Source organism: Anopheles stephensi, chromosome 2 (assembly GCF_013141755.1).
Source record: "Anopheles stephensi strain Indian chromosome 2, UCI_ANSTEP_V1.0, whole genome shotgun sequence".
Taxonomy (NCBI): domain Eukaryota; kingdom Metazoa; phylum Arthropoda; class Insecta; order Diptera; family Culicidae; genus Anopheles; species Anopheles stephensi.
This window is the reverse complement of record NC_050202.1, coordinates 16499753-16571841: the sequence shown is the minus strand read 5'-3', so window position 1 is coordinate 16571841 and position 72089 is coordinate 16499753. Positions and strand designations below refer to the sequence as shown.

The 72089-nt window shown below is 44.7% G+C and overlaps 1 protein-coding gene and 2 long non-coding RNA genes across 4 annotated transcripts; 2 read left to right on the top strand and 1 right to left on the bottom strand.

Moving 5' to 3' along the window:
* Nucleotides 1-24687: 24687 nt before the first annotated feature.
* Nucleotides 24688-48496, top strand: LOC118507197 (protein TIS11-like). Of its 2 annotated transcripts, XM_036045272.1 has the most exons (5): nt 24688-25191; nt 25290-26562; nt 42699-43258; nt 43383-43865; nt 43896-48496. In XM_036045272.1, the coding sequence occupies exons 2-5, from the start codon at nt 26500-26502 to the stop codon at nt 44359-44361; spliced, it is 1572 nt and encodes a 523-aa protein (XP_035901165.1). In that variant the 5' UTR covers nt 24688-25191; nt 25290-26499; the 3' UTR covers nt 44362-48496. The 2 variants fall into 2 exon arrangements, with proteins under 2 accessions (XP_035901165.1, XP_035901164.1); XM_036045271.1 differs by having other exon boundaries at nt 43383-48496.
* Nucleotides 48497-50757: 2261 nt separating this feature from the next.
* Nucleotides 50758-54585, top strand: LOC118507195. Its single transcript, XR_004905614.1, has 2 exons — nt 50758-51957; nt 54258-54585. It is a non-coding gene; the product is annotated as an uncharacterized LOC118507195 (long non-coding RNA).
* LOC118507196 lies at nt 53966-54872 on the bottom strand. The gene is made up of 2 exons (XR_004905615.1): nt 54609-54872; nt 53966-54535 (listed from the first exon to the last, which is right to left on the bottom strand). It is a non-coding gene; the product is annotated as an uncharacterized LOC118507196 (long non-coding RNA).
* Nucleotides 54873-72089: the final 17217 nt, after the last annotated feature.

Below are 72089 nucleotides of genomic sequence, written 5' to 3'. Positions count from 1 at the left end.
AGAAGAACGAACAAAAAAACCTACCTACTGCAAACACCCGTTCGGTGACACGAAACAGGAAAACCATTAACGATTCCAGCGCACACGGGCACCGCTGCGGTGCGTGGCAAAGCGGGCGTTATAAATAAACCTGGCCCATAAATTGCTGAGCCTAAAACGCACATGCAGTTACACTTTCGCTTTTTGCTAACGTAATGGCACCACCGGGTGCATGTTGCACGTACGGCAGGAGGAAATAGCCCTATGCACCACCGCAGACCGTGGTCCGTGGTCTGGGCGATGCTGTCGTTGCTGTGCTGCTGCCTTCAAGTCGAGCGCGGTTCAATCGACGGGTTCAATCTGCAGGCTTGATTTGCGCTTGTCCAGCGTGTTCCAGCGTTACAAGCGCAACGCTACGGGAGAGCTCCTGGGACCACCGCTCGATGGATCGAAGGGAGCTGGACAGCTGGACATATCGCCATATGCATAACGTCCGCGAACCGGTACGGTCAGAAACCAGAAATTCTATTCCCAGGAGTCCTCCATAATTCCTGTCCCACTGGGCTTGGGGCCAGCATTCGACTGCACTACACTAGAACAAGAGCCTGGTCTGTTTTTTTTCCTGGACCTTTGATTATTTTGCCCCGATCGAGACAAAAAAAACTAGATCCACAAAATTAGACACTAACATCTGAGGTCCCGTCGTATTGTGTCCAAACGAAAGGGAAAACATGGTTGCTAAATTATAGACCCAACACAACGCAGCTGGCACAAGCCTGCGCTGATCCCATACGAGTGTTGCTAGCAATTCGAATCAACCCCCTTGACCGTTGACTATTTGTGCAACAAAAAACCGGGGTCTTTGCATTGTCCAGCTGCACGAATGGGGCCACGCTTTCTTAGAACTGTGCAGTTTTTGATTGAAGTTATATCCACATAAACCCTACCGGGATCGAGAGTCCACTAGGCCATAATGCTATGTCCCATGATGTAGAAATGATGCATGACTTGAGGCTGTCCGCAGCAAGGGTCCCCCATTCGAGCGAGCAATTCATTAACATCGCTGAGTTATAGATGGTCAGAACGGTTGTGGTCCCTGTCAACCTTCCAAATCTCTTGATCATACCCCGAAAAACCGTTAGTCCGGTCCTAGTACAAGCAAGTGGGCAAACATCTACCAGCCAGTCAACACATTATGTTCCTCAGGTGAACCTGAGACGCGAGAGAAGAGGTTTGATGTATTGAACAAAAAACACACACTCAATCCACGTACGAACCACGAGCCAACAGCAATCTCGGACCTATTCCATGAGTGACTTATCTACATCGAGTTCGCACCGGTGCGACGGCGCAAAAAGGCTTCCGCGATCGTGACTTTAAGGCGCAAACCGGCTGAACTGGCGGTGGATTGCGCACTCGAACAGGTCCGGTAATTAATATGATCATTTCAGTCGTGTTAATCAACGCGTTCGGCCGGCTGGGCTGGGATTGAACCGAGAGTGGTCCGCCAGCTTTGGACGCAGGTCAGGCAAATGACAGCATTCAACACACATGCACGTGGGTGTCTCGCAAAGGTTGCCGGGACGGTAAAAACCGGTAGATTATCTACAAATTCGGTTGTACTACCCTTTTCCTGGCAGATCGTTATGCCAACCTGATCGGCACGAGTGGTTCAGTAGATTGCGAGGCAAGTGCCTATAGAGTCAGCTTCAATCAATTAGCGAATGGGTGGCATTAAGCTGGTTATATACTTTATACTAGACTAGTATAATCATTTTAGTCAACTAATACTATTTCATCAAGCTTTAAATTTTAAATACCATAAACTTCTTAGTTACAGGTAGAATATAAAGAGCTAGGACACTTTTATCGCTTCAGACTTCAGAATCTCAACTAGGATTCAAAGTTGATCGCTATATGATCTTTTTTTTTAAATTCATCTGGAACGGCCTGGTCGTTTTGCTGCCATATGAATTATTTGCTGAGATAAAAATTCGTTTAAGACAGCTATTTTGAAGATCTTTCTATGCTCCTTGTGCCTACAATAGCTCAAGGTCTCGATCTCTCAGTATGAAGGATGCTTTTGTACATGTATTAATAATTGTAAAAGAAAACTTATCTGTAGCTTGAGCTCTAAGTAACCTTTAATATGGAAAGAAAATTTGCTATAAAAATACTAAAACTGCTATAAAATTCTTATTTGATCGTCAACAAGGACATACACAGGAAACTTTTAAGTTGAAATTGAAATGTATCAGTAAAAAAAAGTTCTCAAACTAAAAAATATTTCTGAAAAAAAATCTACCTTGACCACTAAGTATCTTTTAATATGGAAAAACAACTTGCTATAAAAAAAAAACAACAACATAGCCAGGAAACTTGTAGGTTCAATTTGAAATTTATCAGTGACACGTGTACTGAAACCTGAAACATGACTGACATAAGATGTACCTTGAGCTCTAAGCATTCGAAAATATGAAAAACAGCATGCTACCATAAATACTAAAAGCTGCAATAAATGTATGGTTAGATTATCAAAAGTGAAGGACAATGGTGGAGCCGCTACAATGACGAGCTCTACGAGCTGTACGATGATCTTACCATCGTGCAGCGAATTAGACTCGCCAGGCTCCGGTGGTCTGGTCACGTTATGAGAAGAACACCGGACGACCCAGCCCGTAAAGTCCTTTTAGGCCGTCCACACGGACAGAGGATGCGTAGTAGGCCCAAATTGAGATGGAGTGATGGCGTTGTTGCGTCCGCCAGGGCCGACCGGGATAACGGATTGCCAGACGACGGCGCTTAACCGTGAGCAGCATCGAGGATTGTTGCAGCAGGCGAAGACCACAAAGCTTGCCGCAAAGCTATCCGCAAAAAAAGCTTTAAATTTATGTTGTGGCACAGTTTTGGAACTCGTTAAACTTCGATAAATATTTCTAATTTATATCTATAAATCCATACGTTTCAACAACACCTACTTTTTTAGGACCTTAAATGCATCACTCATCCCAACAAATCTTCATTTACGTATGTAAATCATATCTAATCACATAAAATCCTGTAACGAAACGGAGATAACACAATTCAGGTCACATTTCATTACGATCGTTCCTGTTCCTAATCCAACGTTCAAATTTTTCCTGATTTATTGGTAAATATGAAACGAAACATATGATTACGGCCAACCAAAAGCTACCCATATCGCCCAGCAACGGGCGATAATTTCAACAAACAAGCCATTTTGTAAGAACTACACGCGTAAAAAACACACAACGATCGATCGACCCACTGCCATAAATTTCCACCGCTTTCTGAAGAGATTAAGGGAAAATCCCCCAACGGGTAAGAAAATACATTCCTCTAGCAGGATAAACGCACTACAGTTCTCTCGGAGTGCTTGCGACCACTTGTCTGCTGCTCCGGCGTAATTCTTGATGTCGTAAATAATCGCTAAAGAAACGATTACAAATACGCGGAACCGAACCGAACACGACCCGGGTGTGCAAGTGCAGCATGAGGGTCTCCGGACAAAACAACTACCACACCACATCCTCCTAACCAGTTTCTATTTTTCCCCATTTTTTTTCTGTTTTGTTTTTCCCTACGTCTTCGCGACGGAGTTTTCTTTGTTTCCACAGGCCTGCGTCGTAGGGTCCACCGTCGTTTAAACCACCGAAATCCCTGCAGCACGTCAAGTGTTTCGAAGCGGAACCATTGCTTTGCTTCTTCTCAACTCAACGAAAAAAAGAAGGGAGTCTAAGCTACATCTACGCGAGGGATCTCGAGGACCTGTGTGCAGGTCGTCCTTTCGAAGGGTTTTTTTTTTTTTTAATTTCCAATTTTCTCTTCACTCCTCCGGCAATTCCCTGCGCTATTTTTAGCGTCTCAGTTTTCTTACCGAGTGTTTCGAGCTGTGTTTTTTTGGATTGCCTTTGTCCTCCGGCCGAAGTCCTCCCCCTTACGGAGTGTTACGGACGATCTTCGCCTCGCTATGCCAGATTCATTATCCATCCATCTCCGATTACCGAACGTGACGAGGATAAAGGAGTACGAGAGAAGTTGACGAACGACGTCCTACACGGGTCCAAAACTGTCCCGGGACACCCCGTCCGTTACCATCGTTTCGTGGGTCTTCGTGAAAACGAGATTTCACATTACGGACCCCTAATATTATTTTACTCAATACTTTACTTCGGGTTTTTGCTTCGTCTCGCGCACAAAACTTAACCCCTGCGATCGCTTCCAGCCAGCACTCCTCAAACATATTTGATTTCATGAGTGTTTGGTTTTTTTCGGGTTCGTCCCAGAGCCCAATAGCCTTCTTCTTCACGTTAAATGATCATGTGGAGTGGAGGATTTCGACCCGTAACACAACCGACAACAAAAAAAATCCTTCCCCAGGTTAGATTGAGGAAGATTTTTCCATTGGCCTTATTTGTTTATTTATTTTTTCTTCTTTCGTACTCTCCTTCGGTTCCTGCGTCCCGAAACCTATCCTTTTCGTAAAACGGCCCCCGGTTTTCGAAAACCCGCCGGCCACAGTCATTCCACCGGTTCGGGGCATCATTTTTCGTCTTTTCCTAATTACGAAAGATCTCAACGCTCGATAAAGCCTAAACATGGACCGATCACTACAACCGGTTCCGACCGGCGCACCGACTGAGCGTAGGACCTCATCCCTGCTCCTGGTTCGATCGAGGATACCCCGCATGACGAGGCAGCTCCTTTCGAGACAGAGGCGAGAGAACACAAGCCCAGTGAAGCCTGGAGAAGAAGCAAAAAAAAGGATTAAATCGACTGACCGGTACGATCGGTTAATGGATCGTTTGAATGGTTTTACAAGGACATGAATAATATTTGAAGATCTCTTCATCAGGCCTTTTTTTTTGTTCGCCCTTCTTGCTTGCTCCATTTTCAGCCCCGCCGAAGGGGGGTATATTAAGGCGAAACGCTTTTGAAAGGTTTGCTGGGGGGGTGCATATTTTATGTAAAAAAAAAAAAAAATATGGCTCACATTACATGGGCAAGCAAGCAGGCAGCAAGAGCCTCATCAAATCTCGATCTTATCTTAGTTGATCGATAATGCAGATAGGGTGTAGTTTGGTGGGCAGTCATGAGCCTTTTTGTGGTTTTGCTAATTTATATTCTGTTGGTGTTAGCTTTGTTTCTATTGGAAGTTTTACAAGGTAATATCACAATATTATAAGCGTGATCGTAGATGCATCTGAAAAGAGTGTTTCAGATGATATCGTAACTACAAACTAATGGTTTCTTATTAGACATCTCATGAAGCCAACACCACGAAATATTACAGTAGTATAACATATTTCAGGGCATACGTAAAGGGATATATAATACCTCTTCTTCCTTATAAGTTATCCAGTCTCTTCCTCCATATCCTGAGACCTGAGGATATCTTTTGAACTATAGCTATTGAAGTAATCTGCTTGTTAAACCAAGGTCAAGATGAGAAGTATCAAGTAAATAAGAATGAAGGCACCCATTTCCTTTTTCTTAATTGGCCGAACGACCCCTTACGTCATGCCATTTCAGGTTTACTGGACTTAATCATACCTCATAGTTGGATAGTAAGTTTTCACTATGGGGCAGAAGTCTCTGCGTCAAGGAAAGGAGCTGTCCTGTCTTCTTTTCAATCTTACGCCTAGAGAGGTTCTACCGAGATTAAGAGGTGATAAGTTCGGGGACCAAGTCCTATCTAGGTCCTGGGATGATAGTGGTACCATCAGCAATCCTGTTAACAAACGCTGATTTACTAACGGGTTATGTACAGATGATCACATCTTTGAAGTCGATCAAAACTTCACTTTTATAGGGTCAAAAGACAACATCGATCATACTATAGCCTTCTCCAGTTCTTCACTCAACTACCCCTTTGGCTGGTATAAAACATTTGCGCATTTATACTTTCACGGAAGAATTCTTCATGTTCCGGAGGAAGACTCTCAGAGGGAGTCCCAGTATTCACATACTCCTCTGAGATATGGACTTGGCCCATATGCCGCGGTCTAGAGAGTTACTCAGAAGAGTTATTATCCCCGTATGTGTGAAAGGATCGCTACAATGACTTGCCCTTCAAACTGCGTGGTAGTCTCACGATCGCACAGCGACCAAGAATCGGCAAGCGCCGGTGGTCTGGTCACGTCATGAGAATGACACTGGACGACCCATTCCTTTTGAGCCTTCTATATGAATTGAAGGTAGATCCACGATCCACGAAGTAGATCCACATTGAAATGGGGCAATGGCGTTGATCCATTCGCCGGAATGATCGGGATATTGAATTGCCAGACGATAGCGCTATCTTGTGGGCAGAATTGAGGACTTCTACTGCAGATCAGGACCGTGAAAGGGGTCGTAGCGTCTGATGAGTAAGTTAGTATAACTCTACTTCAGGAAGAGACGATATCATGTGTCATCATTGTAATATCAGCTGGGTGATGAATGCGATAAATGTGGCGATATTCTGATGTCATTTTAATATACGATAATTGGTGATAGTTTTACGATATCAACTGAATCTTTATGACATCTTTAAGTAGTTGTGCATAATTTACACTCACAAAATTCACATAAAACCAATCGAAACCCTAACTAGAAACGATACGCAGCAAAATATCCTACCCATTAACTTCATAAAATAACACCACGCTCACCCGCATGACCATTCGGCCCATATAGTTGAGGCCAATTAATGGAACTTCGCCGAAACTTCACGGTAGTCAAAACATTTCTTCTCTCCCATCCCATCAGGGGCGTTCATTATGCAACAACATCCCCACCCAAAAAAAAAAAAACGAGAACCATTCCGGGCAGATGAAAACACGATAAGAGAAGAGAATGATACCAACCGTGGCAGCAGTTTAAAAAAAAAAGTGCACAACCATCCCGATATGTCATGCTGGGCCATATGTTTCACCTTTCACACACACACACACACAAACTGTGTCTCTTTATCATCAATGACACTCCATCTGCGCACTCCCTGGGCATGGGACTCCCTGGTCCTTCCATCGCCCAACTTTGCCATAAACGTCCTTTGGTACGGAACCAGTTTGGTAGATCGGCAGCCCGTTCTGCTGTGACCGGTTTGGTTGTGTTCCTTGGCGCATTTTTTTTTCTTTCTTTTGGGTTTCATTTCTTCACTTGCCGAAAATGGTCCGACGGCCCATAACAGCATAAAAGACCGAAACAGAACACTGTGGCATAATTGAGTGGAAAAAGATAACATTTCGGTGTGGAAAGACATTTCGCGCATGCTGGGACATACACGGCAAAGCAACCTACTGAAGATGCGGGGCAATGATGGAGTCACATTCGACGTACAGGCGAATAAAAAAGGGGATGGGGGAGAAGAAAATTCACCAACCAGGACGGGAAAACATACGCATGGCAGAATGTGAGTTTGGCAGAGCAACAACAACAAAAAACACGGAGCGATCGTATTGCTTATCTAAATTAAAAACATTCATAAAACCAGTCACCAGACTTGTTGTCGGACGGTTAACAGAGCGCAATCATCATCATTCGCGAGACGTTTGTCGCTCGCTGCTGTCGTCATCGTCTTCTGGAGGGATCAAGTTTTTGGTGTGGTATTTGCATTTTTTGGTAATAATTTCCTCCATCGTCTCGAGTTCTTGCGTGACCTCTCCTCTTCCACCGGTCGGTGCCAGTTTGTGCTGCTCGATAATGAGATTTTTTGTTGCCAGCCCCGAGCACCATCGCGAGCTCCATCTGAGGCACTGGCATTTAAACTCACTGTGCGACTGGCACGATGGGGTTGGAAAACATTGGCGAGAATCGAGTTTTGCGAGTTTGCCTTTATCGAGCTGCGGTCTGTACGGCAGGATCTTATAAGCGCGAGAGTGCCCGCAAGTGATCCCTGCGAACACGACCGAACATCCGCGAATCAATTAACCTTCCGAAATGGCTCATTCCGGAGTTGGGTCCTCTCCATCGAGAATGGTTCGCTGGTCCCTCCATTTTAGACCAAAGCAAGGGGAGATCCTATCGGAATCAAGCGAATTTTATGAGCTCTATTTTGTTATGCTGCTGCTGCTGCTTCCTGAACAGCATAATAAAGCATAAATTGATCGTGCTGCGTCATGGTGAATGAGTGGTGTTGTGTGGTGCTCGCTCGTGTGCCAAAGTAGTCGCTAAATGTTACTCCCCGAAAAAATTGTTTGATGAGTCAGTCAAAACAAGCTTCAATGCATTAGGGAGGCGTTAATAGAGGTATGAAGTCTTTCCAGTCTTCCCAGTGTCAAATGATGTCAATTACAGTACGAGCGTCCGGAAGTATTTAAATTGACCGATTTGCGTGAATACAAAAGCTAATGGAGATTCAACAAACTGTTTGATAGAAGGTTTCTAGCTATTCCCATCGTTATCTCCAACATTATAAGCTGTTTTGATTAGTGCTACAAATTGAACGGTTAATTAATATCTCTCCAGGTTAATAAATCTCCCCCTCTCGGTACATAATCAGGTACGAATCAACATATTTACACAACGTAGGCTTTAAAATCTCCATTAAAAACCAGTGACGCGAACGTCATTAACCAACGAGTTGTATCTCGTATGTCCAACAAAATCAACCTCATCAGGTCGCATCAAACATGGACGTTGCAAAACAACACACTACTACATCGCATGCCTGGACCGGACGACCCTGCCATCAGACAACCGCTCCAGCCATTCAGGTATCCGTTCCAAGCACCACTACCTCCACGCTGAACGCGCAACGCTCAATTATAGTAATTATGTGCAAAAAAGGGGACCAAAATTATGCAACAATTCCTCCCCAGAAACACGGCAGGGATACCTGCCGATACTGCGGCAAGAAAAAACCCTCCCCATTATCCTTGTTGCCCGTTATGACGGTTCTTACCGCAGGACCGCATCGTGATCGTGTCGATGTACTGTGCTCGTTTGGATGCGCACCGGATACCACTTTGGACGTAATGTATTCCAACTATTGTCTTGGTGCGTCTGTCGGTGAAGAAGATATTGGTGGCCCCTTTTTTGGTGCTTCAATGGGCGACTTTGGAGCCTTGTCTGTGAAGCGACTGGATGCTAAGCACCAAAACTATTGGCATACTTAATTTTTTGTACTAAAAAAGCTTACCCAGCAATATCCAGCACTGTGAAGCAGTGATGGGCAACATGATGGTTTGTTCGGAATCGATTCCGGAGCGCTCCAAATTTTGCGAATCGATTCCGAAGAGTAGGTCTAAAGACTTACTAAAAAAATTACTTTGTTCTGGATTTGATTCCATTCTTGATTCCCGACTTCATTCCGGTCAGGACTCCGGAACAGGAACCGGAATTGGATCTGGAATCGAAACCAGATAGTTCCGATTCCGAGCGCCCATCACTACTGTCAAGAGAACAGAACATTGCTGTTAAATGCCATAAAGTTGAAGTTGAAATTGAGGTTAGAATTTTTCCATCAGTCCTGTCTGAAGGCAAACACACATCTCAACTGGTGTAATAAACCAAAATCCTTCGGTGGGAATCTTCTTATCACGGTCAAGTATCGCAATTCAGTGTGCCTTAGTGCAACATTGTAGTTGCAGCTTTTGTCTTCTCTTCTTCTTTCGAGTAAGTACCTTCACAAAACCAACGGGAACGGCACCGTAATCGAAAGTGGTTTCTGTAGATTGCTCTTACGTACGACGTACGGGCTGCAATAGGAGAAGGATTCGATGTAACTCGAAACATCCCGCTCAAGTCAAAGATTATCTGGAAGGGAAAACTGGCTTATCGCACCGTTTGAACCGTTTAATCATGGTGGAGAGGCGGCATTAAAAAGAATAAACATACGATGGCGAAAGACAATGGGAATATTTTAGTGCCTTAGTGGTCATAATATGATTTTAGGAAATAAAATAAAATATAAAAAAATTGACTGCTTCAAATCAAATGAAACTAAGTCCTCTTTTAATTACGCTGTATGTAAATAACTAATATTGTACCTCCTATCATAGAAGGTATCAAACCCGTACAACTCGCTACATGCCGCCCGGCATTGAACCTTGGCGAACCTTTCGCATGCAAAACTAACTAGCTAGATTGATAGTGTGCAGGGCCGGAATCACTTCAAAGCTGCTTCCAGCCGTACACAGTGGGCGCGAGTAGTATGTATTTACCCAAGGGGCTCGGACCAGGAACGTTTCGCTTGACGGTTTGTTGACAAAACTTTTGCTGCACGTCTGCGTCAATGGTAAAACAACGCGCCGTACAAGCGACGTTATCGCCCATCATCCGGGCCAGCGGTGATAACTTCTGACATATTCAGCCCGCAACATCCGCATCTGACGGTGATGCCCCGGCAGTGCTGCTGATTTGCACTCTGGATTTTTTTTGCTGCCCAAGATGTAGAAGTTCTTTTTTTTTTGCATCAACAACACTAAAGACGGAAAAGTGCAGAGAGAATTTTGTCTGACAGTAGAGTTCTTAATTATAATGCCAGACAGAAAGATGAAATGTGAAGAAATAAAAGAACAATTTAATAGGAAAACAAAATCTGGATGAACTTTAGGAATAGGAATATGAAGAAGTAGGAAGGTTCTTCTATCAAGCCTAATAGGAACTAAATAGAAGGAGAATTGATCAACGATTCCATAATCCCAGTACTTGCACTTGATCGAGATAACACGTCCCGAGCTGGGTTAGACTTTTGTCGATCTTTTCCAAACAAACCCCTGTAACTATGTTAGTCAGAGCATCTAGCGCTTCTAGGTAGAACGAGATATCAGCTGACTCTTCGAAAGAGATAGAGAAAAACTAGACTATGATACGTAATTGATCTGCATCATTCTTCACACGACCCGGTAACCGGATATCACAAGACACAGAACTCATGACTTACGATCCAGCTACGAGTAGCAAAATTAATTCAAGATAGCTAAAAATGACCGAGACCTCTTAAAAAGGAGAGAGAGACCTCTTAAACGAGTGCTAAAAAAGAGGAAGAAGATAAAAGTATGATTTGATAGCTGGCTGGCAAGTGACTCTACTTGGAACTCCTCTAGACAGCGTAGAGGCTCTACTCGCTACTACATAATCCGGCGTGAGAAATCGAATGCCTTTTTTCGCAAGGCTAGAGGAACTCTTCAAGTGAAAGATTTGATATGGCAGGCCAAAATCAAGGTAAAAGCTGTCAAGTTCTAAGGTTTTTTTCGCTATCAAAGATAACGTTCCAATTTGAGGAGATTTGGAATTGATGAGTGGAAAATATACTATTCACTAAGTACTAGGTACGTAGAGTCTTCTTCTTTCTTGGCCTAACGGCCTTTTAGATCATCCCAGTGTTTGGCTTATTAGACTTAATGATACCGCATAGTTGAATACTCAGCCATCACTATGGGGGGACTATGTGCTAGATGGTGCTGCTGTGCCATCTACCACAGAGCCACTCCTACGTGGAATACGATGATCAATTGTGAAGGTTTTTTTTGTGTCAAACTCTAAAATTTAAATAAATAGTAATACTTGCTTCAAATAAAATATTAAAACCTTTTTTACAAGATAATAATAATAATATGTAATATATATGTAATAAGATGTTTAAGGTGTATGGCATTGTAATAGAATGCTGCTATGGTTAGAATGTGCTTAAAGACAGTACAATAATATATATTTGAATCCTTAAGTGGCTGTCATTTTGTAGCAACAATTACCAAGAAAACAAGCTAATAAGGCAATTGAAAATTTATTTAAGTGAAAATATTGTGCTTTGACAGTATAAACATGCTCATGATTCTTTCGCCTTGTTGTATTAACTGACAGATCCTAATAAAACATCCCTGATTCCACCACGTTCATTCCAAAACAAAGATAATTATATTGTAGTGTCTTCAGACTTATAAATCAAACATAAATATTTGTATCGTCTATATGTTTAAATTTTAAAATAAAGAAGAAGATCTCCATCCCAGGACGAGATCCCGAGGTTGAACCGGTATCAAAATATTTTGCTCCCCAAAAAATCGACAACCATCCATTTATAACCGCACGTTTCATTGTCTTTGGCCCGCTTCCTTATTATGTAGTGCAGTTTCAGACCGATTTTTTTTTTTGTTGGTACGCTATTTCCCAATTTTTTCATTAATCTTTTCCATCAGCCAACAGCAGGAAGATTGCTTCGGTCTCCCCTTTGGCTTTTGTTCCGCCTCCTTTACATTCTCAAGGTTGAAAAATGATCATACAGCAGCAGCAGTGAACATTATAACCGGTTGCATCATCTTCATCAACATTATCGTCCACACCGTCGTAATCAGCGCCGGTGTCCGCATTCGGGCCCGGGCTTGTGGTTTAAGTGATGGATCGACACATTGTTGCTTCAATTTTGCTTCCACAAACTGCCCCACCGTCGTCCACACACTCTTCGAAATGCACTTTTCAATGAGCGAACGGGGACCGACCACTTATCGGACTTTCCGTTCGCTGCGGTTCGAGCGTCACCAAAAACTCTGAAGAGTTGCCGATCCAAAACAAAAAAATCGGCTACCCTCCATGGCACGCCGTTGAATAACGAACCGAATCATCCTGTCCTGTGAAGTTTGCATCGGGACCAGTATCACCTCATCGTGTGCAGCAAATCGGGGAACACAATTCCCTGAATGGAATGTCATCGTCCTTTCTCCGGACTGTGGACGCTGGTTCTTGTTTCCCCACGAAACCCGTGCCATTTAGTTCGCGCACCGTCCCAAAGAAGCTCAAGAATTGGGTTCAAAAATCACCGTTCGTAGCCCAAAATCGATGCAGGAGGAAAAGGAGGGCTTTTGTTTTAATTTTACCAACGTTCTTGCTCGCTGGAAAACCCGAAACATTTTCAGAAACCTCCCTCCACCCTCTACCGACTACTACTACTGTACGTGTCGACAAATCATGCGATCGAATAATAAAAAGGCGACTCGGATTCGGTTTACAAAACCTTAAAATGCGAAACCAACGAAACCCGGGCTGGTTCACCGCTAGCCCCTATCCCCACTAAGGATCCATCGCAACCCAAAAACTGGATCCTGGAGGTCCAATCTTCTCGGACCGGTTCGTACGAAAAATATCGGTTTACTTAGCCCATGTTCGCTGCGTTCCGACGTTGGACCCGACCGTTCCACCACTTCCAAGGTTCGGTTGGCACGTTTTGGCAATTTTCATCATGCTGGGTTCTTGGACTTCTTTTCTGCGTTCGATTCTTCACTGGTCTCTGTGTGCGGATATCTTCTCCCGCTGGTCAGGCGGGGTTTTTGTGTGTACCACAATTTACGAACGTAAACAAGTTAGCATTTGCGACGTTGCTTGTCGCGTTATTTATTTTAAGCAGTTGTTATTGCTGAGTTTGAATTTTTTTTCCCATTTTCGGTTTTGTTTTTGTGGATTGTTTCCACCATTTACTCGATCGTCCTGATCGAGGTACCCCCCCTTCATGGCGGTTTGAGGAGTTTGTGGAGTGTTGTATGGAATGGAACTACTGCGTGAATCGGTTTTTTTTTGTTACCTTCTCTACCTCAAATTATCGGCCAGTATTTACCGATGCGTCAACCAAGAATCAGAAACAGGTTTGGAAAAGACAACCCGGACCGGCATCGTGTGCAACGACGGTGAGAAGTAGTGGCTGGCTGGAAGTTGGTTGGTTCAACCATTCAATTCATTAATAACATGTCAACAGCCGATGGACAGGCCGACTACTGCTGGGAGGCCGGCCACCAGTGGCTACACATTGAATGATGAAACACTACGCGCCCGGTGACGTTTCAAGCATTCCGGCTCTCCTGGGAGTTCCGACTCGGCCAGCAACTCGAACGATGCGAACTGTACTTTGATTGTAGCCTTATTATTATGTGCAGTTGGACAGGGCGATCGTTTGCTTGCATTCCCAATTAAAAGGTGCACACGATTTGCTGATGAGGAATCTATTAAGACATTCAAAGGGGTTTCAAAATGTTATACACGTTTTAGAGTCCAGAATGTTCTGGTAGCCACCCGAACCTCTGCTCTGTTTAATGATAAAAATTCCCCGGAGATCCTCGAGACACTTGTCAGCTTTCGAAGATATTTGAAGTTTTAGGTTGATTTATTAAGATTTTATAATTATATCTTGTTTTTTGGCTGTTAAATAAGCTTTGCGACCAATATTTGGAGAAGTTTTCCCATAATACAGAGTAGATGCAACATTACAAGATACAACTGACTCAGATACTTGTGTTTAACTATCACAGACAATAACGAGTGTTTCTTGATAAGGTTTTGGAGAAGCTGAAAACTCCAGACTCCAAATTTGGCGTACTTCAACACCGAAGCCCACTGCTGAATAATAAGATTAATTCTTCTACTTTATTGGCCTATCGACCTCTGAGGTGATGCCTACAATTTCTGACTTGCTAGACTTCATGATACCACGTAGTTGGATACTCCGTCCTCACTACGGGAAAACAATCCGGATGCGATTTGAACCAGGATCCAGCAATATGAAGACCGGCGCCCTTGTCAGTTCTACCACCAGGCCACCGAGGTTGAAAAGGTTAATTACCAACTGAAATTATCGATTTCTAGGCAAGACCAATACACAGGATGTCCATTCATTCGCTAAGCATGGGTAGAGAGTCACTATTTGGTGTGTATTTTAAGGTAGGATTAAGTCAAAATATCGATCAAAACATCGAGACTGACGATTATGGAGCTGCTCCACGGAGATCCATGGATTCAAAACCCATCCAGACCACCTCCCCGAACGCAGGGTGGACTACTTTGCTACGGGTAAAATCAAGTCACAGAGATCCAGAATTGGCGAATCCTCTCGAAGTTGTAGTGCCAACGAAGAAGAAGAAGACTTTTTTAATGGAGTTATGATTAATCCTAGAACCGTGTTCATTAGGTGCAGGTGCAGACTATCGAAGCTAAGCAAACTACTGATTGAAAGTCAACATTTCACAAGTTAATCAATGGTGTTAACTCGGTTGATGCGTTCCTCTAAGTTGATCTCTCCAACGTACGCCACCAGGATCATCCATTTTCAGTATCGTCCAAGAAACATGTTGATTTAACCAATTTTTTTAAAACCTAATTTAATTATTTGGGGCCTGTCCGGAGGCTGACCCAATAACGGCGCCAGTCTTCACACGACAGGACCGGGACTCAAATCCCAGCAAGACAACTTTTTGTGTTTGTGACAACTTTTTGAGAAGAAATCCGGCCCTCGATTCAAAACATCCTGAACATCACTGGATTAGACTATAAAGACTCTGGTTCTTAGGTTCACTTTAGGAGTCTGTAATATGACACCTCATTTAATTTCATAAGAAGATAAAGATGGGACACATCCTCCAATCGCGAAATTCGTTTCTGAATTGATCATTGAATGTCTTACTTGCCCAGCATTGGTCTTTGATTATTTGTTCGTTGGATTTCGGATGGCAAAATGGAACCAATCATAAGAATTGGGTAAATATGAATACTTGATAACCTTTTCCAGCTTTTTGAATACTTCGATAAAAAAATAAAGTAGACTTTTTTGTATCTATAATATGAACATTGTGCTTTCTACAGTGATCCGAGCCAAAGTATCTGTATTTAGATCTTTATGACCTATTAAACTATGAGATGGTCCAGGAGCTCACGCTTCAAAATTCAGTCTGCTTATCAACTTGAGCGATTTAAATAAGTTCTTCAGTCATTTATGGCTGCATAGGCTTAGTTTGCGTATAGTTGGATATTATGACCGGCGAACGAGAAGACTATCCGGATCTTGATACTGGTCCTGCCATGCTAAAACTAGAACTTGGGATTTGTTTTTTCTTTTCCAGTAAAAGAAGAAGCATTGCTCTGTCGTCAACTACATTTGGATATGGCACAATAGTTAACCTCGGCATGCAAAGCATGACTTCATCCCCTCCCCCCCACCAACCGAGAGAAATCGTCTTTGGACAGCAGTGTGAAGATGAGCCACTCGCCTTCTCAATGCCGTCAATACCACCCCGTTCTTGACCCGGTTCTCAGCATAACGAAATTTCATATTCCATCCAACACATTTCCAGCCGAATGAAAACTGCTTCCGTTTGCGGGTGACCCTCGACCGATAGCACGTAGAAGAAACCGCGCCTCGCTGGACGGAATCCTCGCTTATGCGCCCTTCAAAACGCGTCTGCCGCCGTTGCTGGAAAGTGAAAACCCATCCACCTTGCCTTCGACAAGCGTCTTCGGCGGGGCCGCACACCGCTCTCGGTGTGTTGCACCACCACACAACGTCTGGTACGCAAAGTACGCCGGCACGTTGAAACCGAACCATAACCTTCGAGCAATAAAAACGAAATTAAATAACGCCCCGGTCGAAACGGGGATGGTAAGCACGTGGAGGACTACGCCACGTCTAATAATAATGCTGCAAAGTGTCTGCGAGGTTCATAGACGAGCGTCCAACAAATATTGCGTAGACCCACCAAAGAGCCACCCTTTTTGGCTGATGTGTGGGTCCCGTGTAGAGGGACCCGTGCACTCAAACCAACTCGCAACCATTATATTTATAGATTAAGCTCGTAGATCAAAACCGTGCAGGTATCCGAAAGCGAACAAATAACCTATGGCCTCACATACTGGGTTCGGGCCCAGGTCGGGCGCACACAGATCGAGACCCCTATAATTTCTTGTTTGGAGGTCCGTGAGTGGATACCGTCTAGGACTATTACCAAACCGTTAGCGGATACTTTTTTTCACATCCAGCTATGATTGTGCCAAACGAAACCTACTGACCAAAGATCGCTCCCAGGGCCGACTTAGTCCTTCCCCGACTCCTGGAGGTTCTTCGCAATGCCTGCAGAGACCTTCTGCCAAAAGGGAACACCGCGTCCGAGCGTCCCCGGTTTGCGTTCGACGTGACTACGGTACTCAAACGAATGCCGTCCCCACCATAAAAAAAAAAATCGATCGGCGCGCGTATCGGCGACTCATACACAACTTTTGGGTTTGTTTCATCTCCGATCGTTTAACTGCGACCGAAACCAACCCCACTGCCGATGTTGGTTAGCCCGTCTAAGCTATCTTATCGAACGTGGACGAAAACCAATGGCGCAAACCCATTCACATACCATGTCTCCATGTCGATTTTTAGTGTGTGGATTTGGTGGGTGGGGGGGGAGGTTGGGGGGACGGTTTTCTTCTTCTGTTTCGTTTGCTTTTGTTTCCATACCATATTTTCGCCGGTCCCGCTCGGAAAGGGGGGGTTGAAAATTCATTTCATTTTGTTTTCACCGTCTGGTTCACCCCGCGTGTGTGAGTAGCCTGTTTTTCTTTCTTTCCTTTTCAACCCTGGCCATGTTCGTGCACCGAAAACTGAAATTTTAAATTGAATATCGCACATCGGGGCAAGCGACGCAGAGGTGTGCGAACCTGCCCGCCAGGGAAAGGTGCAGCTGAAAATAACAGCAGCAGTCGCTAAGAGAAGAAAAAACAAAGAAACAGAGTGTTTATGAATAAATTAACCTTGAATCGTACGACACGAATAGCCAGCAGACAACACCATCCACACAAAAAAGTGGCCGAAAAATGGGCAAAACTTAAGCTCCGCGATGGTGCAAAAAGGAGGAGGCTCTACGCGATCTGTTGTATATCGATCAGACTGCTTTATTGGGAAAGTAAGTCGCGCCTGTATAATATCTTCTATGCGAATGATCTCTTGCGTGTGATTTTGGTTTAGAAAAGCAATTCATATTACTGGACTAAAGAAACTAGATTTGTGACTTTATATTGAGCACCTATCTTCATCCTTCCAAAGTTGCAACACTCCGAAACGACCGTACCTGATTTAATTTGCCGTGCCTTCCAACAAATCCGCCAGCATGGACCAAACCTCCACCATGGAACAAATTTTGGCAAAAGAGCGTACAAAAAGTTGACAGTGTTTTGCCACAACCAAAGAGGCTACCCAATGTGTACGAGGCTGTCCATGAAATTATGCTGGCATATAAATTGGACGGCGACTATCAGCAGCCGTTATCGACCACACAGAACAAGATGACAAACCACGGCGAAACAATCGTTTATAGCTGGGCGCTCCCTAGTCTTCTCTCTCTCTCTCTCTCTCTCTCTCTCAATCAATCTATCGGATCAATTACTTCGAGGATCGCCTAAGACCTATAATAGTCTAGATTATTGTGGATATCTTAGGTATCTCTAGATAAGCGTCTGAATTCTACTCTGAGGAGGTTCTTATATTAGGAACTCAATTATCCACAAGTCACTAACTCACTTATCACACCTATTCCAACGGCCATACGTGTCAAGTGCGACTTTAGTGTGAGCTTCAGTTTCAAGCTACTCCGAAGCCTAATCAGGGTGCGATGCATAATCAAAGCACTACGACGCCCCATATCTACCAGCAGAGCGAATTATTCACGAATTTCAAATTATTCGATTATGATAGCGTATGCAAATTCGATCCGTTTGCTAATGTCCTTTAAGGTTACATTTCGTCATCTCGCGTTCAAGGCCAGACTTGAGGTGTGTTTGTGTGTATGTCAAGGGTGGGTTAATATTGGATTGGCTTTCAAAACGCCAAACAAAGCGACGATAATATTTGAACGTGTATAATCATGACTCGCGCGATGGTTTAATATGCATGAAATTATCATACATAACTTTGGTTCACACAAGCACACCTGTGGTGGTCCTATCAGCAGTGTCACACTATGCAATAGTTATAATGGGAGAAACCAAACCAACGGCATCTGGCGATGGATTCGCTGCAATCCACAGGAATACCGAAACGAACGTACTCAGCCGGATTGGAGGGGGGGACCGATCTTATCGACAAACGCAGCCCAAAGGTAGTCCATCGCTTGACCACGTTTGAAAAATGAATTGTATCAGTTTGTTGTACTACAACAAGGCGGACATTACAGTACCAGTACAGTACGAGCACGTGGAAGCGAATCGCGCATGTCTCACGTACAACCAGTGCCAGAAGGGGACACGGTTCGTGACTTACAGGAAGAAGAACCTATCGACGGCGTACACCCGACGCTAGGTGCTTGCAATCGGTCTTTGGCCCCACCAGAGGCAGTTGGCACCTCGCGCTGTTCGCGGGGTTCTTTTATTTTGCGTATCTAATCGGCCGTTCTTCAAACGCACCCGTCAGCCTCCGGTCATGGGTTGTTAATTAAAATGTACTGCTCCACGCTGGAGGACTCCCCGCGCTAGGAGGGCGAAGGGGAAGACGCATGAAACAATAAATGTGTGGCATGTGTTTACATATTTGCAATATCTGGTGCGTTACACGATAAGAATCCGCGGCACGCCCTGCACTCACACTGGCCGTCTGTTGTCGGTTGCAAGACAGCGACGACGCGTACGGCACATCTACGCGAAGAAGCACAACGAAGATGGACGGCCGGCTGACAGCAGTTTGTAACGGCCATGCTTGCCGATTGCTTGTAGGATTGTGTTGTCATGCGTAGTCGTATCGGACAGTGATACATTCGCAGTGGCGCTTCTTATTGGCTTCTCTTCCATATTGTTTTTACTGCTGTGCGCTGATCATCTAATAGAAGTAATAAAATATTATGGTTTGGATACGTCGTCATAACTAAGCCAACGTCTCTAGGTTTTATTAATAACCCGGCAATGTTTTATATTGTTATACTTTGTTGGACATTCTACCATTAAACAAGCTCCACATTATGTTGTCTTGGCGCTCTTTAAGCAGGCCCATCGAAAAGCCTGAACTCTCAACCCTCCACACATCCTTGACTTTTTCCACGCACTCTCCCTGTATCGCCACATGATAAGAAACCCCTTCGGAGGGTTTCGCTTCTATCAATCCGGCCCCTCCCCGTGCCAGTTGGCGCGCCGGTATGACCTGAAAATGTCCAGTACGCGCCTAGTCACGGCTGTTGTATAACAAGCGAGTTAATGACGCGACCCACTGATAAGCGACCCGGCCGAACCGTTGTGCGGTGGACACACAAGACCGGACCACAAAGCCGTTCCTCAGCAGCAGCAGCAGCACACGGGGTTTTGATCTGGCCTGTCGGGGCTGGCCGCTTGCCGTCCGGGGCAGATAAGGGTAAGTTTGTTTAAGTTTTGTAACGTCAACGTCCCGGGGCCGAGAGAACGGGCTACAATCAACGGCAGCAGGCCAACCCAAAAGGTTCTGCGGAACGGAGCGTTCGTTCTGGTTTTGAACAGTTTTGAAAGAATTATTTATTTCTTCCTAGTGGTCCGTATACTGCGTCGTTGCTAAAGGAAGGTCACGACATGTTTTTTTTCTGCTTTCCCGGTGAGTCTAAAACTCCTAATAAGAAGCCGTCTCGTTTTGGGGATTGACAGGATTTTTGATTCCTGTTCGATTGCTGGTAAGCATGTTCATTGAAACACATGTGTGTCAGTTGTTTGTTTTTAAAAGTCATGGGAAGCAATTCTCGAGAAGCACCGATAGGAGCGATAGGTTCACGAGGGTCAGCCACAATCAGCGATAGTGCAGGATGAGAGTGCATCGAAGGTATTAATCATTCGATTTTCGTCATTTCCCTGTGCGAGTCCCTATCACATGGAGAGAAATTATGTATAAAAAATTCAAAAGAAAAAAATTCCAGCTCATTAAGTATAGCCGCAAATAGATCAAAATACTCTCTTGTAAAAGTAATTCTCCTCTAGCACCGCACATTTGATTCTGCCTTGGCACTACAACCTCGAAAGGTCTCGGTCTGCCATTTCTGGCTTTGTGTGGCTTCCTGGATAGTTAGTCCTCCGCGTACGGAAAGGCGGATCTCGATAGGATTTGAAACCCCGGGCCCTTTGCCATGTGAAGACCGGAGCCGTTGTCGCCTCGGCCACCAAATCACCCCAAGCCTTGCATCGTAAATCTCCTTTAAATTGATTTAATTGCGAAAAACATAAATAAGCCGACCCATAAACTACAGCATTAATTGATTGAGTCCGCAACATAACTCAACACCCGACACCTGATCAATTGCGCGTTTGTTTTTATAGCTAACAATTTAACAGCTTCGCTACTAAATTATCTCAACACGCTCGATCGTTAACGGCAAGCAGTTTGCTTTACTGTCGTAAACGGAACCGAGGATCGAGAGAGAGGATTTAGTTGGCAACATCAACAAAATTTTGGTTTTATTATTGCAACACAGTTCCGCAACTCCGCATCACGGACAGTGTTACGAGCCGCGGCATCAATTCGGCTGTTTTTGTTTACAAAACATTCAAACCTAAATCGCATAAGGATGCCTTTATGGTTCCAGGAAATACGTCCAATACGTTGGAGTTGTGAAGCTGTGCCGCGAATTTGAAACAATGGGGTTTCACAACACAAAAAACGCTCCACATTATCCAACAAAATTCTGCCGCATATAGATTAGTTCTCCCGGGGAAAGAATCCAACAACATGCGCCTTACCTTACGCCGTGGATGCTCCTGGAGGAAGGAATCTTTAATGCGTTTTTCGCATCTTCCAATCTACGATGTTCCGATGATGGCCCGAAGGGCAAAGGAAACAGGACACGACCCACAAGCGGGGACCGTAAAATAGGAACAAAAACGAAACGAAACGAAAATGAGTAAAGAATTATATAAACGAAACCAGTAATGGTGGATAAACAACAGTGCCGAAAATAAAAGCGTAAGAAGCAGTGAAACAAGTTGCAGGAAGAAAGCAGGAACAAGCACAAGACAGTGAAAGAAAACAGTAAAACAAAAAAAAACAGGAGAAGAAAAACGCACACACACACGAAATTTCAGAATCATAAAATCGCTTACCATCAAGCAAGCAAACAGTCCAAAAAATCCGGGTGCCGTACGTGGTCAGCAGGACGAACCAGAGTGCAACAGGGGGAGGAGTGGTGGACACGGGTGGAAAGAATCCTTTTTCCACTTTAGAAACTTGTTTCAATGCGTGGTGTTGTTGATTCCTTTTTTTTTTCCCCTCTCGCTCACATGCCTCCTTTTTGGGCGATTCTCTTTTCTGGTGTTCCTTCTCCCGGGGGTTCCGATTACATACATCTTTTAGGATGGTAAGCGCTGCTTTTAAGGCTTTCGTTCTGGGCTGGCCGTGTGTTTTTATCTTTTCACTCTCCCGCACACGGTACCCTGCGGGAAGGGACGATCGCTTGTGCATCCTGACGAATGCTTGTGCGTGGAATGCCAAAAAGGAAGCGATAACTGAAGCTCTGTGATGTGATCAGCAGTCTTCTGGGCGAAGGAAGCGAAGATGAAGTACATAAGAACCTTTCGCCACAGGAGTAGCGTAACGGGGTCCAGGGATTGTGGATGGGACGCCTTTTTTTATGTAATCTGCCCTGCCGTTCGAATTCGAACGGTTCTGGAACAGGGTCCCATCGAGCTGGGTATCCGTCGTGCTGATGTTGCACGGGTAGATCATCTGATCTCTTTCATCGTTCGTCACGGTTATGCAAACGAGTGGCGCGCGATCAGGGCTTTACTGGATGTGGGCCAACGAAATCCTACGTCCCACACATTATCCCTTTCTCTCTCTGTCCTACTCTTCCACAAATCCGAATATCCCAAACGAAGTCCTGCCGATGAACAGGCCAGGTAATATGTTAGTGTTTTTGGGTTGGGTTTTTTAACATTTCTAGTAAAAAAGAAGAGCTCGATAATAACAGGGTAAGCAATGGGGAAAAGAAAATTCATTTAGCAATAGAACACAAAATCTACCCCGGTAACACCCTGAGACCCTAAAGTCCCTTTTGCCAATCATCAGGTGCCCTAAAATAGAAGCGCTGTGTACTGTGAGGTAATCTATCTGGGATAGGGACGATCTTACAGGAAGGAATGGAAGATCAGGTACACTGCACTGGACAGGAGAATATACACCAGAACATTACCTCTAACCGTACAATAACAAAAAAACGATTTTTCATTTGTCAGGTGTCAACAGAGAAAAAAAAGAATATTGGGATGCGACAGGTAGTGGAAGGATTGGAAATCCCAAGCAGGAGGATATCTGGCTTACATCACTGTTGTGCAAAAAAGTAGTTCAAAACAGCTTCTTTCTTTGGCTGTACGGTCTCAACTTCAGTTCTTAGTTCCTGGCTTCCTTGTCTTAGTTTATCTGTGCTGCTTGATAGTCAAGGGCCTGTGTACGGGGCGACAGTCCGGCCGGGATTCAAGATCAAGTCAAGATCACCTTGGCCATCCAAACCGTACATAGAATAACCAGTATTATTTATAGTTAAATGAGGTTAGTTGGTTAGCAGGACCGGTGATCAAATCTCTTCCAGACCGTCCTCTCGTAGTGAGGACTCTTGTGCTTCCTTCGCACTCGAAAGATCTCGGCCTACCATTTCTGGCATCCTGTGGCTTCATTTTATCCGGATGCCAGAATCACGGATGAGGTTTGATCACCGATCCTGACGTGTGAAAACCGGAGCTTATATCAAATCTACCACCAGGTCACCTCAATAAGTCCAGTAAGTCCAGTACGCAAAGGGGTCGTTAGGCCAACGAAAAGAAGATATTAGTTTAATACAGCACGAAACAAAATTGAGTAACTCACATCGATTTATCCAGGATCGCCGTATTCTCCCGGACCGCAATTCTCCAGCCAGAAGTACAAATAACGCCAGCTCTTGTATGATATTGTCCTCCATACTTGATCCTGATGTCCACACGCTACATCACTCACTAGTTTGCTGCTGTTTGAGCCACCTCCCATTTTGTATCGGATACCATCCATCAATAACCATGCGTCAGACCATCCATCCCGGAAGATGATGCGCTACTTGACCACTGTACAAAACTATACCGCCGACAATTGTTCCACCACAAACTTAAGACTAGACGACTACCGGTCACTCCTTCCGCACGGTTCGCCACCACCGCCAGAAGCTTCCCCTTTTACGTGCGGATGTGCCGGTACGTCAAGTGCGCGGTAAGAAATTTCATAAACTTCCAGTGTGAAGAAAAAATGCACATAATTGCACACGCACGCCAACCGTACGATAAAGTAATACCCCCGCGCGTACAGGAACACGCACTACGCGTAAAATCCAAACAAAGAACCAATTGCACCAACACACACGCGAGCTTAAACCGCGCGCACACACAGCTCAATACAACCCTCGCCGCTTGGCAGGGGAAATAACTTGTGTGCTATTTCTTTCGCACACTGGCATGCACTTCAATACCCTCTCTCTTTCTCGCTCTCTCTCTTTCGCGCCTGATATGTGCGCATTGTACTGCGTGTGTGTTGGACACTTGTTTTGTTTGTTTCCTCCTTTCTTCCTTTTCATTTCATTTTCATTTGGATGGCCACACTCTTGCCTCCGTTTACAGGCCCCACTTCACTACTAGAAACGAGCGGTATACGATGGAAAAGAAGCTTTTAAACGGTGTTAAACCCACTAAAACTGAACAGATTTCTTTCACAAACGATTTAACTTTGTTTTACAAGTCATTATATTCACTTTTCTAGTCCGAATTTAACGAAATAACACTATAAAAAGCCAATTTACACGCAGCACAAAACGCGCTTGAAACGCACCCGTCTCAGCAGGTTGCACACACGCGCAACCAGTGGGCTTCGCATACACCAGCGTGCCTACTCTTTCACGCACACTCAATCCGCCCGTACTGCCTCAACGACTGTGTGCGTGTGTGTGCCGTCGTGCCGTACGCGCGCGCTTGTAGTGGTGTACGGCAGCGATTCCAACGCAGTGCGAGCCACCAAGTGCGATCGCTTCCAACACACGGGCACAGAATTGAAACGAGCGGCGTCCAGTGCAGATCGTAGCGGACTTAGCGCAGCAGTTGCGAACGAGTTCCGGTGAACCAAAGGTTTTGAACTGTGCAAGTAAGGCCCACACGACGGCGGCGCGCTACCACAATAAGACGAGTGCAGCCAAATTCGGAACAACGAGTGAATATCGAGTTAAAGAAGCAGGCGAACGTTTGCCCAAACAACAGCCAAGTTTCAGTGAAACGTTGTCACACTCACCTAGCCCGGGACATTGTTTTGCTAAGTTTTCCGCGATTTATAACCCCCCACCCGGTGTGTGTTGTGCCCCATAGAAAGGGAGCATACATTTCCGCGCACAACAGAACAAACGCATCAGTGAGTGTGTGTGCGTGTGTGTAGTAGAACTTCCGCGATTAGAGTCGAATCCGGGGTCCGTCAGCAAAAGTTTAGTAGCAGCGGTAGTTTGTTGAATTTAAGCTCAAAATGTAAGTATCATGTGAAGGAATTAGCCGAAAAAAAATCTCACCAAGTCGTGATTCAATAGCAGGTCTAACCTTATTTTCCTCCTCTTATCTCATTCCAGCGCCAACTTGGTGATTTACGTAGGAGCAGGATTTCGATCAAACCAATCGCGTTCTAACACCCGATTTTCCCGGTATTTTTGGTGCGAACAAAAGAAGCAAACATTCTACCTTGTTTTCGGGTGTATAAAGTAGTGTACTATTGGCAAAAGTGAAATATTCGCGTACATATTCCTCAATCGAATTGTGGTTTAGTGTGAGTCTCTCATATAATCATACCCGGGAAACCATTTTTGATTCTGTGCTATTGGAACCCTGCTTCCCTTCACTTGCTCCCACCTCAGTTGGAAAATCTCATCATCACAGAGGAGCCGATATAGGAAAGTTCAATACACTAAACGTGCGCGCACGCTAGATAGAGCACTGGTACGAGCCGGTTTCAAGAACTGCCCAACGCAAAAACAACAGGCCAAGGTTAAAGCAAAAGTGAGAAAGAAAGGCGCGCAGTATTTCTTCTGTTAGTGAAAATCATTATTTAACCGCAACAAATAGTGCATTTTCCCAGAGCCGAAACGAATTCGCTATTGTAAGCGTGTGTGCGCGCTAAAAGAGAAAAGAAAAAAAAAAAAAGATTACTCGAAATTGTTCTGCTGCTGTTGCGAAGGAAGAAAACAGGACGGCAGGCAGCTAAAGTCGCGTCCTGTCAGTTCCCGTACTTAGCCAAAGCCACCGGAATAATAGTGGAGTCGTCGTCCTTAATCGGAAAACCAACAAGCAAGTGTTTTTTGTGTGTTGTGTGTGTAGTTTGCGGCGATATCAAATTTTATTGTGTTGAGCTTTTGTTTTAATATCCTTCACGATCGCCATAACAAGTGGCGTGCGGGTGTGAGTGTATGAGTGCGCGAGTTTTTATTTTACTACGCTGATAAAAGAAGCTGGCAAGTGAGTGTAGGAAAGCCCTGCCCTAAGAAGCACGCGCCATCCCTCTGATATATCGTAGTGAAGTTGTGTTGTGTGTGTCCTGAAGATCGATCGGAGAAAATCCCCAATCACACGAGATTCTTCTCTGTCCTGTGTCAACGCACCCACAGCCTCCAAGTGTCTCAGTTATCATCTTCGGCTCTATCCGCGACGCGCCACTCAAGTGTGTGCGTATGTGCTAATTAGTTGGTGCGTTAGAAGAGTGTGCCCTGGCGAAGGGAAAGAAGAAGAAAGATCACTGCAAACCGCAAAACGTCTAGATACGCGCGCATCTCCGTAGCCAACAACAACATGTCTACTGCAATAATGCACAGCACGTCACTCTACGACTTTGGAGAGTACCCACGGAACAAGGTAAGCGAGATATTCGTAGTAGTGCAGTAACAACACACATGCAAACTTGGCACCAGAGTGCCATTTTATCGTAGCGAGAATTAAAGGAAGATAACCTCTGTTGTCCTGGGAAGCAAATGGCGCCAAGAGGAGCGTCCTATATATGGGGACGTGCTGTGAGACCTTCTTCGGACAGGTCTTTTTGCCGAAGTTTCCTTCTACCTGAGGTGTGCTTTTTTGTGGTAGTTTCTCTCTTGTTGTGGGAAGTACAAAAATCGCGCCAGGGTAAGTTTTATCGTTTTTTTTTTTTGGCAAACAACAATTTCGTCTCTGCGCCTTGTGGTCAGGAAGCAGGGACCCTTGTCGCCACTCTTTCCGTAAAACCATACCTCCCCAGGGACAGTCCTCTCGAAAGAGCGAACCAAGAGTGAAACTGTCATTTGCATAAGGTTTATAGTTGTGTGACGCGGATTTTGCTGTTGTAGAGGGACGGACCGTAGTGGTGTGTGGTGGGTGCTCGTGTTTTTTTTTTTGGTCCAAAAGCGTTTCAAAAGACTCCTTTGGACGTGGGGATCGAGTGGATACTATACACCGGAATCACCCGGGTAGGAGACAGACCCCCCTCCCCCGCTATATAAGAGTTGGTGCGCCCGCCCTCCCGAAGTTCGATCGATCGACAGCCCGCAACCAAGCCGGCAATAACAGCAATAGCAGCAAATAAGTCATAACTTTCACTGCTCTCCACGCCGTTATGGTGTACCGGAGTAAACGTTTTTTTGTTGCCTGCTACGGTTGGCTGGGAAGAAGGAGGTCCACCGCATCTTGCAGAGTCCCTACCCCAACATGCGCCATCACCCCAACCCTGATCGTTACGAATGATCTCTTGCCTTCGTGCAATGTGCAAAACCAGGGGGTCCTCTCGGCGCGAAGTCTTTCTGCAGCGCTGCTACGAGTCCCCTCCGGTATTCATGCGGAACTGAAGGGACATAGCTATGGAGAGACACTTCGATTCGCTCTTAAATTCGCAATCACACCGTACAAGATGAAGGTGCGAGCTGTATATTATTAGTTTAATGATTTACTGCCACTGTTTCGCTGTGGAGACGATCGCACGAAACACAGGGTTGTCCTCTAAACAAGGGTCCGAGATCTGTGTTGAAGATATGGAATGGCTCTCGATCGCGCAAAAATTGATGAACTTCAGCCAATCAAATTCGTGATCATCTATGTTAGATCAAGATATTTTGACACCAGATCATGTCCCAAAGATCCGAGGATCAACATCAAGAAAAAGCGTAGTCTAAGCTCTCAAACTCTCATATTCTCTGCCCTACGCATTACGCTGTCCTTATAAAGACATCATAATTACAAGGAAAGCTTGAAGTAAAGACATCCTTCAGCATGCTAGCAGGTTCTGACCACAAACAAATTCCAAGATGTTCAAGCCTTGACGAGGGAAGACGCGGTAATATACATATCAAAACACACGAACTCCCGAGCCAGTCCTCCTCCATCGGTGTGGTTTCTGTTACCTGATATCAATACAGTAACAACCACCCAAGTTTTCTGGAGTCCCTTCGTTCCATTGCGAGTAGAACACCAGCAGCAACAGCTAATCCAGTTATCTAGAACACAACCCCTACTGCTGATGGAACTGCCGATCGATATCTTCCTGGAAACACACATGTTGGTGGTTTCGCTAGTAGACTGTGTGTGTGCCTCACTGAATTCAAAGGCATGGGATGTTGGTATATTGCGTCCAAAATCCCATGTTCTCAGGCCCGCGATATCTCTCATCGCAAGAACACTCGTCCATTTAAAGAGGAGACCCCCATACGACCGCATGGTTAGGAACGAGTGTGGTGACACACACCAAGCCGCGGCAGTTCGCAGATAAAAGTGTGTAGTTTAGCGTGCCTCGTCTATTGGTTTATGTGGTGCGTCTTTTATGCCCGGTTTGACGCAATGGTTCCTCCTCGGGCTACATGTTTGGCAGAGGCAGCAGCGCAAATTGGCTTCAATGAGAAGAAATTGAATACACCAATTGAGTCAGAAGTGGGTAAAGAAACTCTGTTGGTCTCCCCCAGATGTTGGCCTGATGTTGGGGGGAGAGACACACAGCAAGATATAATGTTGTGTTTGTTGTTATACCCTCTCCAAAATCCTGCAACTTGCGCGCCCTGTCCCTTCTCGACATGACCGGGACTGTCATTTCTATGTCTCAAACGCAGACACACACGCATGGAGTGAAAAATACTGATGCATGTGCGGCGGCAGCGGCGTCTTGGGTCATCCCGGTATTAATTGCTCTTGATTTAAAATCACCACAAATCATTCTCTCGCGCTGGTGTTGCCTTCTTGTGGTGTGTGGAACACAGTTGGTTGATTGTCTATTGCTGAAATTCTATTACTTTGGCGCCATGTCACTGAAAAGCAAGATCAAATTCCATCAAATACGCGGCACAGTTGCTCAAGGGGGTGTTGAATATATGTAGAAGTCGTTCGGTGGTTGTGGTTGGGCCCTGCCGAGTATGACTAGTTCTCGCACGGTTCCCTCATTAGCATTGATTAGGTTTTTCTTTTTCGCTGCTGCTGCTGCCGCCGCCGATGTGTTCGTAGCTCACCAACTCACCAACTCAACTTCATATCATCACCCCAAAAACAGAAAAAATAAAACTTCGTGTTGACGTGTGGGTTTCGCCATGTTTTTGCGGAAGTTAGCTGCTGCTGCCTCTCTAGCAGTGGTGGATGGTGTGTGTGTTCCTTTTTTTTGCATTCTTAATATGTTTTTATCGTAACTTTTCGCTTCACCTCCTCTGCTTCTTCTTTCTCGCGCGATCGAGGAGGATCTTGTTGTTGGTGTGTGGTGTGTTTGCTACTTTGCTCCATATAAAAGCGGGTTGCGCAGCAGGTGAATCACCAAGCCAGCCCGACCACGAAATAAAAAGCAACCCCCACCACCGATGTGAGTAATGAATTTTTAAAATCATTGACGCTCTACGAATACCACCTCGGCCAGCCAGCCGGAGGGCATTTACAATGAAGAGACACCTCACCGCGCCACGATGGATGGGTTGGCAAGTGTGTGTGTGTGTGTGTGTATGAGCCAGGAGGGTTTGTTTTTGTGCATCTCTGTACTCCCTTCACGCATCGTTACTCCTTCGGTCCCCCAAAAAAAAAAAAGCCCAGCTATCTGTTGTTTTTCTGCAAAGAATTCTGCAATAATATGCGCCATCATGGTGGCGACCCTAAAGCAACAGCAGCGGGTCTGTTGTGTGTAGGGGGGGTTCGTCGTTGCAGTTATTTGTTCCGGGAGATCCGCACTTCACAAGGTCGTCACGGTCGTATTCCCGCTCTCTTTGTGTGCTTACTTCCGTTCCGATAGTGTAATTCGGGTACGGGGTGTCTCATCTTACCATACACAACACAGGGAAAGAGTGAGAGCCCTCAGCACAAGGGTCGCACAGCAACTATGAGAAGGATGGGTGGGAAAAATGATATCATGCGGGTGCGGCGTCCTATGTTCCTCAACGTTGTTCTTTCCCTCCCTACTAGTTGAGCTCAGAACTTTTCAGAAAAGGGAAAAGTGCGTTATGCTGGTAGTGTGTGGTTCTTTGTGGGGTCCATTACCCTTTGTTGCTTCTAACTGTTGTTATCTGCCATTAACTCTTCGTGAAAAACCTTGGGCAACAGTTTTTCCCTTGATCACTCACTCTCTGTGGTTGGTGGTGACTGCTCCGCTATGCCACATTTGATTTTCCCATCAGAGTTCTCCAGCAGAGTGTGACGTTTTCCGGATTTTGTCACACTAAAAGTCAGTTTTGTAAACGGGAGGGTTGAGATCTGTCTCGCCATGTGACTACAAAACAGCGTCCACATAGGGGGCGGAATAGCAGCAGATTCTTGATAAGGTGCGGCCCTTACACCCTATACTGCTTCACGCACTTCATGTATCCTTCTAGTTGGTGGGAAAGATCGCCCTCTCGATCATCAACCAGCGGCAAGTGTTTGGGTTTCGTTTTTAACTCCTGGTCCAAAACTTTGTCCAAGCAAAAGGCATTGGATAATCCGATTGCATCAAAATGCGTAAGTGAGACCTCTCTCTCTCTCTCTCTCCAACAGCTGTGCTTCATCCTAGAAAATGTGGGTTAAACCCTACCGGAAGAAAGCTTTTCCACCGCGCTCTCTACTGTCTGCGCGCGAATATTTCTCATGAACGAAAGGAAAATTGGTACAACAAAGAAAGTGACTGAGGAGCGAAGAAAAGAAGCAAAAGAAAGATGTTGGTGGAATTAAGAGGAGTTGCACAACTCTCATCATCACCCATCATATTCCCATCATCCGCGCGCGCGCGCCGGAAGAGTCGGAAACAGATTATCTAACAGAGGAGTGAACAGCGAGGGATAGAGAGACAGGTCTTTATGGACAGGTTTTTTTTCTCTTGCGATGTCTGTTACGTTCGTAACTTCCTGAAACTTCCCAAGCAGACAGACTCGTCTTCATTCCTTCCATGTGAGATTCCATCAAGAGTACTTTTTTTCGCGGGAGATTCATGATGATGAACACTTATTCGATGGTGGTGTTACGTCTTATGGACTACTCTACTCCACATATAGACTGGCATTGAAGATATCCTCCCTATTTTGTGTCTGTCCATAACTTCCTCCTACATCACCTAGTAGTGGAGTTCAGAAAAGTAAGAGTTTTTTTGTTTCTCCAACCTCCTTTACTTCTCTAATCGCGAATCACTAAGGCACTAAGAGAAGCATATGGCGAGGTTGCGCCAAGTCTTCCCAGCAAGAATCCAACAAGAAGAGCCAAACACACGCCACCCCACGCCAAAGAACGTGGTAGAATAATTGCATAAATTAATCGTTCGTTTTCAATTTCGCTTAAACCCCTCTCCACCACCACAACGTTGAGTCCCACCAACGGGTTTTGGACCTGACTCTGACGCGAGTCGTGGAGAGTTATGCCTAGGCTTTTTTTTTGGGAGCTTGGAGTTGCTTATATTCCTTTCCCTTTTTTTCATGTTCTCTTCCGCTTGTTTTTAGGGTCGTGTGCTCTGTTTGTTGTGCTGATGGCGGCCTGCCCATCATGCTCTCGTTGAATGAATTCGTTTTTCCCTTCCATCAGCAAAAAAAAAAAGCCGCAGAGCACAACAAAACACACAAGTGTCTTACTTTGTTTTTGCTGCGCGTTCTGTGTGTAGCGTTATGATAAGTGTAGTTCCCGCAACATGATGGAAGCACACCAACAAAGACGCGGTGGCGGCTACTCCACCAAGTGTGTGTTGGTCCACTGCGCTTTGCGTGTGTTATCATTTCCAACTCCGCACAAGAGTATCAAGAAGCATGTTATAAAGTGAGTGCTGCGTATGTGGCGCAACAGAGTTGTAACATGGCATGGTGCAGTTGATGCATATTATGCTTGCGTAAGGTGTAGCGTCCAACATTTAGCAGATACGTTCAAAATATATTTTTGCGTCACCCACCACCACCACCATCAGTAGAAAACAGCAGCAGGGGGAACGTTCGTTGAAGAAGATACAGGATGGTCAAGTGTAAAAGACCGTAAAGGATTTACTTGAGTGAGTCAAAGCGAAAACCACAACACCCACCTCTTTCAAATGGAGAGACCCTCAAGCAGAATGGGGGGGGGGGGGGGGGGGGGGGGGCACAGGGTTTTATGTGCCAACTTTGTCTGTCGGACCAACCGGGGAGAACTGGAGAATTCTGTAATTTTATGGACAGCAACAATTTATGCGCACTCGCGGTCATGTGGACGTCACACGAAGCGAACCATGTCGAACATATCAACCAGCCCGTGTGATTTAGAAGCTCCTCTTCCCTCGAGTAGACGAACGAAAGGAAGACGGAAGACGACGACCTGACCATAAACCACAGTCGTGCTCTCGAAGCTCACGCCGCACGGGGGTCAGTTGCCCTGAGAGACGAATTACTAATTGCTGTTGGCGTCTCTTTCTTGAGGACCTAGACGACTTTACAAGACCAAGTTACTAGCAGAATATATTTTGGACGGGTTGGGAAACACCGAATGACCTCATCGAGAGTTGTAATTTCGCCATCATGATTAGGATTGTGTTATTTCCAACGCGCAATCCAACTTCCAAACTGCAATAACTTCTCAACTTCAATTCCTTAAGCCCTCCACACCTACGCAAGCAAACACGGGTTCCAGTTCGATGGCATCGTGCAAGTTACTTGCGATTGGAATTGGAGTGTTGGGGCCTGCTCCTATGTATGCATGGATAGATGATATAGACATATTGCCATCATCCTTCACCTCGCTTGCCTGATGATTATGCAGCATGTTAATAATAATGTTCGTTGTCTGCAAACCCCTCCCCTCAACCAGCTGTGTGGTGGTGGGTGTGTGGATATATTATTGAACACTTTATTCTCCCTACCCCAAGACCAAGACATGAGGTACGTCCAAGTTGATCTGTGGAGCATTCTCCAAACTCTACCGCAGACGGATCTCTGTCTGTCCTAAACCCGTAAACCTCTGGACTCTGGACTTCAAGTCTCTTAAGCGGAGTTGCTACCACAACTCCCTCTAACTAACTCTCTTCCATTTCGGGTCGATCGTTCCAACCACAATTTCCACCCAACATCATGGGTTCGCCGAGTGATCTAATAGTATTCCGAATGGGCAACCAAGCAGCAGCAGCAGCGTGTTTCACACCCGTCTTCATAACTTTGCTGGCTTTTCCGCCAATTATACAACTTTCCTCTTCGCTCTTTCATTATCGAACAAGTCCCGCCGCGCGATATATATTGAAAGCGAAATCCCCCACGACGGCGGCGATGATGATGCTCTCTATTATGGAACGCACTTCTTCGGATATAGTGTTACGAGTGCGGAACCACCATCAACAACAACCACCACCAACCACTACTGCTTGTGCGATAAAGCACGCGCGCCTGTGTGTGTCTTGTGGTGGTTATAGCGAACGGCGGGGCCGTTTATTATCTCTTTTCCTTCCGCAGTTTTTTTCCTACCCCCAGAGACTGCGCTCTTTTTCCTCTTCTGTAACATAGGAGGTGGTTTTGAGGGTGGAAGTGGTGTCTCCAGCTTTTGTCATCTCGTTGGCATCAACGCTACCTTTCTCTTCATCTCCTCTGTCGGAGATCACGCGATCGTCTGGAGAAAGAAGAGAGGGGGGCAAGATCATGTGGGGGTATGTCCGGGAGTTACGGGAATGAAGGTGGTTTCTTGGCGAGTCTGTGCGTATTCGATTGCGTGACTCTGTGTGCTGTCGACTCGTGGACAAGAAGCGAGTCGCGAGTTGCTTTATGGCAGCTTTGGTTGGGGTTGGTGTCTAGTAGTCTTCCACCACATGGTTTTCTCGTTGGTTTCAGGTCCCATTTGCGTTGTGTAATATAGTGCGTGAGGGAGATCTTTTTCTTTTGAAGTTGATTTCCATACTCAATTCAAACCCCCATACATCGCGATTTATTTGTGTTAAAACTGTTAAGAAAAGGTTCAGAAATATAAACAAGAGACCAATACGTCGCCCTGAGACTTGATCCTCAATGACTTGAACTTCAAACTTTTGCTTTCATTTCTTACGGACATTGCAAAACTCTTGCACTTCTTCTTCGGCCTCCACGGAGGACAAACATCAAGTTTTCTTTCGCACATCTCCCTCCCACAAACTCACCGGCCCCACCCTCTCCCCTTTAAACCAACTCAAATCGCGGGGTGGCGCAAACTCCGCTTTTGGCGTGAAAAAAGGCGCGAAATTCGTCACAGCGAGGAGAGCCCAGCTCGTCGGCGCTGTCGCTTTCAATGAGGTTCAGTTTTTGGGGCCACCGGCCCCCCGGATGTAAGAGTTTGGTTCGCGAACCTGGCAAAACCAAACAGTTGAGGGCGACGTTTTACATAATCAACGACGAAGTTTTTTTTTGCCAGCTTCATTCCATGGTTCCGTATTTGGACTTTTTATCCCAGTTTCTGGACGGACGGGTGCGGTATAAAAATCAATTGTGAGAGAAGAGGTGATGGCGAAGTTATTGTTTGGGATCTCTCTCTCCCATCTGGTCTTTGTGAGGGGGCAGGGAGCCAGGATATGAAAGTGTGGTTTGTTGGAGTTGGCCCCAAATTGGTTGACAGAAGGAAAAAAAAAAACAACAAACCTTCGAATTAATATGCATATCCGGTTGGTTCGGTTTTGGACGTTACTTCACCACCTCTTCAGCCTCCCGAGCTGTCAATTAGCACTGACAGATAAGCTCTCATTAACAACAGGGGTGGCATGGAGAAGAAAAAAAAGACTTCATTACACGACGAACCATCAAGATTTAAATCGCGAGAGTGAGAAAAGTTCCACAAGTAGCAATCAAACCGGAAGCGCATGCAGCATAATCATCTTTTCTTGTGATGTCAAGTTGCGCGTCGTCGTCACTTCTCGGCGTCGTCGTTCCCAAACAAAAACAATCATCTTTCCGCGGGGTTTTTTTTTTTCTCTCCGTGTGGGAGGATTTTGCGCGGAAATGTGCAGATTATTGGGTTCATAATTAAGTCGGCGCAGCTGCCAGCAGCAGCAGCAGCAGCAGCCCTTTTGGTGTATGTGGTGAGGCCCACGCAGTTTTTTTTCCTATGCTGCTACTCCATTGCATCTCTCCACGACCCACGGGCGTAATGTAACGAGATGAAAATTTATCACGATATTCAATTGCCGCTTGTTGCGCGCGAATCCAATTTCCCTAACCATTACATTTTGCCTTCCGTACCGGCTCTCACAGTGTAACGAATGAATGGTTGAATGTGTAGGCGGTTTTGGCGAAAAGTAGAGACAGTCATTGCACTCGTTTGTGCACTTTCTTTTGCGCGCGTGTCATAGGGGGAACGTTCCTTGTTCGGCGAGAGTAGGAGAATTTATTATAATTTATTAGTGTAATAAGCAATCCATCCTCTGTAAGGCGTTGTAACTATTGTGACGTTTGTGAGTTGGGAATTCGGTGCACGTCCGGCTCATAACTTTACTCCTTGTAGAGAAATTAATTAATTAATGTCTTACTGGGAAATACTTACAGAGCTCCTTTCCACACACAAGGATTGTCATTCGAAGGTGTTAGTGTGTGTGTGACGTAAGCAGTGCGTTGCAGAGGCCATTCAATTTCTCGTACAAACATTACACAGTTAATATGACAAATGTGCCAGATGATATGGCAAACAAAGTGTCGCAATATTATTTCATAATATTTTCCCCTACCGTATCAGCTTACCGTAGAGAGGGGGAGGAGGTAGTCTGCTGAGAGGGGCCTCGTTGATTGATTTCATTTCACAGGTGTTTGTAAAACGATCGTGTGCGTTGTGTGATGAAATTTTTCACATAGTTATGCTCCTCCGGTCACAAGTCGTCCACATGAAGCTAGCGATTTGAGCTGATTTTTTAAGTATCTTTAGCTCTTCTTGGCGGAAGCAAGGAGAGGTATGGGGGGGGGGGTGTCTAGTACTCCCCGAAAATAATTATCCGTAGACACGCAACAAACTTGAAGTAGTATAGAGAGTGGTTCCTATGGAAACCCCCGAGAGTACTCTGCTTCACTGTGATCAACAAACTTCACATCAACCAAGTCTCTTGAGACGGCCACAACAATGAAGCGAGGGAATCATTTTTTACGAGCTCTTCTCTAGCTGAGCTCCTAGTAGATCAGGAGAGAGATCGTGAGAGTTTCTGCGCTCACTTTATAGAGCTTGATAGATTAAACCGGAACGGAATAGGGGTTGATATTACTAGCTGAAGTAATTATTGGAGGATGACTGAAGACTTCGACCGATCGTCATCATGATCGACTGTTCGCGGTTGTCAAAACTTCTTCTGGAGCTTTGCCCAAGATCTTCAAAAAACTTCCAAGTGCCAAAACGAAACCTTTAAGGTCTCCCACCTTGTCCCACCAGTGTGTTTGGTTCCGTCCTATATGTTCATTCATTATTCAGCAGCGCAAGCGCTTATGCGATCGCACGATTAGAGTCACACCAAAAAACACCCGTGTGAAGTGTAGTGTTGTGTGTACTGTACTACCCCTGTAGTAAGTCCAAGCTGGTGGACGTGTGTCGTCGTGGAGTGGCCTAAATAGCCCAACTTCTTCAACAAACGAATTTCCCTTCAATGTACGCACACCCAAAGTTCACACCACCACCACCAGCGTTCCCTCATCAGATTGATTGTTGATGAAGACTCGCTCTATAGCTTGCCAGTGGAACAACGTGTCTCATGTTGTAGATCGAACCCCCCCCCGAAAAGCCTTTGTTTTGCCGATTTTTGTTTTCCTCTTCTTGTGTTCGAGTGCTTTTCGGCGTTGACCTTGAAGAAAGTAAAAGCGTATCAGAAGAAGAGCGCGCGCGCCCTCGTATTTCGGACACATGAGGGGTGGCGTTGAACGGTGGCCGGAATTCGAAACCTAATTCCTCGGCTCCAGCCTTTAAACCGCACAACGTGTGCGTCGTCTACATCAACTTACTGACATTGACCAAGCAGCGGTTCAATTGTGAATTAAAACAGCGCGCGCGCGCGGGCACTCGGAGCACTATTATGCGACGTCGTCAACGTCCATCAGGTCACCTGGTCTCTTCCTGGTCGCATGAAAATGGGACAACACGCGGGACAGTAGTAGCGTGGCAGGCACATGCGTACCAACGTGCACTGTGACAAAATGTAGCGGCAGATGAGATTTGCCAAGTCACACGCGTCGCAAATTGCGCGTGCAACACTGTTGACAGGGAGGGAAGTCCAAGGCGCTTTCGTTGGGTTGCTGATCGTGAGGCAACATTTGGAATTCCCGACATCCGGGAGTGTGTAGTACCTGAGGATAGTGGGCAGGTGATAAGGCAAGGCCTCGCAGTGTCCTCAGACATTATAAGCAGGTGGTCCAAACTGTTTGATCAAACCCGGGGACCCATTTTGTTTGCCCCTCTGAAAACGATGAATCTTTTGCGATAATAAATTGAAAAGTGAAAATTTACCTTGGCGGCGTGTAATTGCCTTTTTGTGCCCTCATTTCTCTCACCATCCACGACCTTCTTCTCTACACTATTGCGAGTCTCGAAACCTCGCCTATGCCCACACCAAGCAGAGAGAAATCTATTGCTGCAAAAGTATATCATAAACTGCTGCTCTGCTGTGCGTGTGTTGCACTTGCAGCACCTGTGTGAGTGTGTGTGACTCTTGCACATTGATCCAGGAAACGAGAAAGGGCACTGATTTCTTTAACTTCGTTGCTGGCGGCCGCCAACGCCCCCCCCCCCCCCCCTCCCACTCTCTCCCATAGATTTGCGCGCGCAGTCTAGCGGCAAAAAAGTGAAGGTAAGAAAAATCGATCTCCTGCCTACCGGTTGAGGGTGGCATGGGAAGGCCCTCCCGCACGTGCAAGAAAGGGGGGGTGGTAGAGGATGTCACGAAGAGATGTGAAGTTGTTACGGTTTTACCTTTTCACTTTCATTTTCATCACTGCTCCAGGGGGGGGAGAACGATGTGGTAATGTGTGGGCCAGGGAGAGGAGCAAAAGCGTCGGAAGAGTCGCCCGGGAATATCACGTCAGTTAGGTGGTGTGTCTCCTTCCCCTTCCCCCCTTGGTACTGATTGAAAATTGAAAACTAGAGCTTATTTTGCGGCTGGCAGATTTGCATGGTGAAGCGACCAGGAGGGAATGGAAAGAAATTGTGAGGTTATTTTCCTCGCTTATCTATTCAAAATCACATCTTGTCTCGTGTGACGCCGCCGCCATCGCGAGGCAGAGGAGGATCTCGATTGTTGTTGTGATTGCTCAGAGTTTCTATACACCCTAGAGCTATATAGAGTGAGGTCTTTGGACGACGACCCCCTCTTTTACTGTAGAGCGCAAATCTTTCTAACGCCTAGCAGTAATTGCAGATCGCCGTAAATTATCCTTCAAACTCCTCCGGGCAATTGATAGCAAAAACAACTTGGTGTGGTGGTATGGTTGGCGTCGTCGTCAACCTCTAACTTCCTGGTGGAGAGGGGGCTGTTTGACCACACCACCAGTGCCAGAAAAAGTGCACTTCGAGTGTGCAGTTTTTCCTGCCCAGATCTTCGATTACCCCGAGGAGGGCAGCAGCGCAAGCAAAGCGTGTCAAATGAAATGGAAAGGTGTGGTACGGGCTACAATTATTAGCATGTTGCTTGGTCCCCAACAATTCCCCTCCCTATCCAGTGCCAGAGATATCTGAAGAAACGAGAAGGAAGGAGTAGTAGTAGGTGACGTGAATCGGATTCGCCTTGATCGATTCGGTCAGGTCTCTGTCCTCGGCCGGGGAGAGACCGGTTTGTTGATCGTTTTGCCCTCCCCGGGGGGGTATAGTTTCATTTGCACGATTTTTAACGGTGCTGAAGTTAGAGTGAGGGACTTGCATATTGCATCCACCACGACACTCGGTCCCCTCTTCCAACGGTGTACAGTTTAAGTGTACTGTTAGGAGCTGTCACCTTATCGTGCACGATCGTGAGGCTAGTTAAAAAAAGGGCGCCTCCAGATATATTGCCGAGCCGAGGAGAGCAGAAGGGTCTCTCAAGGTAGTCTTAGTTAACTAGCAGCATTTGAAAGCTTCCTATTTGAACTATTAGCTATTGTGAAGTCGGGGGGTTAGTGTAAAGAATTGAAATGAAAACTAGAATAGAACGATAACTTAAAAACACAACAGCAACGCATGGGAACAGTTCGCATAAAATCACCAAACGAGACGCAAATATCTGCCAGCAGCAACATCTACCCACGTTCACTTTCGAAACGGAAGCATGTCTCACATTCGTCGTGAACAACTGCTGCTCCCCCGGGTAATGCTGCTGCCGGCAGAGATATGTCTTCTTGCGCTGCAAACACCCTCTTCGTCTCGGTAGAGACCCCGTTACATTGTGTGTTCACTTCTCAGTCTTTCATGACTTCAACTTCAACTTACTCCCACCGAAACGTGGCGCGCTTGAAACCGGTTTTCGTAAAAAATGCCGTTTCCTTCTGCCCTCTGTTGTTGCACTCTAGGTCTAGACCGCCTTACGCCTTCTTGTTTTGGGATATTTACGGAAAACAGGGACTGTTCTATTCTCGAAGTCCGGTCTGGAGTGTGTGTCTGACCTCCGTCTGACAGGGTTGAATAAATCAACCAACACCACCAGATCGGTTGGTAACAATAATTGTGATGTGTCCTCTAGTACTATGAGATAGGGCTCTTCCTCTCTCTGTCAGCTGTAAGTGTGTCATTTTGGCAACAGAGACACAGGAAACATGTTTCTAATGATCATCATGATCTCCTCCTCTACACTGGCGGCTGTACCGTTGAAGGACAGCTTTCGCGAGAGACAATGCGCCAATGCGCGTCTCTTGAAGTCGTCGACCAAACTTCACAGACTTCAGCACCCCGTCAAAAAAGTAGCAGCAGCGCGCGCCACCACACAACGCACATTAATGCTGCGTGGGAAATGCCAACTCCGAAACCGAAACAATGCCTCACGTTCGGATGACATTTTGCCTGCTGCACACATAACACACACTGGAAAGAACAAAACATGTGCGCGCCGGAAAATGCGCCACATAAGCAGCTCTCCCCCAGAGGGTTCCCAGCAATTGCTACATACTGATGTTGTGCAGTGTCCCCCCCCATTTCAAACTTCCTTGTTTTGCCGGTTCCGATATGCGATATTCATGGGTGCGAAACGGAAAGCAACAAGTTTTCCGTGGCCATTTTTACAAAGTTTCCCATGCCAACTGCTGCTCTCAGTGGCTGATGAAACCCCTCTCCTGGACCTGGTGTGTGTCGTGCAATTGCTGCTGTTGCCATGCCACCATGCGTGTTGGCTTACCTCTTTTGTGCGGAAGTTATTGCTTACATACCTGTTGCAGCGTAACATTTTCACACGAAGAAACGCCTCTTCTTGTTTTAGCTATGTAAGACCCCCACGATAGGTTCAAATAGGCTTAAATATCCTAGAAGAGTCAGAATTGCATTCGATTAGCAATAGATGCTTTATTGGGATATTGGAGTAGGTTCCAAAATCCTATTACAGAATCGATTCCTAGGGAGCAACAACACTACTCCCAACCAATCCGGACCTTGAGGGGTGGTAAGGCCTTATTCGCTTTCATTTCTGGAATGGAGAGCCTCCTCTTCTGCTTTCTTGCTATCCCCCTGCGGCGGTGCTACTACTGCTCACGCAATCTTTAGACAAAGTGTGTGATTCCGAATCGAGGCCCCGCACACAGGTCTCGTGTTGTAACGGTTATTTTTTCGTTTGCTTTTTTCCCTCCTTTCTTCATCCTTTCCATTTCATTGGCATTCTCCAATACGCCGCCGATGATGATGGCCACCGCCGCACGGTTGCATAATCGGACACCGGTCGGGTATGCGCGCGAGATCCACATGCTCTCTTCGCGCGCCACACGTGTTTATGCTGCTGCTGCTTCGTCTCCTCGCCAGGTTCACATGTGCTTGAGGGGTGGAGGGCTAGGCACGAACTTAGATTATCGCAACTCCCCTTATCCTCCCTTGGTGCCCCGGATGATGTTTTGAGTCATAATTCCGGTTTTTTCTCTCTGTAATAAGAGAGTAGGTACACTCGGTGGAACTCTGAGCAAAAAGAAAAAGCACCGAAAGAAGCAACTTCACAGATAAGCTTGTATATCATAGGGCCGCTTCAATTATATCCGAGGACCATCGAAGTAACATATAGGCGGATGGAATCGAATCCCCCGAACAAAAAAAATCAGCCAGGGAAAGTGTGGCGCCAGCAGAGCCAGCTTTTTTATCCTCGTTGACTAGTGGGTAGTGTAGATGGCGGCACAAGCCTCCACTATATTTTGTTTCTTGACGAGCCTCGTCCGGCTTGAGAAATTAGGACACTTTCACTTTGGTTTGACCATATGCAACATTAACGCGACCGATCGGTGTTTTTGTGTTGATTGCGCCAACCTCCGGCGGGATGGTGGATAGGGTGAGGAGGAGGCCGGGAAGCAACAGAGGAATTATGACACAACCAAAAACTCAAAAGCCGGTCTCACTCGTTTGGCGTGAGAAGGGAGGGGGCAGCAAAAAGCCGCCACAGGCAATCGAATTGTAACTCCGGACGGCCCAGAGTCTCTCTGGCAGAAGTCACCACCAAGCAGAAGGACGTACAACCCAGAGTCTGTGTCTGTGTTGTGTCTCGCACCGTGTAGTCATCAGCCTCTGTGAGCAGTGGAGCAGATGAAGGATTGTAATCAAAACATGAAGTCACAGGGGGGGGATACAAACAACAATAACTACTGTCATATGCACGTGTGTGAGGAGAGGGATGTGTTTTTGGTCCGAATAACTGCGACCTTTTGGTGACTGGCGGGTGTGTTTGAGTGGTGCTGCCCTGCGACGTCCTTCGGCAAGGTTGTGAAAGTTTTGTCTGCTCTGTTGGGTGCTTTTCTTTCGGGAAATAAATAGAGAGAGAGAGAGAGAGAAGCGGCACAACACACAAACCCGGTCACACTGGTCCGCTTTTTGACGCGCGCGCGAAAGCTGCTTTGCCTGCCTGCCTGCTGCTACCTCTGGGGAGACTCGTTACGTTATGCAACGGCGCCCGTATGGGAGAGAGACACCTCGCACCGTGCATCGCTATTTCCTCCAGCTGTCCCCAGAGCAGCCTGACTGTCTCACATAACGATACACGTTGTCACCCTCCAGCTATTCGATGAGGAGGACCTCGCTGCCCATTTTTTTTGCACGTGGTACTCTCGCGGGTTGTTATCGATCTGCCCGAAGGGTTCGCTATCAACATTCCGACAAGGTTCTGGGTTTTTTTTTTTTTTGCACAAAACTGTGTACGATCCCGCGCTGATGATAATGTGTATGTGCTACAGTGTCCGCTCAACAACAACTCCACAACACGTCGAAATGTCTGAGAGCAGCAGCAGCAGCGGCGCTGTGTGTATACACCCTTATCTCAACGTCCACACTCCAACGACAAGGGGGAGAACTGTTGTTGAGCTTGATAAGATAGGGAGAAGCTTGCTTGCCTTACCACACGTTCGGTCCCCCCGTTCTTCTTGGTTGAAGAATGAGTTGTCCATTTAAAAACGCGTATTTTTATTTTTTGTATTTGATATTCATCAAACTAACGTTCGGTCTCCTCTTTCTATGTTTCCTTCCAGAACCAAAACAGCACTTCCCGAAGCAGCAACTCACAGATGATCGTTGGCGGTGGTGGTGTTGGTGGGGGCAACAACGTGCACAACATCACCCCCGTCGGTGTATCCAGCAACAGCAGCAACCAGCTTACGTTTTCGTCCGTATACCTTAATGCAACCTCGAACAGCAATGCTCAACGGCTTAATTTGCTGTTCGCGCTGGACGAAGGGGCCACCGGGCCGTCGCAGCACAAGCAGCAGCAGCAGCATGGCGGTGGTGGTGGTGGAGGCGGGGCACATCATTCCCTGTACCGTACCGCTTCCCAGCCGGCGACCCGCCACAAGATGGAGGATATCCTGGATATGCTTTCGCTGAACGCTGGCATGAAGCTGCTGCCGGAGCTGACCAGCTTCGGCAGCGCGGCCAGCAGCGCCAACTCCATCAACAGCAACAACGGCGGCAGCAACAGCAGTAACAGCAGCAACAACCAGCACGCTACTAGCAACACTTCCTCCTCCTCCGGTCACCGGAAGTTGGAACGAACGCAGTCCGAACCACTGCCACAGCAAGTAAATACCTCGAGGTAAGTGTCCTCTCTCGTTACCCACAGGCTAATGGTTTTTGTTGAGCCAAACGCGCCCGGTTTCTGATGCGATTTTGTTAACAATTTTTGTTTCTTTTCCGTTTTTTTTTCTCTCTCCAAATAGATACAAAACTGAACTCTGCCGACCGTACGAGGAGGCGGGAGAGTGCAAGTACGGTGACAAGTGTCAGTTCGCGCACGGCATGCAGGAGCTGCGCAACTTGCAGCGCCACCCGAAATACAAGACCGAACTGTGCCGCACGTTCCACAGTGTGGGCTTCTGCCCGTACGGGCCACGCTGCCATTTCGTGCATAACGCTGAGGAGGCGCGCAACCACAACCGTAACGTGGCCGCTTACCATGCACGTTTGGCCGCGGCTGCCGCAGCTGCCGGCGGCAACAACTCGTCCCAGTCATCGCAGGGTGCGACCAGGAGCAGCAGCAACAACAACAACAACGGTCCCAGTATGATCAACAGTAACAACCATCATCATGGTCACGGTCATCACCACAATCAGCAGCAACACAGCAGCAGCAGCAGCTTGAAAACGCTGTCCGTGGTACAGCTGCATACGGCGGCCGCTGCTGCCATACTGCAGCAGCAAACATCCATCGCTCATCATCAGCAGCAGCAAACATCCATCGCTCATCATCAGCAGCAGCAGCAGCAGCTACATCATCATCAGCAGCAGCAGCAACACCACCACCACCATCATCATCAGCTGCCACTCAGCCCGGCACTGTCGATGTCCACCGGTTCGGATCGGGCCTCACCGATCGGTTCGCTGTCCCTCAGCCCGACCACCTCGATGGCCAACTTCTTCCCGGAAGCGATCAGCCCGACGCTCCAGCAGGGTGGTGCTATACCGCAACCGTTCCTCCTCCCCACCAGCCCACCGGCCAGCCCGATCGAAGGCCTGTCGCCCATGGCCAGTCCACCACCGTCGTCACCCTCGCTAGTCGCGATGACGTTGGGTGGTGGTCACGGTGCCGGCGGTGCTGCTGGCAATAATAGCTGCTCCACCAACGGGCAGGAAGAGCGTCTGCCGGTGTTCAACCTGCTGAGCTCCGTCGTGGACCCATACTCTCAGCTGACGCTGTAGAAACCTTGCACATAACTTTGTTTCGGAACTTTGTTTCTGACGTCGTGTCCCTGCCCTCCCCTTGGGGATGATGGGCGGGTGGAACGCGCCGGGACACTTTTGAACGATGTTTTTGTTTTGCTTTTTGGAGCAAAAAAAAGCAACAGCTTAATTGAGCTTTTGTCGACCGGCGCATATTATTCGGCAAATTAGCGACAAACATTTGGTGTAAAGAATTGAACGAACTTGTGTGTGTGTACACACGCACAGGTGCATCCCCACGTAATATTTCCATTATAATTTCTATGGGGTTCCCTCTGGTTATAATGGGCGATCGAGAGAAGGAGAGAGAGAGATACATTTATATATAGTACACAACAACAACAACAACAACACACCACCTGATAGTGTTGGCCCCGCTGTAAAACGCTTACGAAATAGGTCTCAGAGATATGATGGTTAGGCGCGTGTGTGATACTACTCTGTGTGGTGGGTATTTGTTTGTTTTTTTTTTTTGGCTTTTTGTTTTCGGGGATTACTACTGAACATTTCTGACGTATTTATATTTAAATCTATTTGAACTTTGCCCCTATACTTTTTTTGTGTGGATTACATGAAACTGAAATGCAACAGGAGGAGGTTGGGTAAAGGTAGCAGTGTGTGCTGTGGGGGAGAGTATGCAAGAAGGAAGAGGGAACTATCAACTAATAATGAAGCAAACTAATAATGGATTATAGTAAGAGAAGAAAAATATTTATTGATTTTTGCACTATATTTACATACACCGCCACCCTCCCCACCCCGCTCGACCCTCCTTTTTTTTTCGTCTTATTCTATTTTCTTATGTGATGTAAACGGTACGGTTAGAAATAATATTATTGAAATATTTCTTTTAATTATTTGCTCTTACTAGAAATAGTGTGTAACGAACAACGTTTTTTTTTTTTGGGGGGTGTTTTCATTTTGTGCACTTCATTCGCTGACACGGCAAACCGGAATGAAGGCGAGATGACTACGCTCTACTGCTGACTATGAGAAATACAAAACCCCCACATCAGGTGTTGCGAAATTCACCTGACCGATAGTGAGGGAAATATAGATAAAAACACCGAGTAGCACGTTGTTTGATAAAAAGCGCAAAAGAAAACACTCACGCACACACACACACACCATCCTTCAGTCCCCTTTTCTCGGGGGTGAGGGAGGTGGGTGAAATGGTGCACCGGGGTTCATCCGGGTGTGCACTTAACCTGCTGATAGGGCAAATGCGCTTAGGGCAGAGTATGAAAGATGGTGGTAGAAGAGCGAGTGAGGAAGAGTTTGCCAAATGGAAGTGACAGAATTTAGAGAGAGAGAGAGAGAATTCATGCTTAAACGATATGACGAGAGAGACAGACACATTTTCTAATGCTCGACAATAATGCTATTTTTTCCACTATGATAATTCCTATCACAGCATTTTCTTCTACTGTTGTTGTATCTACTCCGTATCCCTTTACCGCCTTTCTCTGAGGACAGTAACCCACACACACACACTTGCATATATATATTATAGTCACAAAACTCAGATTTATTTAATGATTATTTATTACATCTACGCAAAGCACGATAATAACAATGATATCGATAATTTCCACATACACACTCACATTATTCGCACAGTTTTTCTTACTACTACTACTGCTACTGTTTCTACTTTTTGAATTAATGAATTAAACACACACACTCACCACCAACTCAATAAGCGCTATCCTTGTGGAAAACCGGATCGGAAGGACGACGACACACTGCTGTCGTCCCTCAACGCATCTCTCTCACTCTCTTCCCGCACGCGTGCGCCACACTCGGGAGTCGTCGTCGTATATTATTAAACGGATTTCGTATTTTTTTATACAACTATTATATTACACTGTGCCTATATATTATTTACTTACACATACACGCAAACGGAATTTCGGAGCTTTTTACTCGCGGCTCCGTGTGTGCAAATCCTGGGTGATGATAACGAATATGTAATGTTAGTAGTGGTAGGAGGAGGAGGTGGAGAAGCACAACAGCAACGAGCGCACAGCAAAGCACTATTAAGAATCCCTTTTTTAATTTATTTTATTTATTCTCAACTTCCTTGGAATGAAACGAAGAAAAAATATGCAAGCAAGCGTTAAAAAGCGTAACAAAATCGCACAAACAATATTTGTTGTCCACATGGGCTGATCCTGAAAAATGGCTCACAGGATGGAAATACGCACACACATATCACCGTTCACACAAACATATACTACAACAGCTAGCTGACTCTTTTATAATAATAGCCCATTTTTGTAACATTCTGGAAACGAGACTCACCCACCTATTCACGGATTAATAGCAGCAAGCAATTGCTGCAATTGCAATAATTGTTAAAGCAATATTTTTTGGAGAGCATTATTTATGCAAAAACGTGATGCAGATTTTTTTTTTTGTGTGTGTAATACCTCCATAATTGCGTGCGTGTGTATAGGCCGCTAATTTATATACTAAACATGCAAAAGACGAACTATTGTGTTATAAAATAGAGATGTTGATATGATGGTGTGTGCGTGTATGTGCGAAGGATGCGTAACACAACAACTACAAAAAAAGTGATCACTAAGCTAAAGCACGATTTATAGATGTTAGTAGGACCAAAAGAGCCGGCGGCATTCGCTCTCCTCCCCCATTTTCCCTCCCAATGGTTTATGGGGGGAAAAGGTTGAGGGAGAAACGCCATCGATTGGAACGGATTTTGTTGTGCAGAATGAAGGAGGAGAAACAGAAAACCCCCCGTAAGACAACGAAGTAAAGGAAAAAGACGATAAATTTGAGCGAGAGAGCGCGGGAAACACTAAAATCAAAACAACGCGATAATATCGATAGTTCTTCCTAGTTTTTGTTTTCTTATAATTTTTTTTTGGTTTGTTTTTTTTTGTCTATACGTACGTGAAAAAAAATGCTATTATGACTATTGTATAATTATTATTATTATTATTATTATAATTATTATTTTATTTACTATTTTATTGTCATCGATTTATCTATATATATTTGTATAATTAACACGTAATTATAAAGTTTTCTACTGCGCTACTATATTACTCTTATACACACATTTGTACATTTGTAGTAATTTATACCTTTTTTCCCCTCCCCCGTCCGGTGTGTGCCGTGTCACACGCGGGGGGGGTGCAAGAGTGTTTTTTTCGTCTCTTTATTATTTTATTACTATCCTCTGCTCTATGTATGTGTGGGGCACACTTCATACTACTGCAAAAACGCACACCGGGTTTTGTGTAGTGTGGTGTACCATATATGCATGTGTGTAATATGATGAGTTTTTGGATTCACCAATCGAGTGCCTTATGAGAATCGAATCACACAACCACACACACGCAAGCGTCATCGAAACCCAAACAACAACGAGCACATTACACACCAGCGAGTCATCATCCACAGTGACAACAAACCACCAGCAAAATGTGCTTCCAAAAGTAAATCGTACGCTCGCGGGAGGAGGATCAGGAAAACCCTTTCTTCCATTGAGGGCAGATCGATCAGCCACCACACCCGGGGTGTTGTGCGTTATCAACTCTGTGTTGGCATGCAAGTAAGCATCGGGTGTGTATGTGTGCCCCGGGGTTGTTGGATTATGATGGGGAGGGGGGGCACACGCTGTGCTGTGCCTGTGGTGTGATTTTCTCCTTCCAATTGTTCCATGTGTAAAATGTTAGCATTACCTACCGCATTAGGGGGGTGTAAAGGAAAGCGCGTTTCCTCACCGAGCAAAACTCTATATTGATAAATCGAATTAAGGCCGCGTGTTTTTCAATTATTATAAAATCACAGCAAAAACAAACAAAACAATGATGGGTGATTGCATTGAGCAACAACAGCAACAAAAAAAGGATAAAAAACCTCACCCCCAATCGTGATCATAACCGGTTAAACAGTGCGCCGCCACAGCACAGCATACAGATGTTTGATTTTGTAAGGAAAAGGAGCGAAGAATTGTATGATTGTTAGGTAGGTAGGTAGTGGTCGTGTCTCCTGGCTGGGCGCAACCAGGAACCGAGTTTAAGGATAAAATGTGAAAACGAAGAAAAATAATACACAAAAGCTATATAAAATCAACATAATCTAAGATGTGTGTTGCGTTTCGTTTGATGGAAAATCCTTCCACATGTTCAGAGAGAAATTCGAAAAGATTTTGTTTTTATTCCCCCCTGCTGTTTAGCTTCTCCTTTTTCCAGCGTTTTGAAGTTAATTCTTCATGTGATAATGTAGTAGCACGGGGATCTTTCTAAATCCGTGCTTGAGACAGACAATTATTAAGGTAATTTTTTTTATTCATATTTCTTTAATAGCCGTAGGTGTATGTGCCTTTAATTTTAAATATAGGGGTACCGAAAGGTGTTAAACCTAACCTGCCGACCCACAACTGGTCTGTGCAAAAGGACAATAAAAATTAGCCAGCCACATACCCTTCGCCGATTGACGTCCCTGGATTTGATCGCTTTGAGGAAGGAAATGTAATTTTAAAATATTGTCTACATAAACAAAATCCCACATCCAACACACAATAGCACGTAATAGTAAGTTTTAACAATTATAACAACAACAAAAAATCACAAACCAATACAGCAGAAATGAATGAAACATAGCAATGATCTCCCCCCAAATTCTAGCCCTGTTCGATGCCGTACTTTGATAGGGATATTATTTATTACCTTCCACACCCTCTCTGTACAATAAATTATTTTTATTTATTTAAACAACACACCACAGAGCCACAGTAAAAGCGAGACTTAAGTTAATTCTAAACGATACAAGATTCCTTCAATACATGACTCACACACTTTGTGAGCACCTCCAGAGCAAGCATTTCCTTGAGGGGTGTCGTTGAATCACAACTTCAAAATGGTGTAGATGCGAGTGTTAGGAGTAGACAAGAGCAAAGACAGCAAATATCAGTACGCAGTCTTCCATATAAAAGTGTAAACACAAACGATTGAGCCCCTCGACGTATCATTTTCTGCACCCAGCCGCGTCCAAGTCGATGAATTTGAATGTGAAATATAACAAATTGTGAAAAGTCAATCGCTATGGTTAAGAATAAATAAAACATTTAGAAAAATAGTTTTTTTTATTTGCATTTTTTTTTCATATTAATTATAGCTTCGTTTAGATCAATTTGCTTTACTGTTTGTTTGCTTTTATTTTATTTTTCGTCTTGTTCTTCGCACTTCGAACAACCTTCTCCATTATATCAATCCGGGTTTTGCTGAACACTTTCACAATCTTTGGTGTCGTTCGCGTCACGGGTTTAGGGGTCGAAAAACAAAAGTAAAACAACATCGCGCTCGACGCAGCACAGCCGATCATGAGCTTGTTGTGAAGTGAACGGCGGAAGGAACTACGCCTAGTTCCGGTTCGATGGAGGAGTTGGGCGTAAAGTTTTGTTTGATGAGCTTCGAGATTTTTAAGATTTTTTGGCAAAATTGTACGAGTTTAGTTTGGACGTCTTTTACTTCGTTCGCGTTTTGTTATCAAAATAAGAATAAGTGAATGGATTTTTTTCTTATTTGTTAACTTGTTTGATTTTGCAGTTTTTCCTTTTACTGTTTATTTTTATTACTTTCTTTGGTCCTCCTTTCAACACTTTCTGTTTTTCGTTCTTATCTGCTTTAGTTCGTCGATTTACATATTTTTTTAACGTTTTGTGCTCTTTGTTGCTATGTTGTCTACTATTTTCGTAAATTATTATTATTTATGTTTTTTTGTCTCAAATAATTCTTGTCTATTCTCCATTTTATCATGAGTTTGTTGTTGTTCAAAATACTCTTAAAATTACTTTCAAATTAATTTTTATGTTTTGTTTTTAACAGAACTTATATTTATACATCAAATATTTTACACGCATACAAATTCACGTCACTTGTATATCAACGCACAGACACAGCACATACCGTCAACCGGGGAGAGATCACCGCTCGGACGCTAGGACGAATCTGATACTCTTAGTGGACGCTCACGCTCGTTCGCTGACCTCTCGGTAGATCGCACTAACACATCAACCGGTGACCGTTGCATGTCACCGGTGAGTTCCCGTGACAGATCTACCGAGCCAGGTTGGACCATAACACTAATTAGGAAAAATCACTATTCTTCTTCTTCCTTGGCACTACAAACCTCGAGAGGTCTCGGCCTGCCATTTCTGTCTTTCTGTGACTAAATTTTTCCCGTAGAAAAGTAGTCAGCCTGACGTACGGGTAGGCGGTCTGGGTGGGATGTGAACCCCCCCCCCCCCTTCTTGCCGTGTTAAGACTGGCGCCATTTCGCCTCCGTCACCGGACTGCCCCTCTATAAAAATCACTATAATATACGTTAAATATCGAAACATGATGACAATTGACCAGATGAACTCTCAGCGCCTGTAGCTACTTACTCTGCCTTACCTGCCTAGAGAAGATGCAGTTGATCAACCGCGACTCATAAGTCACCTCCTTAGGAACCTCTTCTTCATTGGAACTAGCATCTCGAGAGGTCTCGGCCTGCCATTTACTGGCTTTCTGTGACTTGATTTTACCCGTAGCAAGGTACCCTTATAGAAGCCTCATAGTCCCTCATAGCAATTAATAGATCACATCGATGAAATAGGCATAATCAGTCACAAAGCTCTATAAGGCACTTAGTGGTCTCACTACAATACAGCTTATTAGATTCGTGTGATCACGTTATGACAATGCCACTGGACGACCGGAGGGATAATCATGTGATGAGAATGACACCGTACCTGTTGTTGACCTGTTGCTTCCTTGAATCGGTTGTGCATTTGATGATTGGCGACATGGAAGTATCTTTCAGAAATTTCCTATCAAACATCTCCACAAAACCAATATTACGGCTCATCACGAACGATAAACCAGGTCCTCTCGATGTACACCAATCAGTTCAATTATGATTGACGACTCTGTTATGTCTTCATCGGTGTCCAATGTCCATCTAGTGCAGGCCACAATTAGTCATGTCCACACGTGTGTGTGTGTCTTGTTTCTTTGCTCATCACGTCTCAGCTTCAATAAGGAATTGTCCCGATAATCCGAGCGCCTTCGTTTGGATAAGAACATTACCGTTAAACGTGTCACCGTGCTTGGCAGACATAGATCCAGCCAGTCAGCAGCACGTGAATCAACCGGGCGTCTCAAGCCTCAGAGTCAGCCAATCGTCATCAGGAGGTGAAGTCAATCCATCCGATCCCGGGGATGACCAAGTGGGACGGTTTAGGTCCCCCATTTAGTCACGTACGGTGGTGTTGCACACTTGGCACACATGAGTGCTGCGGTTGGTACGACGACCATCGTTCGTGTTGATGGTTTGCTTTGTTTGTGAATCACTCACTCACTCACTAGTTTGCAGCGTAATGGATAGTTAGAGCGCACTTTCCTCCGAGACAATTGTTACCCGAGCTGGCTGTTATGGAGTTGTGGCTCATCGCTAGAAACGGGCGCAAACACACTAGAGGAAACAACACGACTGCTGCTGCCTGTCTCGTCGTCATGCTTCCTGTGTGGTTCAAGTCTTTGTCAATAGAAGGAGGATTAGGTAAGCAAGATACAGCAGCGCGCCTAAATGAAGGCACGTATTGTCATTAAAACTTCAAAGTTTTGGGACATTTAGAATTTGAAAAAAAAAAAACAAAAAACAAAAACAATCGCAATCTCTTCACAGCAGGAAGTGTTTTGCGATGAGCTGCTAAAATATTGAAGTAGGCAAGGCAAGTGTGCGCTATCTATATGCTCCAGATGAGCTAGTTGTAAAAGGTGAAAATTAAAGTGAGCTACCGTTGAGAAAGGACTCGGTGGGATATCTATCTGAATCTAACGTTTGTGAGACTCTGATCGTGTGGATCTTAAAAAGATTGAGGTACTACGGTTGGACCTGGCAACAAGCAACTCTAGCTTAAAGATTCAGAGCTGCCTAAGGGAACAAACAACAACTAAAACACCAATGTTTTACACTTCACATTTTAAACCTCTATAGAATCGACGACGATCTTGATCTTCACACATTCCAAAATACGACCGTTAATAGTCCAGAGGCTACGAAAAGTTATGTTATGCTTCAGCTGCGATTTGAATCTTGGCCCCGCACGACGCGGGTGCTGTAGGGAGCAAGCGTGCTACCGACTGCGCTATTCTGTGGCATATCATTATCTCATGATAAAAGTGATATAGTGGCACTTACCAGCTGAAGAAAATTTATTTTACTTTAAAGCAATATTTAACACCGACAAGAACTGTATTAATTAAGCACAACGAAACATAATTAAAAAGTCAAACATTTGAGACTAACTGCAATTAAATAACATAAAATCAAATATTTAACAAGGAAGCTGACGGTTAGCATTGGAGGACAACCGCGAAGCATCATCGAATCGATGTATAATTCAACACTTCCTGCTTGACAGCTGAGGGCTGTGCCGTTGTTAAGCTGCCGATGGCGACGAGATGCACGAACGAATTGTTAGACTTACCGTTTAGGCACCCATTAACGCGGGGTACCATCAGAATTCAATAACTGAAGGGAATCTATCAAAAAGTGGCCGTTCAAGGATTGATTTCATTACGCAACTCGTTTGATTCCGGGGGTCTTCATCACCGTGGCGGGCGCTAAATGAGCTCCTACCGCCCGAAAGCAACCATCGAAATGGGGCTGCTAAACTGTTAGCTAAATAGTAGGATCCGCACATCAACCAGCTTTTTTTTTTGACACGGCAACTCACACTTCACTACAGCTGGTGGGTTGAGTAATCGACCGTTAAAGGATGGAAGGGCTCGCTGGGTGTGAGGGGGGAGTGAATTGGTGAATGCAATGCATTTACCAATCGAACGGCCGATTGCGTGACGCACGGCGCACGGTAATTGGTGAGGAAGCTACTGTGCTGTGTACGGCTGTTTACAAAACGTTTACACACCAGCGCGCGGTTCGCAGTGAAGGAACTGGGCTTAAGAAGCAGTAGCGTATTGGTAAGGAATGGTTAAGTGTTTTCAAATAACATAAATATAATAATGAACGTTTTAAAGTGACATCTTTAAATTAAAAATAAATTTGAAGCATAATAAAGGAGCTGTAAATTGATATGGGAATACTCGTTGTGAAGCTTTGCAATCATATAAGGGAATTTTGCATACAATTAGGGACAATCGTGCTACGCGACTAAGGACTCTTCGTCTTCATCTTCTAGGCCTAACGACCTCTCTTAGGTCATGCCTGCCATTGCTGGCTTACTAGACTTATTCATACTGCATCGTTGGATAGTCAGACCTCACACCTATGGGCGAACGGCCTAGATGGGGATTTGAACCCCGATCCTGCCTTGTGTTGACCAGCGCTGTTTTGGCTGCCATATTGCCCTATCAATTTGAAACATCCCCCTGAGTGATTCAAAAGCTCCATTATATCAATTGGAACCCTATCGAAGGAGAAACTCTACCACGAATTTCGATTTAATAAATTTAATCCACCTTCCTCCCCTTAAATTGCTATAAAAAGCAAATTAAAAATAAATAACCAGTTTGGTAACAGGGTTTACGGGTTTATTTTTAGCCCCAGCTTGGGTCGAAATGTTAAAATACAACGGCCCACAATTCTAAGGCCCTTAGAGGTTCGCTTAAATAGCGGCGGTTAACCTTGATCGACACAAGCCACCAATAAAGTCACCCGGACGGAATGAATTCCTTGTGAGACTGTCTGTCTCTAAAACCAGTGTTAATTCATTCTATAAATTGCTTATCAAATTTCAGTTTTTTCTAAACACATTTAAAATTCTTCAGCATGTACCATTTTATGGAAGCGAAATCTAAATATTTTATCACCCATTTTATATCTCACCGCACATAAAGATGTTCCATTTGGTTCAAGTTAGGAGAAAAACAACACAAGACATCGCGCGCTTTTTGTCTGAGAAGAGATGCACGATCTCGCAACAGTGCCACCAGTGCCGGAACGCGGAAAGATTCCACGGCTGTCAACAACCACATCAGTAACTTCAACCCCAAGGACTACAACTGCTGCCGGTAAACGTCATTGGAAACGGTGGATCCGGTTCGGCGAACGAAATCCGGGTTCGGAAACGATATCCAAAACCTCTCCATCACGCGCCGCTGCTTTATTTGGTGTGCTGCGAGCGGATCATACCAAAAAAGTGAATAAATAAGCTTGTTTGAACATGTAGTCAATTTATTACTACTTACCTTCCTTGTTTTTGTCACAATCTTTAGATTGAATTATTTCGCTTGTTTTTAAGCATTAAAATAGAAATAGAAAGGGAAAATGTAACGCTCGCTCTCGCTCCAACGTAACATCTCTGGTTCACTCCCATGTCACACAGCAATTCTTGGCTTATAAGTAATCAAAGCGTCAATAAACCATTTGATGTACCCTTTCTATCATTTACTGTCTTTTGGAGCTGTTGGGAGCTAATCAAACATGGTAGCCCGCTCGCTCGGCAGGATCGATTAATTGATCGACCAGCAGTCAGTCAATTTGCTTACTCTACCCAACTGCCATACTGAAAGACTGAGCGATCGATCTACGGAGCTTGCCGCCGAGTGAAGCAGCAGAACAAAAAAGAAGGTATTGGTTAGATTTGTCAATATTTGAACTATATACTCTGAAAGCGATGAACCGCAGCCAAATTGGCTACCGATCGTTGCTGAACGAACGAAGAACTGCCCGGGATGTGTGCGCCATATTTATTGATGGTTCTACTGCCACGTTGTTTTGTTGTGGAGGCTTTTGCTTTACGATTGGTTTTGATTGTTGATTTAATTGAGCCAAGAATAGTTGAGCACATACATATTGTAATGCCTCCTGCTGGCGGGAGGGATTGATTAGCATCCCCGAGGCAGAGAAATGACCGTGCCCGGTGTTTACATGATTTCTGGTTCCAACGACGGTAATGTATATTCATTCGGGGTGGTTTGATTGGCCGCACACTCCCGCACATTCGTCTCGTTTACAAACGGGATATGGAGGGAGGACATGTTGCGTATATACAGTTGCTCACTAATTTTATCCTACAAAGGGTTTGTGGTGTACACCTGGTGAAATAATTTTACAAAATAAGGTCAAAATATGTACCAGTAGCAGAAAGAATCGATCAGTTTACCTATTGGCAGGAAGGAACTAATTTCTTATAGTACTTGAACTCATAAGAATCCACTAACAGGTACTACAACCTACAAGCTTCGAGGGCTTGGCCTGCACCACACATCCTCTACATAGCTCTCGGTCGAGCGTCTTTGCTAATCGAAAGGTCTAAAAGGACTTCACAGAATACGTCGTCAAGTGGCATTCTCCTTACATGATCAGTCCATACAGGGGCGGATCACAATATAAGCAAACTAGGCTAATTCTTGGAGACTGGAGCTTTCAAGGGGCCCGTTTATATCATCAAAGGCGTATCTTCCTTTCAACTGGTTATTTCAAGGGCCTCAAACTCCCTAACAAGACTCGTATAATGTCCAAGCAATGCCTCTGACTCTGATACAGTCAACAGATTCGACTTGCTAGAGGTCTTCAAGTTCGTTTCTGCTTGGACTAAAAAAAATAAAAAATAAAATAAAAGGACTTCAAAGACTAGGTCGTTCGGTGCTATTCTCCTTGCATGATCAGTCCACACAGGGACGGCAAATAGCATAAGCAACCATAAACAAATTATTGGGAACCCTAGTTTTCAACAGGCCCCGTTCATATTGTCAAAGGCGTATCTTCTGGTCCACTAGTGGTGGAGTCCTGGAAGTCTTGATCATTTAATTTAGAGGGCATACTTTAGCATTCCCTGAGGGGACTCGTATGTTCAAACTCTAACTCTAGTCCAGTCAGCAGATTCGAATTGCTAGAGATCTCCAAGTCCAAGGGACTTTATCGGATATTGAGTCCACAGGAGCCTTCGAACCAAGCGGCTCCTTCATTGTACTCCTACTCATCCAGGACCAAACATCCTTCTGAGCGACTTCCTTTTGGAACGCAATCGTCCATCGAGTTTTGGAAGATGACTTAATCAGTTTTAGACAGAGCCCAAGTCTCAGTGTCGTTTATGAGCTTGGAATGGAACAATTTTTAATCCCAGGCTCAGGCTGGAGGATGACTTATTGGCAGATACATCTCAGCACAAGTGTCATTATCGCTGAAGATTGTTGATCCCAGATAGCTCATGATTTAGACGACTCGATGGATGTGATCATCTGTCGATACAATAGTCCAGCTTAAATCAGCATTTTCTTTGCAGAGGCAATGGTTTATCTTCAACCACATGGCTTGAGTGGCCCTCTCGATCCTATAAGAAGCTTTCCACTGCAACGGAGAGCCTCAAACTAATGATGCCTATATAATCAGCGATTAACTAATGATATAAGTCCATTTAATTCATCCATAAACCTTGACTTATTTCAGTTACTCAATTTTGAACTTCCGTTGTCTGATGTACTGCATCGAAATCAATACAAACATTATTTCAATCTGGAGTAAATGAGACAACAATATTTTTGGTTCGGTGGTGTCCCACATCAAACTAAGAGTAAATCAAGATTATTTACTTAGTTGTACCTTTACGGTGTAAAGACAAGTTCAACTTGATCTACAGGCCAGTGTTGTTGTATGGCACCTCGTTTGTCAGTGACTGTACTTAAAGGGGAACGGGGGAAAAAAGCGCAATTTATTTATAATATTTAGAAGAGTGTCGGTTTAATTCAACCCCGACCAGGTCTGCTATCAATCATCCGTTATCTACCTTGTGTTCCCCCCCCCCCCTCCCACATCCCAGCAAACCTGTATGCAGATCATGTACCCATGCATCCGCTTACAATGTAGCCGGTCGGTCCACTAATCCATTCACCTCCCGCACAATCTCTGATAAAGTCATGCCGAAGATTGCTTGATTTAACATTTAAATGTTACATTGTGCAAATGTGGCCGATTTGATCGTGCCAGCCTGTTCTAACCGTTGCTCGATCGAGTTGGGGCCTGTGTGACGTCAGTTGGTGTAGTAGTAAAAGCTGGCTATGTACCGTCAGGTACGAAGGACACGTTCGCCATTTTTAATGCCGGATGTTTTGAGGTTATACCATCTCCAGGGTAAACGTTTAAGCGTCGACTAACTAACTGAGGAATAGAGAAGTTAAAATTTCTTTCAAGAAAATGAATAAACTATTTGAACAACCAAAAAATCGAATCGTCTCCGCTTCTTGTCAGCCATCTCCCAAACGAAGGTCAACGGTCTCCGTGAGGCTAAAACCACCAGCCCGGCAACGCCTCGAACCAAGACACCCGACCAGAGAATAAACCGTCAAATGCCATTTTGGTTTATTCTAACGGATTTCTCATGATCGAAAGATTAATGGAAACGACGACCACGGCGCTCTGGTAGGGTTAAACCTTTACCACGTCGCGGGAGAGTGACGCGCCTTCAAATTTGTAAATCCGATAAGCATCTCGCTCGCTCGGGACGTTTGGCTGGCAAACGATGACGCTGGAAGCAAACGCCGCTAAACCTTAGAAGGAGGGTCCGAAGAAACCTGACGAGACCTCTGGTGGATGATAAAAAAAACCGTTGGCAGGTTGTTGATCCGATCGTCACTCCACGTTCTAAAAGATCGATTGTCGATTTGTCGAACCTCCAAATGATCGATCGGAATCGTGTGTGTGTGTATGTGTCTTTCGTTCCCGGTATTTGCTCGCTGCTGCTCAAGGTTCTGTTTTCGTTCTTGCCTTCAGGATCTTTCTTTGCTGTTGGAAGCTTACGCTTTGCGGAGTAGCTTCCGCAGTTACGACAGGCGGTCCAGGAAGGACATCCAGGGTGAACTTCCTGCACATGCAAAAAAATATAAAATTTTGGGAAGACACCACCCGTAGAGCGTTGGCAATAAAAACACCATAAATGATCTCGTGCGACGACTGACCCTGAACGTCATTTCCTCTGATCCTCACCTCCAGGGTGTCAGAACCCTGCCCCGCGGGATACAGCCAACGCCCGGAAAGAAAGAAGCGAGAACCATTAACGGTTCGGGAGAGAAGGTGGTCGAGCAAGCGAGGAGGCTGATGAAATGAGATCTTGGCACGGACCTTCCAAGAATCGTCGCTACCTGCGACATAACCGGGTCCGGAGCAGGTATACACACACACCAAACCACCACTGGGCACATGCTACGGGGATGATCCTCGATCTCTGCTGCAGACGATGTTAATGCGGCACAAATTTAAGGGTAGCCTAAAAACAATGCTACAGATAGAGCCGATCTTCAGCGAAGAAACCTTCGGCGAAGAACAAGGAACCATAGCTAATGGACGGCAGTAGGAAATGCCGGAAAGGACAAACTGGACGAGGTGGTGAAACTGGCCCATTCGGAGATCAGGCTGCAAAATCGGGTCGTTTGGGTTGGGTTGTGTTTCGCTTCCCAATTTTTTTTTTTGGCTTGATCATGATGATCATATGAGGAAAACGCTTCACGGAATAGGGAGTCTTCTTCTTCATCTGGTAGAATATGGATGTAAAAAAGGCAAAGGAGGATGTTTTATAACGAGAGGATGTTGTAAACTTTCTAGTTTCAAGGACTTCCAAGGAGTTTTAGACAAATTTGCTAATTTGCTTCGATCCAAATAAAGATAGACTTAGACCTCTTGAAGTGTAATATCTTCCTAACCTCATCCACAATCTTATCACTGTGAAGTATTACGTACTTACAAGACTACTTATCAAATTTACACCCGACCAAAAAGGCGAGGCCGATTGGAGTGGATTGAGGGTCAATGCGACGAAGACAAAGTACCTGCTTGCCGAAGGCTCTGACCGTGATAGAGCACGACTCGGAAGCAGAGTATTAGTTGACGGTGACGATCTTGAGGTAGTAATGGAGTTCTGCTAGCTTGGCACGATCGTTACTTCGGTTAACTAGCGAAATCCGAAAGCGCATTGTTCAGGGGAATCGTGCCTACTACGGGCTCCACAAACTCCTGAGATCCAGAAGACTTCTACAACGTACGAAATGCGTCAGATATCGCATACTGATACAGCCGGTAGTACTCTATGGGCACGAGTCCCGGACTATGCTGGCGGAGGACACCAATACACACGCCATCTTCGAGCGGCGGGTGCTACGGGTGCTATCTTTGGCGGTGTGTGCGAGCAGGGCGTGTGGAGAAGGAGGATGAACCACGAGCTAGCTGAGCTGTTTGGTGATGCAGACATCCTGACGGTTGCGAAAGCCGGAAGGATACACTGGTTGGGGCACGTGATGAGGATGCCGGAAGGTGCTCATCAGAGACTCGTTCGGCACGAGGCTTAGAGGAGCACAGCGAGCTCGCTAGCTGAATCAAGTGGAGTCAGTCCCTCAGATATCGGATGCAGTCGTAGGTGGAGGAGTGCAGCCATGGACCAAGTTTCCTGTAAACGAAGTGGACACCAAACCAGACCAAGAAAGAGTGAGGTCAAATACTACAACCACTTGGCATTCTTAAGTGTCCTTTTCAGGAGTGTCCAGAGTCACTCGTAGTCGTTCAATCGATTATCTGAAAGCTTTTAGTGGGTGCTTTGACGTTTGAAATGTAAGCATGGCTTCAGTTTTTAATCAGAGTTTATGTGTCTTCTGATTATGGGCAGGGTCTTTGCCATATATCCCAATGCCTCAGTAAACTAGTACAACAGTACATCAGTAATTCTGTAGATGAAATAATCTATTAATTTGATATCTCAAAGCTGCACTGTTTGCTAATTAAATCTCTCATCTCATCTCAGGCCAGTGGTCAATTGGTCGTCGCTGCAATAAAACCAAACACCGAACACGCACAATCTCCCTTGTTGCCGATAAGAAACACCGCGTGTAACTCCGTTCGAGCGATTGCACCAGAAGCATTCATAAAAGTTGAGCTCTCCCAAAAACAGCCGTTTGCCCAAAAAGAAGCAGTACGACTAGGGGCACGCAACTAATCACCCATCAAAGTGATGTCGAACGCCGGTACTTAGCATTTCTTTACTAGCCTTTGTTTTTTGGGTCACTTACGATAGCGCCACTATCTTATCGTGGGACTGGGACCGCTGGATGGCGACGTAAGGCAACACTCGATTCGCACTATCGTTATCGGCCGTTGATTAGAGGCGCGCGCGCGCTCGCGCCTAGGGCCTCCCCAACAAATCCGGAGCCAAGCGCGTGCTTAACAGGGTGCTTCGTTGCCTTGTTACCATAGGGCCTTACCACCTCTGGACTGTCCCGGGTCACCCTAGGCCTCTCAGTTTTCGTTAAACCATCAGCCTGTGACACGTTCTGAGGGTGACACGTTTTTTTCTTCTTGTCGTTAATTTAGATGGTTTACAATCAACAAATGGTCAACGGGGCTGGTAATATCTTCCAGCGACGTGTTTTTACCCCGGTGTGGTTGACGATGATTAGTGGCACGCATATTGTTTCTCATCGGTTCAGGAGGTACCGTTTGTCCAAGGTGTTGATGGTCATTGGCGCTACGCGTTTAAAGTGAAGTTAACTGTGGCAATGAACTTCGCGGCATAAGGTTTGCTAAAAAGTGTGGGGATGTTCACAACCATTCTCGACAATGACAAGATAGAAGGTTCCTAGTGTTTGGAATTATGATCGTATTATTGGGATATTGCGGTATTCATCAGATACTGCAAATATATTTACTATAATTCAACAAGACTTGTGGTGAGGAACCTAAGGAGTAGGACCTAAGCGGAATCAAATGTGGAGGTTGCTGATCTGTAGAGAGGTTTTTGTGCGTTAGGAGTCGCGTGATCGAGGCCTTCCGTGACAGCTTAGCCTGCGTTCCGTTAAACCGGCCACGCGCATCGTGGAGAGGACCAGGTCCTTAGTTTCAGTTCTATGAGCGCTGTACCATCTTCAAAATTACTTATGCTGAATTGAGATAATTTGGAATTACGGCCCAGAATACTGATGTCTGAACTGTCAGTGATATTTAAGAGATATAGGGCTGGTCTTCATACGACCGGACCGGAGTTCAAATCCCATCCGGACCGTTCCCCCGTAGTGAAGACTGACTATCCATCAAGTCAAGTAAACCAGAAATTACCTAAGAGGTCGTTGGGTCAAAGAAGAAGAACAATAAAGATGGGAAATTGCCTAGACTTAGTCCAGGGAAGTGGACACATCTGTTGCTAGATGTAGCGCTATCCACGATTCGGTGGTTAGAACTTCAAAGAACATTTTCTACAAGTTAACTCATCTCTTAGAAAGGACTCAGTTCTTGGAGTGACATAGAACTTACGATAAGAAAAATCAGCCGAAAGTATGCCTTACTTTGGAGATAAACTATCTGATAACAAATGTACGACAATCAACACGACGCTTCTAAGTGGCGATTTGGATGAATCTCAGAATACCTATCACACTGGAACTGTTTCAGTAATTTAAAAGCCTTACACGCAGCATGGTAGAGAGAAGGATTTTTTTTTTGGGAATCTCTGGTTCAAAATGAAGATGCACGCCATGTATTGGAAAATAGCAGAACCGATGAACGCCTGTGGATCCGCTTAAAAAGTGTAGTTAGCAGGGCACGAATCATCGACACGGATACAAATCCCTACAGACTCATTGACATGTTAGGCACAGACCAATACACATTGTAGAGCCGAATCGGAATAAAAAGTCAAGTGACAGATCTATCTATGGACTTTAAAAGCAGTCACGATGACCTTTCAATTGAACAGTAAACTAAGAATATTAGAGCAATGGGATCAATGGGGCTGGCCAAGTCATTAGAATCAGACAATCGCATGCGTAAAAGCTTTATAGGTCGTCTAAATGGATGAACTGACTTTTTAGACTCTACAGAGCGAGATTAACTGCCCCAGCGCTCTGGGAACTGCAGTAGCAGATCGAACTATTACAGGTCCTCCAATTACATGGCATCAAAGACTGATATTTCAATAGTGGAAGGGAGTCGTAGATATCGTAGCTCAATAACGCTCAATAAAGCTCTTTTCACATTTTCTTCTAGAATACACAACTTTTCAAGTGGGCCTTAGTCTTCACATTCTCCAATAAAAAATTCCCACCATACGGTATAGAACCAGTAGATGGAATGTAACTGTGCTGCTTGCTGTAGTATGCAAATGGAAACATGAATGGCGCCTCGACGCTCAACTATCTCGCATTCGTGTGAATTATTTAGCACCCTTAAGTTTATCTACTCATGAGCAATGTCTCTCCGATTTGCTACTAGAAGGGCATTTCCCGGGACACAATACTTTTATTGGTTGTTCAACCATTTCTTAGCAAAATTTTAACCTATCGCAAAATCCACCACTTCTCATATCGAATACCCGTGATCGTGATGGATTACCCCCCTTTTTTCTCACCGCCTGCACCATGAACTTGCATGAATTTGCCGTGGTACGTGTGTGGGTCACATCTCGTTAGGGCAAAGCGTACTAGCACACAGAGCACCTCCCAACTCGTGCCCCTCCCACCAGGAACGGCTCCAGAATGCAAATCATCGCAAACCGCTTAATTAAATGGTAATGAAGTCTCCGTCGGCGTTTTTTTCCCAAATGACGTCATGGTGCTTTTTTTTGTTGTTGTTGCTCTCCCTCGCGTCCCTACCGATGGGCGGCCTCTGTGCATTATTTACGATCCGGAGTCGGAGACTGTAAGCGGCACTGCCCTCCAAATGATCGCTTATTATACAAACACTTCACATCATCCGAGCACATCTCCAACTGCATACACCGCGGGCAAAGTCAGCCGGCAAAGATCGCATCGATACCGTGTCGGTGGCCGGGCTGCGAATGGGTAAAGGGCCGTAAGGCTGAGGCGGAGAGGGTGCTCGGGCGTCAAAAACTTTAAACGTCTTGGCTTGACTAGCATAGCGCAGGAATGCGCAAGTAATTAAACGAACTACACTTGCTTGAACAGTTTGTCGGCGTTTTTTGCACTGCTGCTGCTGCTGCTTGGGAAATTGGGATGATGAGAAGATTGCAATAGGTGCCTGCACTTGAGAGCGACCATTTTCACGCCTCAAACAATTTCTATTTACACTTGTCTTTGGATGGGGTTTTGCACTGATTGCTTTATTAGGTGCGGCGGTGGTGGCATGACATGGAAGTGTTGGAGGAGTGTTACATCATGAAAGCTTTCGGAGTTTGCATACTTGCGACAATTTTGGTTAATCATTTTCTCTCAGTTTTTATTTTGCATTTATGTCAAAATTGTCACTTTCTCTCATGGAACATCACTAACCATGCCGTTCTGAAGCATTATAAAAGCTGATTCATTTATTTACTTTATTTAAAAAAGTAATATTATTTATTAATGTTTGTTAAATACACCTCATTTGACGGCTGAGGCTGTCTATGTATATTTAGTTTATCGTTCAACCTATGTTTTTTTAGTCTTGGAGACTTTTTACAGTGACGGACACTATAATAACACCAGCTATTTTTTTTTTTAGAAATAAAAATTGAGATTTCTTCTTCATCCTCATTGGCACTGTACAACCTCAAATCGGTCTGTCATTTCTGGCTTTCTGTGACTTTATTTTACCCGTAGCAAAGTAGTCAGCCTTGAGTACGGGGAGGCGGTCTGGATGGGATTTGAACCCCGGACCTGCCGTGTGAAGTATTTCGGCTCTACACCGCATTTTTGATACTTATTTATTTTTTTTTTAATTTATTTATTCGACTGGTTGTTTACCGTTATATTAAGAGCGCATTTCTTCTGTTTTATACGTCTTATTCTTACTAACAATAAATAAAATTTACTCACTCACTCACTTAATTACTTTTGTAGCGCAGGACACAGTCCACTCCTTCGCTGCCGATGTGAGCTGTCTGGAAAGAATTTAGAGGCTAGGTTGTTCGGTGTAATTCGCATGGCCTGGACCTACCCACTGGAGCCTGATAAGTTTAATGTTCGTCATGGAAGCTTCGAGCTCGTAGTGTCTGCTTTTTCATTCTTTTACATGCCTATAGTCTATGTTTCGGAAGCGAACAACATCTATACTGTTGTTCGTACTGAATTTTGACCCAAGATATCTGTGCACCAGGGATTTCTGGATCTTGGGGTTTTTTCCCCTTAGGGATAACCCCAGAGTATATCTGCATTTTTAAGTGTATTAACCTCTTAGAGTTTTTTCTTCTTAGGGTATCACACGTCTGAAGACAGGCCAGGTCCTCGGGAAACTCGGTCCAGTTCTACATTCCTCCAACCACGGCTGTATCAGATGTCCGACAGACTAGTCCTCACCTGATCAAGCTAACGAGCTTGCTTTGTTCCTATACTCCTGGCCAAAGACAGACTGTAGTAACCGTAGCTCCAAAATGGCGAGTGCATTCGCGTCCTCTGTCAGCATAGCCCAAGACTCTTGTGATCGGCGCCTTTAACTGATACTCTGCTGTCGAGTCCCGTGATACCGTGATATAGTCCTCACGATGAGACCCTCAGGTACTTTGTCTTCGTCGCTAGGATCCTCTACCCAATCCTGAGGACTCACGTTTCAGTGGGGTGTACGTCTCGCACACCTTCGTAGATGTTCGTACGATGTCATCCGCCAAGCCAAGATGTTGGAGAGATTGGCTAAAAATCAAAAGAAAGCAATATTCTTTAAATAAAATGATTACTACCAAGACTCAAAAGTCCAGAAAATTAAACAAGTCTCCAAGCTCCAATTGTCGAAATCTCGTAACTATCGTTAGGTTACACAAATAGATCACCTTTAACGTGCTTCAAATGAAGCAACGATCGACCAACGCAAAAACACCACCCTCAATCTTCTACCCCGTCAATGGCAACATCGATTTTGATTCATTTATTTATTTGATCGCTGCTTTTTTTCCTTCCTTTCCTTCACGCGCATAGACAGCTGTGCCGGTGTGTGAAGCGAATAATCGGTTCACGAGGTTTTTGGTTTTGAATATTTTACCGTGTTAAGGCTGCTCGTTTGAGGGTTGTATTCGATTCGCAACGTTTCATCACCGAGCTGATCCATATTTCATTGAAATCCCATTTCCCATTTTTTTCCTAATCTGAAAATCTGATTGCAAAACCAAACTGAAACATGTGTGAAAGTTATTCGAAATCGATTGTCAAACGAAGATAAGCGGATAGCGTGAGCTAATGAGTTGAATTTCGTTTGCCATGTGTTAATTAGTGGATAAAACATTCTTAGACTTTGCGCTCCAAGTTTGTGGTGTTGTGTAATAGGTAAAAAAATAGTTTATTAAAGAACCGCTGCCTTCAACAAAATTGTACATTTTTTCCTCCAAGCATATACTTCACACAAACACTTCGATGTTGGCTGGTTCGCGTTCGCGAATTCAATGGCCGGATAACTGATTCGCACCTGGGCTCCTGCGATTGCCGAGACGATTACCGAGACGAAAGGCTGGACGGCGTGAAAGGAAGAAGACAGGACACAAAAAAAACCAGCTACGCTCCCACCGGGCCCGGGTCGTTTAATAAATACAGCTGATTTTTTATGCTAATCCAATAAGCCGTCGAGCAAGTTTCGATTCGCCGGCTGCGCAAGCGTCCGGTCGCTGGTGAAATTTGCATTTTATTGGGTCTCCCAACCCCATCGCGTGATTAAGGATGCATGATAAAACTGCAACTTTATGGCACATATTTAGAAAACGCGCGATCCTACAGGGACCGCACTCGGGCAGTCCGGCGGTGCTGGAACGGTACGATACGGTGGTCAATGTTTCGTGCAGATGACCGTGTCACAAGGCTGCTGTTTGGTGCTGGGAGGACATTTTTAATACCCACCGGTCCTTCTCCTCGACCTCTTCGTCGACCAAATGTTTGTCCAGCGATGTAAATTGCGATGCTCGATCGATGGCTGGCGATGGCTACGGGTGTTACCTAATCTCTCTCTCGCTTAATGCCTCCTCCCGTGTTTTGACTACTATGTTTGTCTTTCGCTCACGGTCGTAGCGCCGTATGTTTCTTTTTTTTTTTTTGGCTCGTAATCGGTGTTGTGCGATGGTGGAAATGTGATAAAAGCACAAATAAAATGCACATAATCGGTCCGCTGCCATTGTCGCTTGCCGGTGGTGTCATAAAGGAAATACGAGACCAAGCGACCGAAAAAAATAAATAAATCAATCAATTCCTTAAATAAAAAGGGGTGTCCGTGATGGGTCCATGAGATAATGGTAAAGATCAATTAGGGATTGACTGAATAAATGATCACATGCACCACTAACGAGAGAGCCACCGTTGAAGAAATGATGGAACAATTTATTATATTTTATTCTCTTAAAATCCTTAAAACTAAGGGTAAAGTGAGGCTTGCTCAAATGCTGCACAATATGGCGCCTTTAACGGCAACGGCTTTAAATCGTAGTATTTCCTTATTTATCTGACGATTTAGCTAATAAGTGTACTTCATCGCTAGTATGGGTCAACTAAGTCTGAGCATGCAAACGGATTAAAACGACTTTAAACGTTTCGGTTGTTGTGTGTTATTCTAATGACATTTCCATACCCACGTGTTATAGGTGCTCTCGAGTCTGATTTGCACAGCACTTACTACTAGGATGGGCCGGTAGCTGAGGCAATAGCGGCGCCGGTCTTCACACGGCAGAACCAAGGTTCAAATCCCATCTGGGTCGTTCCCCCATAGTTAGGACTGACTTTCCAACTATGCGGTATCAATAAGTCTAATAAGCCAGAAAAATGGCAGACATGACCTAAGAGGTCGTTAGGCCACGAAAGAAGAGAATTACTGACTACTGGAAATTGTAGTTTTACTACTCAGGGTTTCCCTTGGGGTAAATATATTTAACGAGAATTTGTTAGTATTCGGTCTTATTGAGTCATCTCTTTAACTTTGTACAAAACAGATGCAAAATAAGATTTTCAAATTAATCTTGATTGTCATTTCTTTGCTTGGCTACTAAAGATGGGACGCTTCGACAAACGGAATGGAACCAGTTTCTTTTCTCCAAGAAACAGATTGAACCTAGTAGGTTTTGATGAACCTACCTCAAGGGGATATTTAAAAAAACTAGAAAAGAAAAAAATTTGCTTCAATCTAATGCATCTCTGAGTAGGAGAAAAATAAGTAAGGGTGTACGGTTTAAACTTTTCATGGACAACAAAGGTAGGTGCAAAAACCTACTTTGTGATTATATTTGAACCTAGATTTCATCCTGCCATTAAAGGAACGAAACGAACCTAGTAGGTTCGAATCACTCCATCATTCGGAACTTTTCATCACAAACAGGATCGTTTTGTTTTAGGTCAACGCAATTTTTCTCGTTCAAAAATATTTTGAAGTTAGTTTCTTCCTGTTATAACTACTAGCAACAGATTTTCTAAGATTTAAACTGTACTCCTCTGTGTATGTGTTTTTTATAATAAGATCTGATCTCAATTGAAGTCACATTTTATTAAATCGATTCAACTACGAAACTATATCTGAAAGATGTGACACTCTTCTCGCAAAACAATATATATTAAATTCCTCTGTAATTCATATGGAATACGGCCAGGCCGCTCCTTACGAATAAAAAAAGCACTATCGAGAAGACCTTAAAACATAATATACACACAAATTCTTTTGCTGTTTTTACTGAAAAATTAATACGATATTATAAGAAAAGGAAGGATAAAAAATAATGAAAAATTTCTTTACAGCGCCGATCTTTGAATGTGTATCGAATCCCATCCGGATCGCCCCAGTAACCAGTAACCAGAAAAAAACCAGTAACGGCAGGGCAAGTCTTCTCTAGACAGTAGAGCCAATCCTACAAGTAATTGGATTATCTGCTTCATCTGGGTAACAAGATCACTGGCAGATCGATGGTTAGTTATGTTGGAGCTGCATATCCCAGGTACATACGATTTAAAATTGCTGTTATAGTTGGCGAGACTTCAGACGCTTATCTGGCGTCCAAAGAACCTTTGGCAAGGATTTTTAAGGGCAGCAAACGTGAGAGTGGAACTCTAGTCTTAAGAACCTATTTCATTTGGAGATCTATTTTAATTGGAGGCTATTATGTACTGTAACTGAGAATATTTGAGTGTTGTTCCGTGTCTAGTAAAACCTATCGACGACTATTGTAGACACCACAATTTTCCACCTTGCATAGCGAAACCCAAACCACCCTTTCGCTCCAAACAAAACAACATGCCACACATTTGCTCAACACCGATCAAACGCTCAGGGAAGGAAAAAAAAGTAAGTGGAAACCCTTTCCATTTCGCTCCATAAAGGCGTGCCAGGCCAGGCCAGGCCAGGCGTGGAAAACAGGCTTGGGTGTGAATTTACGATGCATCGTTTACTTCCTGTTTCTGTTTTCCACACCAGCGGTACAGGGGGAAAAACCGGAATCGTTCCGTTATCGACCACCGCACAAAAGCCCGGCTGCATTTACACCCGAACCAGATGTTGGATGTGCATGTGCATGTACGGCTTAGCGGTTAATTGGAGATGTTTTCGCACATGCCCCGAGAGTGTGCACATTCACTGCGTTCCACGCTTCCATAAGTGGGAAGGAAACAAACCCGACCGGAAGTGACCGGAAGTGAGCATTTGCTTTAGTTCCTTTTTGGGAGGTTCGATCGACGGGTGGACGGAGACGTTTCAGTGTCCGGTTTTGTCGTTGGTTAACGTACTTCCTGGAGGAGATCTTTCGTAGTGGAGATTTTCCTACCGATGAGACATTCATCCCTTTGTGTGTGGTAACAGGTAATGGTGCCCCGGAAGTACGATGCGACCGGAGCCGTGGCCATATTTAGCATCTTCCCAACGTGTGAGTAATGGGCGACATCACATTGACATTGAACGGTGGCAAAGATACGATCGGGTTGAACGGCATCGAGCGACTCAAAATCCTTCACCTCCCCCCAAGGGAGGGACCTCCGGGAGATTGACAAAGATCGCACAGGTTACGGACCGCGTGACCCTTCACACTCACGTTCACGAGGCCGTTCACGTGGTCGCGCCAGTCACTGGAAGAAAACCAGTACCGGAGGCCGTGAAAAATGCAGTCACAACGGCAAACGTGCCGCAAGGAAAATGCCGATCCACGAAAATAAACAATTTTCCACCGGATCGGTTGCGCGGCTGCGGGATGCTAAAATTAGTCAAATGTTGCTGCGTCTCGCGTGGTGGGAGACGTTGGCCACGTACGCGACGCACTGGGAGACGAAGTTCTGCAGCTTATTTTGATGTTTCTATCCAAAGCTAGAATAATAACACCGAGTAAGGTTGGAGAGCGAGCGCTCGAGGCAATATCCAGTTAGCAGCCGAGCGGTTGTTGGATGCGGTGTAACTATGGTGCAGCACAGAGCGTACACTGTTTGATGTATTTTACCACAGTTTTGCGTTTTTTGATTATAAATTGATTATTGAATTTAATTATTGATTGTTGTCTTGGTTTTGAGCAATACTTTTTCACTTTTGTTACTAATTTTTTCTTTTCTTTTCCTATTTTAATTCTTTCTTCTATTACTTATATCTCTTCTTTTACTTTTTGTTTATTGTTTGATTTTAATTGTTTATCTATTTTTTTTTAAATTCCTTTTCTCCGTTGCTTGTCTTTGTTTTTTATTGCTTATTTTATATATAAATTGGTTATCTCATATAGCTCATTTGATCTGCTAGTTTTCCACTCTCATTTTATTTATTTTCTTAGATTTTTATGAAATATTTTTACAAAATATTCAAGTTCTTTTTATTTTATAATTAATGATTCAGTCATCAAATGCGATGGTGACAATACGGCGTCTATCCGTAATATTTATTAAATAAATATTTAATTTTCTTAAGATTTTTTAGATTTAGAATATTTACTTAGATATTTGACTCTGTTTAATAAGTCTTATAAATTCAATTTTTAAGATCAAATTCTTGTATTATTTTTTTCTTGCAAACTAGATTTTACCAACATGACGGTCTCAAGGTACAAGAGGTAAAATAATTTAGGGATCGTTAGTGAAATTATTTTGATCATATTTTAGGCTGAGTAAATGTCATATTCATATCAACTAAATTACTTATTGTATTGCGTTGCTACAGTACTTCAAGTGCTTTGAAAGAATAAATGTTTTTATTTGGTAAATTTTCTTCTTCTTATTCTTATTCTTCTTTTTTTGGCCCTACGACCTCTGCCATTTCTGGCTTGCTAGCTTGAATTAATGATACTGCATAGTTGAATAGTCAGTCCTTATTATGGGAACACGGTCCAGAAGGGATTTGAACACCGGTCCTGCCGTGTGAAGACCGGCGCCGCTGTCACATTTACTACCGGTCCCGACCTTAAGAGGTCTACGACCTAAAGAGGTCTTTAGGCCAATAACGAAGAAGATGTTCTGTTACCATTCAACTTATTGTTCAACGATGTTTTCGGACTATGAAGTCTTGAAACTGATAAGTTATTATTATGTTTAAAGTTAAATATAATTTCTCACATTTTCAAAAAAAAATATAACCATCTTTCCATTCTTCATTTGTAAATGTTCTTTATATATTTTAGGTCGTTCTGTATTTTTTCCCTTTTTAATCACTGTGCTTTCCTCTCCATCCAATCTATTGTATATTTCTTCCAGGTTTACTACATGTTTTCATTATTTCTATATATTTTCCCTTTGGTCTCATGCATTTTGAGACTGAAAATAATTGTTTTCTTTTCACAACAATTTATTTATTTGTTTAAAAATTATTTGAGTAGCCGTTTAACTAGAAATATAAATAAATAAATAAATAAATAAATAAAAATTATTTAAGTGATATTACGGCCCCGAATGTTCAAATTTCAAATGCTAACGGCTTCAAGCCGTTATATTTAAAAACAAATAAATAAAAATAAATAAAATCCTTTAACTTCAACCTTCCAACAACAACAAAAAAACAAATATTTGTAAAGCAAATCGAGAGGCTCTGTTTTCATTCCAGTTCGAAACCCACCCTCCGAACCGAACGTGGCCGATTTGTTCGATCGGTCATTGATATTTTCTTCTCCGTCACGAAACAAACTGAAAAGCAAAGTAAAACACTCCCTACTCCAAACAAAATGCAACCCCCTCGTACCGGTGTTCGTGTGAGGAATCGGATGCGACAGGAAGCCGCTCCGTTGCACCGGCTCCAATTGACCTCCAGCCACGAGCTCGTCTTCCATCCGCTGCACATCGGTGGACGTTGCGACCAAACAGCGCGTCAAGCAGCGTCGTTGCAGCTGCATTATTTACAATAAATCACACGACCCGCTAAAAATATTCCTAGTTTACCGAGTCTGCGAGAAGAGGTGCGCTACCTACCCCCTCCACCTCCTCCGCTCACCCCATCAAACCTCCCTGATATTGTTCTGTACACGATCGTGTGCTATAAAGGATGGCCGCATCTATTTTCGTACTCTCTATCACTGTCGACTCGAGACCTCCTTCAGCTTCCTCTGCTGCTGCTGTCACTCGATTGGCCTCCGTTTGGAGCAGAACACCGCACCACCCCGAAAACCGGGCGTCTGACCGTGAAATGGACCTCGCGCGCGCGTTTCCCCTTTTTCCGGCGCTTTGTTCGGTGTTACTAATTTCCGAGCTCGTCCGGCGACGAATGTACGAGCTTCCCGGCAGCATCGTCTTTGTTTGGTAAACAGTTTGGTCAAGGCGCTTCTCCTTACATGTTCGCTCTTGCCACCCAGCACCAAACCTCCCATCGGATGCCGTGGATTCACGTGCAGGAGAAAGATTTCATTCACGTTT

Excerpts from the sequence above, each read along its gene's own strand:
- LOC118507197 (XM_036045271.1), top strand. The coding sequence starts at position 26,500 with ATGTCTACTGCAATAATGCACAGCACGTCACTCTACGACTTTGGAGAG. Across the intron at positions 26,563-42,698 it reads GAGAGTACCCACGGAACAAG|AACCAAAACAGCACTTCCCG; the intron begins GTAAGCGAGATA and ends GTTTCCTTCCAG. Across the intron at positions 43,259-43,382 it reads CAGCAAGTAAATACCTCGAG|ATACAAAACTGAACTCTGCC; the intron begins GTAAGTGTCCTC and ends CTCTCCAAATAG.